General features: G+C 37.3%; 2 protein-coding genes and 1 pseudogene across 2 annotated transcripts in view; 1 reads left to right on the top strand and 2 right to left on the bottom strand.

The window, feature by feature from the left end:
• Positions 1-3,876: 3,876 nt before the first annotated feature.
• On the bottom strand, positions 3,877-31,395 carry CRISP1 (cysteine rich secretory protein 1). Its single transcript, XM_006093249.1, has 8 exons — positions 31,283-31,395; positions 22,532-22,602; positions 20,498-20,616; positions 17,918-18,008; positions 16,725-16,870; positions 9,064-9,161; positions 6,971-7,059; positions 3,877-4,004 (listed from the first exon to the last, which is right to left on the bottom strand). The coding sequence occupies exons 1-8, from the start codon at positions 31,393-31,395 to the stop codon at positions 3,877-3,879; spliced, it is 855 nt and encodes a 284-aa protein (XP_006093311.1).
• Positions 31,396-51,119: 19,724 nt separating this feature from the next.
• On the top strand, positions 51,120-52,213 carry LOC102435239 (annotated as a pseudogene).
• Positions 52,214-68,346: 16,133 nt separating this feature from the next.
• The window catches only part of DEFB133 (defensin beta 133), an 8,171-nt gene continuing 4,428 nt past the window's right edge, over positions 68,347-72,089 (bottom strand). The window contains exons 2-3 of the mRNA XM_023757715.1: positions 68,496-68,612; positions 68,347-68,384 (exon numbers count right to left, since the gene is read on the bottom strand). Coding sequence (XP_023613483.1) covers positions 68,347-68,384; positions 68,496-68,612 — 155 coding nt within the window. The remainder of the gene's footprint in view (positions 68,385-68,495; positions 68,613-72,089) is intronic.

The raw sequence follows: 72,089 nt of genomic DNA on the forward strand, positions 1-72,089 counted from the left end.
AATTGAAACTTTGTAGCCTTGAGCAAAACCCAGGTCCACAGGAAGCCTGGGTTGCCCCTTGGCAACCCAGGCTCCCCACCCCTCCTTGAGCGGAGGCCAGGATGGTTGGAAGCAGGTATCTGGGATTTATTTTTCTTCTATAATTGAAACTTTGTAGCCTTGAGTGGAGCTCAGTGCTGGCGGGGTTGGCGGGAAGCTTGGCTTCCTCCATTGCCGGGGGCAACCCAAGCCTCCTGCTCGCTCCAGCTCCATGGCCGCCGCCATCTTTGTGATGGAGTGATGGTTAATTTGCATATTACTCTTTTATTAGATAGGATACATTTGATTAATTTTAGAGAGAAGAATGGGAAGGAATAGAGATATAGAAACATCAATGATGAGAATCATTGATTGGCTGCCTCCTGCACGCCCCCTACTAGGGGTTAAGCCCAAAACTTGTTCATGTGCCCTGACCAGGAATCCAACCATAACCTCCTGGTTTAAAGGTTGATACTCAACCACTGAGCCACACCCACGAGATGACTATTAACTTCTTTGATTATAATATCAGCTGCCCTTATCTAAGCCTTTGATCACTGGGGCATCCACTTCAGAGGCATTCATCTGGAATAAACACAATGCCAACTAGCTGTACAACTAGATAAAGAGGCAAGTGGCCCCAGGCATTTCATGTACCCACCAAGACTTGTGAGTATAAACCTTGTGTTTTCAAAGGTCCCTGATGGATGTTGCTGAGGTGTGTCTTGCAACATTGCCTCTGATTAGGGCCTGGATGACTTAAATCATCATTGCCAGGATACTTAGTAATCCCCGGTGGTTTGTGAGCACATCATATAGACATATATGTACTTATAGTTTTCTACTCCTTTGCATTGTCCTCTGTGAGTGCACACTGTTCTGACAACATTCTGGCATTTTGTGCAGCATCTTCACTCCTATTCTACAGGGAAAGAATAATAACCCAGCACATGGTCTTACTAAAATTCCTATGATAAAATCCTGGTTTACTTTTTTCTAAAACTCTAAAGCTAGCAATATCCTTAATTTATAAAATAAAAATTAAATAATGAGATTATTCTTAAATATTCTAATTGAAAGAAAAACATTGAAGGTAATGTATCAGCCACTGAATTCACAAAATCAAAATTTGGTATTCACTTTCTGACACGGCTGTTCTTTCAAATGTAGTAAAGAGTTGAAGGAAATGCTTCCAGGAATTAGACTCGGGTTAGAAATCTATTCCAGCCATGTATTCGCAGTTTTACTTGGAGCATGTTATTTAATCTCCTTGTATCTCAGTTTCTGCATTTCTAAGTGTGACCCATTATTCACATGCAAACTGTGTTCCAAAGTTTTAATGAAATCTCCATGCAATACACAATTGTGAAGGCCAAATCTTGTAGTATGTGCACAATTAATAAATGACAGTTTTGATTAAAAGCAAGCATAGTGTCAGGCATTTCAATTGAAAATGGTGAATAATAAAAATTAAGAGTTAACACAAAACGCCAGGATGTTACAAATTCTGTATGTCATCACTTCCTTTATCCTCCTGGAAACTCTATAAGGGAGTTACTATTACTATCTCCATTTGAAAATGAGGAAACTGAGGTAGCTATGTTATCAGGTAGATGGCAGCAACAGCTGTTCTACAAATAAGACGAAAGGGAGAACTCTGCAGGCATGGGACACATACACTCCTAACCACTGTCATCTTCTCATTGTGCATCCACTTAAAGGACTACTATTTATTGCGGAGTGTGGAGGTCTTTTTTGTTTTGTTTTGAACTATAAGCTATTATGCAAATCATTCAAATAATTTGCATAATAGCTTATAGTTGAGTAAAGTAAAGCTACTCTTTCAAATAATTTTAGTATATTTATCAGATTCATTTCCTTGGCCTCAAAAGTTTAACTAACGTTCATATACTGCCATCTTGTGGTCATTTCTTAGAATTATCCTTTCACGTGAATGACTTCTCTAAGCCATGAGATGGATTAAGTAACTGAGCCTGGAACAGAGGAAAAAAACACACATGGTTTTGCGGCTTTTAATTACTTCATGCCAAAAGACATATTTCTGTTAATGCTATATATGACTGAAGGAATAGAACAGACAGCGCACACCTATGCAAGGCATAAGATCTCCTGGCAAAGGGGAGAGCATTGTGCTCATTGATAAGGAAATCTTGTCTGTGACAGCCAGGTTGCCAAATGCTTGGAACTTTAATGTATCTGGCTTTCTCAAAGATAGCTGCATCCAAGTACGCTGTGAGGCAAGACATAGGTCCCTTTCTGCACTTTCCCACCCCTGCCCCCCGCAGCGGGAAGTCCTGACCAGCTCTATTGTCTGATCTCTCTAAACTATCTTACCCATGGCCAACTGTCTTACCTCTTCCCTGGTGCAGTGTACCACTGTATAATGACTTGGAACACATCTATTGTGAAATGATCCCTATAATAAGTTTAGCTTACATCAACCCCTTCAAATAGTTGCATATTTTTTCCCTGGTGATGAGAACTTTTAAGATCCACATTCCCAGCAAGTTTCAACTACACCATACAGTAGCAGTGTTCATGATAATCATGAGGTTGTACATGGCACCCCAGTACTTTTCTATCTTATAATTACAACTTTGTGTATTTTGGCCACCTTTCTCCAATTCCCATCCCATGCCTCTGGTAACCACAGATGGGATCTCTTTTTCTATACGTTTGATTTCTGTTTGTTTGTTTGTTTAGGTTCCACAAAGAAGTGAGACCAAAAAATATTTTGTCTTTCTACATCTGCCTTATTTCACTTAGCCTAATGGCCTCCAGAGCCCTCCATATTGTGGCAAATGACAGGATATCCCCTTTTATGGCTAAGTTGTAACCCACTGCATAAATATTTCACATTTATCTGTAAATGGACATAGGCTTCCCTCCACCATGTTTGGCTATTGTAAATAATTTTGCAATGAACAAGGGCGTGCATATAACTTTGCCATATCGCGCTTTTGTTTTCTTTGGATAAATATCCTAAAGTGAAATTTTTATGGATTTTTTCTTCTTTATATAAACTTTAAGAAAGGAAGAGCACAGTTATAGAAAATATCCTGAAACTGAAAAGAAAATACCAGGTACTGGGCTCTCTGGGTAGCCATACAATACACTTTCACTAATTTCTTTAATGTTCAGATCAGGAATATTTACATCTTTATTTGAAATGAGGAAGCAATACCCTCTGTATTTATGAATTACGCTTTGTATATAATCAGTGCTGAATCCATATTTTTTAAGGGCACATGGGTTTTTTCCTGCTTTACCCATGTGTATAGTTAAAACAGTGAAACAATAAGACATTTAAACCACTTGCAATGAGGCAATATTTACCTTGCAATTAATGAGCCTGGACTCTTTGTTTGCTTTGTAAATTACTTTAATGATCGATTTAACTAACATAGAAGTAAAGTTGCGAAGTGAAGAATTATTAGTTCAGGTACGTTTGCAGAGAAGACAAACACCAGGTTTGTTGGAGATGTGAGAAAGCAGGGGAAGGAATTAAACAGAGAAAGAGGAAGCCAGTTATGCCATCAACTGGACTTTGTCAATCTACGAACACTAACTCGCGTGATGTAAATATGGGGCAGGTGTTAACTGGACCTTTCACTCCAGGAGTAAGAAATAAAACGATGTTCCTTCAGGGTGTAGCAGGACAGGAGTGGGTGGCATTGGTGCAAATATCTGAGGCCGATGTATGATTAATGAAAATAAGGATCTCAAGTATAATGAAAACCAAATGAAATTCAGCAACAGCTACTGAAGCAAAGTAAGGAGAAAGGTACAAGGCAGCGGACATTTCACTAACAGCATATTACAGCTCTGTCACCAAGGTTACTTGATCTCAGTGGTGCAAAAGCAAGTGGCTTTGCATTGTAGTGTGACTGACAGGGCGCTGCATCCAGGAACCATTTTCCGTATATGGCAGTCAATGTATTCATCATAATAGGTGCAGGGGTTAGCTGAACGGAAAAAGCAATGTTATCTCACACAATCACAATCAGTGGGGAAAGAGGGCAGCTCCTAAAGACATAAACATAAAATTGACCAACAATAGCTTATTAATTTTGATTATCATGAACTAATTAGAATGGAAAACAGTTGATGAATTAAATGAGGTCAGTCATTAAAGAAAAAAAAAAGATGAAAGTCACCTCTGACATTAAACAGGTTGTTTTAATCACTATTTATTTATTTATTTATTTATTTATTTATTTATTTATTTTTGGTCAGACATATCTAAGCCGATTGGAGATGAATCATTTTGAGATCATCAACATCATAAACTATATATAATAAAGTTTTATTGATGTGTTGTATTCTGCTTATATGATGCTCTACCATTTGATAGTAAGGAATTGCTTTGGATTATTAAAATTAATATACACCCATATATGCTAGGGTTTGTTTCTGGGCTCTCTATACTATTCCATTGGCACTTGTCTGTTAAACCAGCATCACTCTGATTACTATAGCTTTGTAATGAGCTTTGAAATGAGAAAGTGTAAGTCATTTAGCATTGTTAGTGAAAAAAAAAGTCATACATGGCCAATGTAAAAATCGTATAAAATCCACACACAGAATAGCAAAATTTCTCAAATAACCTCTTTACCCAGAGATTTTCTTATATAAAAAGGCAGTGGGCTCTATACTATGAACAAGCACATATCTATATCAATGTTTCTTTAAATCAGCTATTTATCATTATTCCACTGTCTTCTGCTATGTAGTATTTTAGAGAAATATGATGTGAGAGATATGTATTTTTTTTTATGTAACATGTTTTTCTTTGACTTCTCTAAATTGTTTTTATTATTTTTTCTTTTATTCTTTACTCTCCCTAGTTTTATTGAGATATAATTGATATAGAACATTGTATTCATTTCAGGTGTACAACACAATATTATGATGTATGTATACCAGTATACTGTGAAATGATTGACAATTAGTTTAGGTAGCATTCATAACCTTACATAGTTTTTTTTCTTCTGATGAGAACTGTTAGGATTTACTCCCTTAGTAACTTTCAAATATACAATACATCATTTGTAACTATTGGCAAAATGCTGCACATTACATGCCCAGATTTATTCTTTCTCTAACTGGAATTTTATGCCTTTTAATCACCTTAACTCATTCTTCCCTCACCCCATCTCATAGCCTCTGAAAACCACCGATCTATTCTCTGTTATGAGTTTGGACTCTTTTAGATTCCACATATAAGTGAGGTAATATATTATTCATCTTTCCCTGTCTGACTCATCTCATTTAACATAATGTCTTCAAGGTTCACCCATGCTTTTGCAAATGGCAGCGTTTGCTTTTCTTTATGGCTGATTAGTATATCGCATTTTCTTTATCAATTTATCTGTCAGTAGACAGGTTGTTTCCATGTCTTGGCTATTGGTGCTAACAATGAACAGATACCTTTTTGAGTTAGTGTTTTCAGTTTCTTTGGATAAATACCTAGAAGTAGAGTTGCTGGATCACATGATAGTTCCGTTGTGAATTTTTCAAAGACTCTCCATACTATTTGCCAAAGTCACCGCACCAATTTACATTTCCATCAACAGTGTATAAGGGCTCCCTTCTCTCCACATCCTCTCCAGCACTTATCTCTCGTCTGTTTATAATAGCCATTCTAATAGGCATGAGGTAATAACTCATTGTGGTTTTGATTTGCATTTTTCTGATGACCTGTGATGTTAAGTGTCTGTTCATGTACCTGATACGACAGAGTATCAGAGGGTCCAGGACAGTTACTGTCTTCTTTGGAAAATATTTATTTCATTCCTCTGCCCATATTTAACTCAGATTATTTTGTTGTTGTTGTTGTTTTGTTTTGTTTTGCTATTGAGTTGTATGAGCTCTCTATATATTTTGGATATTAACCCTAAGTCAAATATATGATTTGCAAATGTTTTCTCCCATTTTGTAGGTTGCCTGTTCATTTTGTTGATGGCTTTTTTTTTTTGTGCAGAAACTTTTTAGTTTGATGTAGTCCCATGTGTTTATTTTTGTTGCCTTGCTTTTAGTATTAAATTTAAAAAGTCGTTGCCAAGACCGATATCAAGAAAATTACCTTCATGTTTTCCTCTAGGAGTTTTACGGTTTCAAGTTTTACACTCAAGATTTTATTCCTCACTGAGTTAATTTTGTAAATGGTGTAAGATAGTGGTCCTGTTTCATTCCTTTGCATGTCTAGTTTTTTGACCACCATTTATTGAAGAGACTATTCTTTCCCCTGGTGTATATTTGGATCCTTTGTTGTAAATTAATTGACTAAAAATGCATCAGTTTATTTCTGGGCTCTCTCCTTTGTCCCATTGATCGATGTGTCTGTTTTTATGTCAGTTTTATACTGCTTTGATGACTAAAGTTTGTAATATAGTTTGAATTCAGGTTTATTTTCCCCCCTTAAGATTGCTTTGGCTGTTTGGGGTCTTTTGTGGTTTCATACAAATTTTTAATATTGATAGTGATATTTCTGTGAAAAATGCTAAAGGAATTTTGATAGAGATTACATTAAGTCTGTAGATAGATTTGGGTAATGTGTACATTTTATCAATATTAATTCTTATAACACATAAGTAGATAATATATTTTCTATTTGTGTCTTCATTTTTTTCATCAATGTATTATAATTTTCAGTATATAGATCTTTTACTGTCTTGAATAAATTTATGCTTAGGTATTTTATTTTTCGCTGTAATTGTAACTAGGACTGCTTTTTAAATTTTTTTTCTGATCATTATTTGTGAGTATAATTACAACTAAGTTTGGTATAATGTCTTGTATCTTGCAACTTTACTGAATTCAATTGTGAATACCAACAGATTTTGGTGAAATTGTTAAAATTTCCTATATCTGCAACTAAATTGAATCAAATCAATGGTCAATATTAAGCAAACTGGGATGTAAAACTTACTACAAAGTTCGTCTTCACAGTTCTTTGGACAATCTTCACATGGATTTCCTATTACATAAGGCATACCCAATTGTTCAGGATCATTTCCCCTTAAGAAAAAAGAAAAAGTGGTCTAATAAATTTGAAGTTTGAAAAATACATATAAAATGTACTCTCTATTTACTATCAACTTTAAAGACAATTTTTGAAAACCACTTGTATATAACAATGTTAATCTTTTAGATGAGTTTAGTATTTCTAGACTTTGTAAGTTGTACAATGAAAATTTATCTTTTTAAATGTGCAACAGGCAATTCTGCTGTCCTAAGAATATTTTGAGGCAGTTTGTACCTCTTTGAACAGTCAAGTCCTAAGCAGAATGACTTTAGAGCCATTTACAATAGGAAATTTTTCTTTATACCCCTAAGTACTTGATAAATAGTCACATGAAAGTACATGGTTCTTAACAATGTGAAAAGTTTTGAGTGGAGTTGTTCTAAATTTATCTTGCACTATGTGATAAGAAAATTGAAACATGTTACTGTCTTTTATAGAAACAGATGAAGTATTATACAAAGTAAAAGTACACCATATTTTACTCAACCTAAAGATCTGGAGGATAGAGTGAGTAGGTAAGACTTTCCAGTTCTGAGATAATTTAAAAGACAGGTTTGCCTGCAGATATCTTAAGAAAGATTAAGTTGATTCTTACTTCATCTAACACTTAAAAAGTAAAGCAAATGTTTTGGCTGAAAGAACATTCTATCTAATATCTAATATTCTATCTAATATTCTCCTTGATCTATACATTGTTAAAAAATTTACCATATAAAATATTTTTATTACTTAATTCAGTAAGGGATCTTGTCAGATACACCATGAAATCTTTTTGCTAAGAAAATTTTTCAATCACAACTCCATGCTTTCTACTTCGTTTTGTATTGTCAGCAGTTCAGCACAGACCACCAACCCCTTCAGAGATTTAGCACAATTTATGGCTTTTAAATGCAAGCAGACCAATATTTTTCTCAGCACTAACTGCATAGATAAAAAAAAAAATCACAGCAAATACTAACTACTAAAATAAAGATATAATAAGACCAGAAATAACTCACATGGACCTATTATATGAATATTAGAGGCCCAGGGCACGAATTCATGCACAGGTGCAGTCCCTCAGCCTGGCCGCTGATCGGGACCATCTTGCCCAGTACAGATCAGGGCCAATGGAGGCTGGGGAGGGACCATAGGAGGTTGGCCAGCCAGCCAGAGAGGGACCGTGAGAGGGCTCCAGGGTGTGTCCGGCCCTCTCACCAAGCCCGATGGGCCGGACCCCAGCAGCAAGCTAACCTGCCAGTTGGAGAGTCTGTCCCCTGGTGGCCCGTGTGCATCATAGCAATTGGTCGAGTAGTCGACCCAACAGTCGACCAATTGGTCGAACACTTAGCATATTATGTTTTATTGTATAAGATGTTATATAAATTGACTCTACAGTGATTTTGGAGACATCATTTAAAGTGTAAAGGTGATAGCATATGATCAGCTAAATCATTTTCATTAGTTCATATTAAACATCTTTTTATTGTGCTACAAATATGGGAGACAGTGGCAAAATACCATGGGACAAAGGAGCACATCTGCCTTCACTAAAGCAATCAGATTATTTCTTCTAGGAATTGGCACTCACACTGTTGGCAATATATAAACTTAATTTTTAAAGAAAAGACATACATCGATAGTTATACTAAAAAGCTAAAGATAAGAACACTTGGCTTTTTCTGTTTATTCTCGATACTCCATTGTATTTCTGCCCTTGCATTATAAAAATACTCTGCATTGTTGAAGTAAATATCCCTGTTTTTTACTTAAGCTAGCCCAATAACACATAGTAAGACTACTTGTAATATTTCTGGATTTAAATATTCTATTAGTGATATATAGAATTATTTACAAAAATAGGTTGTAAAGAAACATGTGTGTGTGTTTGTGAGTGTGTGTGTGTGCAATGTTTTAGGAATAGCTAAATAACTGAAATGTAATATTTATTTAATTTTTATTCTCTGTTTAAGGAACTAGAATAAAAGCTATGTGAACCCAGACTGTATAATACATACTCATGGCAATAGTGACAAACATAGAGGAACTGAGGTGCCGATTTTTTGCAGCATGATGACACACCACAGCCAATGAGGTAAGAGGAAGACCAAATAATCTGTAAATATAAAGAGATTATTTTGTTAAAATTTGATTATTTTCTATATGATTATAATATGAATATTGTTATCTATGATTTAAAATAAACATCTTTGCTATTAGGATGCTTTCAGCATAACTATTTATGAAGTCATAAAAACAGAAAGATTCTCATGTGTCTAGTGGTTGGTAGGAAATGGTTGAGATTTTGTTTCCTCACTTGGGTTGGACGAACTAGAAAGGACCTTATTTGCAAGGTTCTAATGTGCTATGTGCTGCCCCAAGCAATACTTTTTTTCATTGTTTAGAGCTCATATGGTAAACTATTCCATAATTCAGTTCCCAGGCATGAAAAGACATAGGAAATAGTGGATCTACCTCATTATAGCTGAAAGGAGAAATGCAAACCCACTGACACCTGCAGCAAAGGACTAGGCATAAGAAAATATTCTAGAACATTTAAAGTGCCAACAAGAATGAGAAATTGTGGGAAATTAAGACATTTCAAAACAGCTATGCATTTGGGGAAATGGAAAAAAGTTAGAGACATAGTCTCAGGCATGATACTTGCTTAGAAAAATAACATGAGACGATCTCTAAGTTTCACCCTAGTTTGATCCCCAGTCTCAAAATGTACCCTGTTAATTAATCAAGGTCATTCCTACAAAATGGCAAAGACTAGGAAAAGTTGCTTTTTTGTTCAAATGTCTTATTTTTGACAACAACAACAAAAAAATCACAAGTTATATAAAGAAATAGAAAAACATGTCTCATTCAAAGGGACAGATGAAATCACAGAAACCCTGAATATACACAGGCGTTAGACTTACTACACATAGACTTTAACACAACTGTCTTAAATATGCTTAAAGAGCTAAAGAAAAACTCAGAAAATAACTAAAATAAATCAGGGAAACAATATATTAAAAAATGAGAATGTCAACAAAGATTAAAAACTTTTTTAAAGAGCCAAAGAGAAATTCTAGAGTGGCAAATAGCATAACTAAATTCAAATAATTTACTAGAGGTGATCCATAACAGATTTGAACAGGAAGAAGAAAGCATTGACCAACTATGAGACAGGTAATTTGAAATTATTGTATTTGACAGAGGCTAGGGGGTTTATGGGACATCATCAAGTAGACCCATATATACATTTTGGGAGTGCTACCAGGAAGATATAGAATAAAAGGAGTAGAGAGATCATTTGAAAATGTTATTGTTTAGGATTTCCCAAATTTGAAAAAATAATTTGATGAACAAATCCAAGAAGATCAATGATCTCCAAGTTGAATACAATCAGTACTAATTTATATTATATTCAAACTGTCAAAAACTAAAGATTAAGAAAGAATCTTGAAAGCAGAAAAAAATACTGTGACTCATCATGTACAGGAATCTGCAATAAGATCATTAGAGAATTTCTCAGCAGAAAACTCACAGTACAGAAGACAGTGGGTGATACATTTAAAATTCTGAAAAAAAAAATAGTAGACCAAAAATCATATGCTGTATCTTACAAAACTGTCATTCAGAAATGAAGGAGAAATTAAGATATTTTGAGCAAAACAAAATCTATAGAAGTTTATTGCCAATAGATCTGCCTCACCAAAAAATTCTGAAGGGAATTCTTCAAGTGAAATGGAAAGAAAGTAAACAGTACCTTGAAGACATATGAAAATATAATATCTCCAGTAAAGTAAATACATAGTAACATATAAAAACCCAAGATCATTGAAATTTTGTTCTGTAGTGCTATTTTACAATTTTTACATGATTTAAAAATAAATGTATAATAGCAATAACTCTTTCTTGTAAAAATAATATGTTGCATAAGCAGGGTGCTGGAACTATAAATGAGCACATTTTGTATGCAAAAGGTTATCAGTTAAAACAGATTATTATACTTTTAGAATATTACATATAATTCACATGGCAACCAAATAGAAAAATATCTATAGTAAATACATAAAAGGAAATGAGGAGGGAATCAATAGGTGCCACTACAAAAAGTCCACTAAATAAATAAACAAAAAAGATGGTAATGGAGAAAATGAGGGACAAAAAGGGAAAAAAAAACGGTTTCTAAAATGTAAGAAATAAAACACTCCAGCCAATACCAATGGAATATACATTTTGTCAAGTACACATGGAAAAATCACAAAGATAGACTATATGTTAGACTACAAAACTAATTTTAATATATTTAAAGTCTTAAATATAACAAAATATTTTTTTCTTATCACAAAGGAATGAAACTAAAAATCAAAAGATGAAAGAAACTGGAAAATTTACTAATATGTGTATATTAGTAATCTTTACAAGTGGGTAAAAGACAAAGTAAATGGGAAATTAGAAAATATCTTAAGACAAAAATTAAAAATTCAACATACTAAAACAGGGTTAAAGCAGCAAAAACAGTGCTAAGTTACATTTATAGCTATAAAAGCTCACATTAAAGAATAATATTTCAAATCAATAATATAAAGTTTTATTTTAAGAAACTAGAAAAATATAATAAGTTAAATCCAAAGCTAGCTGAAGGAAATAACAGAGATTAAAGTATAGGTAAACAAAATAAAGAATAAAAAAATCAATAAAACCAAAAGTATTAATCTTCTTCAAAAAGATCAATACAATTGATAAATTAGCTAGATTAACTAAGGGAAAATAGAATGATCAAATAAATTACATAATAAGTATCAGAGTAAAGATAAACAAAATAAAGAGATAAAAGCAATAGAAAAAAATCAATGTTTCTAAGAGGTGATTCTTCAAACAGAGCAATTGCAATACAAAAGCTTTAACAAAATAAAAAACCATCTGGCTCTGATCACTTCACTGGTAAATTATACCAAATATTGAAAGAATAATGAATATCAATAATTTTTAAAGTCATCTGAAAGTTTCAAGATGAGAAATTACTTTTTAACAATTACTATGAAACCAGTTTTATTCTAATACTGGAGACTGACACAGACACTACAAAAAAGAGTAAGCTACAGCCTTGGCCAGTGTGGCTCAGTTGTTTGAGCATCGTCCTATGCATGGAAGGGTCACAGGCTTGATTCTCTGTCAGCCAGTAAAAGCACATGCCCAGGTTGCAGGTTTGTTCCCTGGTGAGGGCGCACACTGGGTCAACTTATCAGTGTTTCTTTTTCACACAAACATTTCTCTCTCTCTCTCTCTCTCTCTCTCTCTCTCTCTCTCTCTCTTTCTCTCTCTCTCCCCTTTCCTTTCTCTCTCTCTAAAATCAATTTAAAGAAGAAAGTAAACTACAATCCAATATCCCATATGAACAATGTAAAACTCAACAAATTAAATTCAGAATCATATTAAAAGTAACATTATTATATTTAAAATCATTTTTCTTAAAATACTAATGTTTATTGGATATAAATGGCTAATTATTTCGTATCTACAATCTTGTAATAGTTTTATTTTGCATATTGTAAAAGTTAAAATAAAATTTTAAAAAAGAATTATACACTGTGACAAAGTAGGATTTATTCCTCCAAAATAAGGATGGTTTAACACATAAAATTAAATCAATGCAGACTAACACATGAATACAATGATGAGAAAAAGACACATGATTGCATAAATTGAAACAAGCATTTTATAAAATTCAACATCTCATTATACAAAGTGTTCAACAAACTAATAAGAAAAAACTATTATAACATAGTAAAAGCCACATATGTAAATCTCTCTGCTAACATCATAATCAATGGGAAAGGTGGAATTATTCCCCAAGATCAGCCACAAAAAAAGAGTGCTGACTTTTGCAACTTCTATGAAACAAGGTGCTGGAAATTCTAGCCAGAGCAACTAGACAAGAAAAAAAATCCAATTAGGAAAGGAAAGAGTAAAATTATCTGTTCATAGATGACATAATTTTATATGTAGGAAACCCTGACAATGCCACAAAAAAAATCATTACAATTGATAAAAAAATTCAGAAAATCTGCAGAGTACAACATTAGCACAGGAAAATCAATTGTGTTTTCAAAAACGTGCAGTAAGCACTCTGAAAAAAATTAAGAGAATAATTTTATTTAAAATAGCACCAAAAAATACAATATTTACAGGGATGAGCAAAAGCAAGTTAATAACCATAATAAAGAATACTACAATGAATAAATAATATCAGAATAAACCTACTTTTGTCCACCCTGGTATAAATAAACCTAAGTTGGTGAAAGATTTGTACACTGAGAACTAGAAAACATAGCTGGTAGATATTAAAGAAGACTGAAATGATAAGAAAGCTATCCAATGTTCATGGGCTGGAGGACTTCATATTTTTAACATAATAACATTACTCTAAGCATTCTACAGATTTAATTCATTTTCTGTCAGAATCCCAATACATTTTCTTTTCACCAAAAAAAAAAAAAAAATCATCCTAAAGCAGAACAAAGTTGGAGGTCATACACTTTTTGATTCCAAACCTTAGTAAAAGCTACAGTAATAAAACTGTGGTTCTGGCATAATGATAGACATATACACCTATGAAATAGAATAGAGACCTCACAAATAAACCCTCACATATATGGTTAAATGTTTTCCAACAGGGTGCCAAGATTATTCAATGGGGAAAGAAAAGGCTTACCACAAATAATGTTGGGAAAACAAATATCCACATGGAAGTAAACAAAGTTCAGCCCTATCTTACACCACATAAAAAAATTAACTCAGAATGGATCAATGACCTATATAAAAATGTGGGAACTATAAATGTCTTAGAATGTAACAAAAGGGAAAAACTTCATGAAATAGAATTTGGCAATAATTTCTTGAAATGGCACTAAAAGCACAGGCAAGAAAAAAAAGAGATAAATTGGACTTTATAAAAATTTGGAGCATAAATAGGATACCATCATCAGAGTAAATATGCAACTCATACAATAGAAATTTATATTTACAAATTATAAACTTGATAAAGGGTAGGTATCTTATAACTAAAAAACAAACAAACAAAACTGATTAAATAAGCAAAGGATTTGAGGAGACATTCCTTCAGAGAAGATATACAAATGTCTGGCAAGCACATGAAAAGGTGCTCAACATCACCAATCATTAGAGAAATGCACAACCATGCCACAGTGAAATACCACCTCAGACCTGTATTTTCTTTAATATATCAAATAAACAAAAACCAGCACTAACAAAAAAACAACATAAAATACTAGAGGCCTGGTGAATGAAATTTGTGCATTGAGGGGGTCACTCAGTTCAGCCTGCACCCTCTCGCAGTGCAGTCTGGGAGCCCTCGGGGGATGTCTGACTGATGGCTTAGGCCTGCTCCCCATAAATCCTTAGCACAACTGTGGAGGGGGGAGAGGATCCCACCACAGCCGCTGTGCTTGCCAGCCGTGAGCCTGGCTTCTGGCTGAGCAGCGCTCCCCCTGTGGGAGCGCACTGACTACCAGGAGTCAGATCCTGCATCGAGCGTCTGCCCTCTGGTGGTCAGTGCGCATCATAGCAACTGGTCGTTCTGCCGTTCCATCGATTTGCATACTAGCCTTTTATTATATAGGATAAAAAGTGTATGTGTTAGGTATTGAATGTTACATCTCCTCAATATTCATATTCCGAAGCTTTAATCCAGAAGTATGGCTCTATTTGGAGAAGCCTCTAGGGAATTAATTTAGGTTAAATGGGGTCCGAAGGGTGGGGCCATGATATAATAGAACTAAAGGCCTGGTGCATGAAATCCATGCATGGGTAGGGACCCTAGGTCTAGCCAGCAATCAGGGCTGATCTGGCCTTCTGGCTGTCAGCTTGGGCCTTCCTTCGGCTGGCAGGCAGGGCTTTCCTTTGTTCCATGCCGCCCCATGGTGGGCAGTGCACACCATAGCGAGTGGTAGAACTCCTGGATGGTCGAACTCCCGAGGGTACAATTTGCATATTAGCCTTTCATTATATAGGATTAGTGTCCTTATAATAAAAGGCACCAGAAAGCACCTTCTCCCCACCCCTACCTCTCTCCAGGTATGCACAGAAGAAAGACCATGTGGCAACATAGTGAGAAGATGGCCACATATAAGCCAGGAAGAGAGCTCTCACAGAAACTGACTAAACTCCAGATGTTCACAGACTTAAAGCTTCCAGAAATGTGAGATAATAATTTTGTGTTGTTTAATCCACCCAGCCTGAAATGTCTTGTTATGGCAGCCCAAGCAGACCAATACAGTATGGATGTGAAGAAATTGGAAATATTGCTGTCAGGAATGTAAAAATATAAAGCTGCTATGGAAGACAGTATGCCAGTTCCTTAACTAATTAAACATAGAATTACCATATGATCCATCAATTCTACATCCAGGTATATTCCCCAAAATAACTGAAAACAGGATATAAACCGATATCTGTATACCAATATTTTTTGCAACATTATTCTCAATAGCCAAAAGGTTGAAACAACCTAATTATCTATTGATGGATGAATGGATAAACAACAGGTGGTATGTACATATAATGTACAGCCTTAATAGGTTGAAACACATGCTATAACATGAATGAACATGTATTAAGCCTGTTATGATAAATGAAATAAGGCAGACATTAAAAGACAAGTATTGTATGATTCTAACTATGTGAGGTATCTAGAGCTGTCAAATTTAAAGAGACAGAAAGTATACTGGTAGCTGCCAGAGGAAGGGGAGAGGGAGAAATGGTAAGTTATTATATAATGGGTACTGAGTTTTAGTTTGGGAAGATGAAAAATTCTGGAGATGGATAGGGGTGATAGTTGCAAAATAATTTGAATGTAGGTAATGACAGTGAACATTAATGGTACACAATTTTAAAATGACAATTTTAATAATATATATGTATACTAGAGGCCTGGTGCACGAATTCATGCACATTGAAAAGAAATTAATTAGAAGAAATATTTTAGAGGCTGGGAGGGACTGTGGGAGGTTGGCTCCAGGGCGTGTCTGGCCCATCTTGCCCAGTCCCGATCAGGGCCCATGGGAGCCTTCTCACCCAATCCCCATCGGGGCCAATCAGGGACAGCCTGCCAGGGAGGGACTGTAGGAGGTTGGCCAGCCAGGGAGGGTCTGCAGAAGGGCTCCAGGGAATGTCTGGCTCGTCTCACCCAGTCCCAATCGGCCAGATCCCAGCAGCAAGCTAACCTACCGGTCAGTGCACATCATAGAGACTGGTCAAGCGGTTGACTGACTGGTGGGACCCTTAACATATTAGGCTTTTATATATATAGATTATTTTACCACAATAAAAATAAACTGGAAAGAAGGGGATTCCCGGCTCCCGGCATTGTTACAATTATTTTCATTCTTTAAAAATATAACTTATAAATTACATTGGTATATTAATATTTATTTTTCACTTCCCAGAAAATAAATTATGTAAAGAAGGAAAAATCCTCTCTACATTCTCTATTAATGGAATCACATTTCCTTGAGTTGCAACTTATAAGAGGAATTCAGTAGGTCAAGTATAAGTTTGAAAAAAGTGGGTAGAATGATTGCCCTTGGTTATCAGTCACCTATTTTTCACACATGATCATAGTCGCTTAAGCAATGTGTATATTTGCCAGTTCACAAGTTACCTGAGTGTAATGATCAACTGGGTGCTCATCATCTGAACTAAAGATACCGTACGCAAAATATTCAGATTCATTGTGCCAGATTCCAATCACATCTGTCCATGTGATAGGATAAGGAGTCAAATGCTTATTTTCTCCACAAAAAGTATCTGAAAGAAGGGAAAAGGGTTGGGTCATACTCTAAAATTTTGAAAGTACTTTAGAAGAATGACTTCCTTATTTTTACTTTATAAATGATTTGCTGGCTATCCAAGCAATATCTTATAAGAGGAGGTGAGCTCAGTGGTTTCTCTGCTGGCAATCTTCTCCCTCTTGGATGAGTACACTTCTGGTGCTCAGGTCTGGTGAGACATTGACAGCAGAAGATGATGTGTGAGGCTTAGAAATCAAATCAATCAACATTTCAGTCTTTGTCGCCTCCAAGCTGATAAGAAGGGTGAAATCAGTCAGAGCAGACTATGAGTTGTAACAGGGCCCATGGTTTGAAAGGAGCCACACAAAAGTATGAATCATGTAAAGTCCTTGAAATAAGCACTTACTCACTTAGCCATCCCACTTGTGAGGTGAGTTCTAATCAAATATGGCATTCAGGAGTGATCTGCATTTCTCTGGGGAAGGAAAGACTCGCATTGCTAATTCACTGCTCAACAATATTGGGCAAATATGGAGGTTTCACTAGTATTTTTTAATATTTTGTGATAAAAAATATCTTATAAATATTATTAATCTCTGCATTAGTAGGAAGTAGCATTGGCTTTCCTGGAAACTAACAGTGACTGACCTATTATAAATGCCATGAGATAGACTCATATCTGAGCACCTACAATTGTTCTTCTGGGAAGCTCAGTAGAGTTGAATATAACTTCTCAACTGTACTAGTGTTCCAAAGCTTACGGTGTGGTGATATTGTGGGTAGCTGAAATAACTGCATAGAGTGGATAGCTAGAAGGTGTCCATCACTCAACTATTCTGTAACACTGAGAGCTTTTATTCTCTCCTTATGATAATTAGAATCTGAACACTGAAAATCCAAATTAAATAATTAATAATAATGAAATAGTATTATTATAAACAGCGGGCCACAATTCACCGTCATTTATGGGGCAAATGTAAACACAGATGGCATGACTTTCCAGGTGTCTTAGCAATCCCTGAGGACTTGTGAACACAAAGGTGAGTCATAGACATACACCTACTTGAAATTCTTCTCTTAAGTGCGTTGCTCTGTGCTAGGTCACAAGTCTTTGCCAATTGTCTGGCATTGCGTGCAGCTTCGTTACTCCAACTCTACAGCGGCAGAGTAAAATACAAGCACATGATCTTAACATTTCCATAATAAGATTCCAATTTATTGTTATTAAGAATCCAAGGCCAGAAATATACTCAATTTAAATAATTGAAGATAATTTAAATAATTATACTGCTTTAAATAGTCTAGTTGAAAGAGAAAGACAAAACTTTCAATTCATTCTTTTAGCCTTTATGCTTTCAAAATCAAAATTTGATAACACATTTCAGATGTAGCTTCTCTCTCAGAAGTATTAAAGAGGTTAAGTAAATACTTCTTGGAAAACATACCAGGGTTAGAAATCCTTCCCATCACTCATGAGTACATATTATTTAGTCTGTTGGAATCTCAGTTTCTTCCTCTGTAAAATGTAATCCATACTTTATACCAAATAGTTTGTTCAAAAATTTTAATATGATAATTAATGCAATACAATTGTGATGTGATAAATCTTATGTTGCGCGTTCAATCAATAAATAATGGCTGTGATTAGAAGCAAGTGTAGTGTCACATATTTCCTATAAAATTGTGTATAATAAAATTTATAGCTAATACTTCATGCCAGGATCGGTACCCAATTCTATATGTATATTGTCTCATTTTTACTCACAGATTGCTTGTCATACATACTGTGATGCACTACCCAGGTCCCCTTTTGAACTGAAGCTTTTATTTCCTCTTAAGCTGAGAGTCCTGCCCACAGACAACTCTATTATTGCCTGTGCTCCCTAAAATTGTCCTTATCCATGAGCATAATCCCTTCCCTGGGGTAGCCCATATCCAACAGCTAGCACACATGGCATCTGTAACTTCTAGGACATTTCCCTCCAACTCAGGACAGCTCAGCAAGGTTGTGTCCTAGTTGGATAGTTTCCCATGGGACTAGCTAAAGCCTCTGCTCGGACTGTGTCACAATCCCATTCCTCCATTTGCCCAACGATGCTGCTCGCTCTCCCTCCATAGGTAAGTGTACACCTGGAATTGTTCCCCAAATAAATATGCTGCATGATAATTTCCATCTCAGAGTCAGCTTAGGTTATTGTGTAAATTAACGGCAGCATTCATTACACAGAGTCTGCTGTTCAGACCTCTTTGAGGATGCTCTGTAGGACATTATGTTGGCAAGATACTCTGTTTTGTGATGCTAGTACATCCCTGATTAAAATAGCAAGTGAGTGTTTATGGTTATTGCACCAAAGTCATGAATTCTGGTTTTGACAAGTGGTTCTGTTTAATCAGGTCCTTTACCCACTATACAGAAACTTTTTTTTTTTTTAATCCCTGGCTGGCAGTGGTGATGGGTACTTCAGCCATACTGTCTGTAATTCTATCAGTTTCTTTCTATCCAGATCCTGTGAGTTGTTTATGGGACAGCTCGATTCCCATATTCCCTTTAAAATGTTACCCAGCTTTACTGGTGCGCCTAACTTGTCATCTTGTTGCTCTCTCACACCTTTGTAGTTAGCACGAGAATACAGCCATTCTTATAGTCTGTTTCCATTATATAAACCTTAATCCACAATAATAACATATAGTAGTGGCCATATTTTCTATTTACTCTATAACCTCCTCGCTACACTTATTTGCTCATCTAGAAACCAAGGAGTTCGGACCATGTTCATCCTAAGGGAAGTATCTAAGTAAGAGCGGGTGCCTGGAGCTGGCTATTTGCAGTACTGACTCTGTACTGATGCAGTGCTGATGACTGGAGAAGCTACCTCATTTCTCTGAGATTCAAATTAACCATTTGTAAAATGGAAATGATAGTATCTAACCACCGAATTATTGAATTCAATGAATTAACATAGTAGGTTCTAGGAGAGTGCCTGTCAGTGTAAGCACCATAGGCGTGTCAGTGGCAGCACTTACAGTATAACAATGCCTGAGATAGCTTTTGGTTTCTAGTGGAAAGACAGTTTCTCTCTTTTCATGAGATGCAAGGGAACTGGAAAATAGATTTGTCGGTATTTTGTTTACCTGACAGCATCACCCGGCTTAGAATCTGGACATCTTTATTCTCAGAAGAGTGTCCTACCATTGATGACAGCTATGAAAGACCTCAATAACTTGTAGGCAAAGATTGCTATACTAACAACACTGACTGGCAGCGTCAGCATCCACTGGGAACTTGCCCTGGTCTCTACCCCAGACCTCCTAAATCAAGGTCTCAGAGAGCGGGGCTCAGAGACCTGTGCTGTACTGAGTTCTTCAAGCGATCCTTAGGCACACTCGAGTTTGAGAGAACTGTCCCAGGGCACAGTATGAATGAAGCCAGGCTGTCTGAGTTGGAATTGTTGCTCTGTCATTTACTAACAGTAGGATTTGGGGAAATTGCTTACCTTCTCTGAGCTTCTCTTCTGCTAGGCCATAGGTTTGCTTATGAAGACCTGACTTGCAGCATATTGAAAGTGAATAGAACTTAATAAAAGCTCAGGAAGCACCATTGTTATTATTTTCATCATTGCTATCGCTTTTTAATTAATCTTACCATTTTCAGCATGTTGCTGGATGATGGAATCACTGTTCTCCTGATGGTGTTATGTAAATCAATAATTTCTTTTTGGACAGATAGTGACCAAGTAAGGACTGACTCATATGAAACTTTACCTGCATTTACCTGTTACCAGAAAATGATTAATTAGTCTTACTTCTTCAAAGTGCAATTTTTCAAGTACAATGTGTTATGTGCAGGCCTATACACAATTTTAATTCATAGTTTATATTGAATAAATAATGATAAGCAGCATTTTACAATTTGTTATCTCTATGTGTTACTTTCCATATCTTCAGTGCTGGTTTTGAGGATTTCTGAATGTCAGTATGATGTTATACAAGTCTATAGAATAGTGCAATAGCCTGTGGTGGGGATTTTTGAACTTTATAATTGGTACTTTGGACCACATTGAAGTACTTGTTATTGGGCAATATGAACCACAATAATCTTGGTAGCGAACCTTTTACTGACTAACTTTGCTTCCTTGGCTGATTCCCCACCACACCTCCGCGTGTTCTCTTTGCTTCCCAGATAAAAACTACTACCATGTATGTTTTATTCATATGAGAAAACATTAATATTTGCATCTCTAAGTTTTAAGTAGGATTCAAGCCCGGCTGCTGTGGCTGAGTTGTTGAGTGGCAATCTACGATCCAGGAGGTCATGATTCCATTCCTGGTCAGGGTATATTCCCAGGTTGTGGGCTTGATCCCCACTAGGGGGCGTGCAGGAGGCATCTGATCAATGATTCTCTCTCATTGATGTTTCTATCTCTCTCTTTCCCTTCCTCTCTGAAATCAATAAAAATATATTTAATATAAGATTCAAATCAGCCATAATCCACAATTTGTGACTTTTAAAAAATTGTTTACCTTTTATCTGCAACTCACCAAGAAGAAAAATAAATATCCTTAATATTTTAGGTTACCATTAATTGCAATAAAGAGCAGCTTATTTATATTACACATCTGATTTATCCTATCTAGCATATAAAAATATAAAAACCATTTTCTATACTGAAGCTATTGACTTCAGCTTATAATAAAACTAATTTGGGGAACATTAAAAATGTCATATTTTCTTCATATCACTGAGGTATTTAGAGGTACACATTAGTGGGTGAGCACAACATATATGGGACTTCTTCCTAATTATACCATTGAGCATTTTGTTTCTGTTTCTGACTGTTGAAGTTCTTGTTTTCAATAAGTAGTGAGATTCAGGCCTTATATATTCACTCCATTGCTAATTGCTCCTGACTCTTCTCACTTTGCTGTTGGCATCATTAATTTCCTAGTTTCTTTTAATATGTTACAATCTTGCTATAGTTACAAACCAGATAGCTCAGTTTGGATATTAATGGAATAGTTACCTTTTCTGGGTCAACAGAACAGTATTTTTTCCCTATTTAGTCATGGAAAATACATGGATAAATAAGTAATTCTTGCCCTACATTCTCAGCTTTTTTTGAATTGCCCAGAGGGATTATAATAACACAGGCATGGGCCCGTGGGATCAGACTACTTAGGGGTACTTTCAAGCTCTGCCACGTCCTAGTTATCTGACCTTGGCTGCATGACTTAACCTCTCTCTGTAATGAGGGATTAAGAATAGTACTTGCTGCTCTGGCCAGTATGGGTCAGTGGTTGGAGCCTGGGCCTGTGCACTGAAGAGTCTCGGGTTCAATTCCCGGTCAAGGGTACATACCTGGGTTGCAGATTTAATCCCAGGCCCTGGTCAGGGCACCGGCAGAAGGCAACCAATCAATATGTCTCTCTCACATCGATGTTTCTCTTTGTCTCTCTCTCTCCTCCCTTCCACTCTGTCTAAAAAGCAATGGGAAAAAAATATCCTTGGTGAGGATTAACAAAACAAAATAAAAGAATAGTACTTGCCTAATAGGGCGATGGTGAGAACTAGGTGAATAGTAGACATAACATCCTCACATAGTGCCTGTAACAAAGTGAGTGTACTACAGGGTTAGCTCTATTTCTTCTGGAAAATAATTATGAAATATACAAACCCCACATATTCTTATAATCAAACCAGGCAGAAATCCAGCAGCAGCAGCCAAAAATAAGAAGTGTTTCATTTTTATCCTGGAAAGAAAAGTAACATAATTTTAGATTACTGTCAACTCCTGAGATAAAGTTTCGTAATAAGATTTTTTTTAAAACCACTTTTACATATATTTGCATTTCCTGAAAAAAGAAACCAGCAGGACTATTGAAAGGTTTAATATGTTAGTCATTGGGATCAAGAGGTAAAGACAGAACTGTGGTTGGAAGAATAATAGACTTAGTGTCTTAATTCCTGGAACTGTTGAATATGTTACATTATGTGACATGAGAGAATTAAGCAGATGGAATTCAAATTGCTAATCCGCTGATTTTAAAACAGGGAGAGTATCCTGGATTATCCATGAGAGTTCAATGTGATCAGGAAGATACTTAAATGTGGAAGAGGGAGGCAGTGTCAACAATAAATCATGAGAAAGACTTGACCAGCCACTGCTGACTTCAAAGATGGAGGAAGGGACCATCACCAAAGAATAAGGGCTCCCTCGGGCAGTAAGAATAGGAATGGACATGGATCCGGCCTGGACCCTCCCTGCTGAATCCCGATTTTAGCTCAGCCAGGCCCATTTGGAACTCTGGCCTCCAGAACTCCAGAGAGTATGTATGATAAGAAATTAGTGTTATTTTATGACACTAAGTTTCTAGCAATTTGTTAAAGTGGCAACAGGAAATTAATATAAAAGCACAAAAGGATTACATTTGAATTCTCTATTGCCTTACTGGTTACCAGTAAGTTATGTATACGATTTAGAGATATTCTGTAACATCTGATTATTGTCATTGCGAGTCAGGAAAATCAGAATTAGTATTCCCTCTTCTTTATTTATATTCAATAGAGGTTGCTTTAGGATATGAATAAGTATAGGTTATTAAATTTGGTTGGCACCTTTTTTTTTTTTAACAATTTGCCAAGTTTATTTTTGACTCCATCCTGCTAAGTGATAAGGGGGGGAAAAAAGGCAAACAATTTTATTCTCATTTTGAGAAAAACTTCCAAAAAACACATTAAGTTTCCCCTGCGCACAGTCAAACATGTTCAATATCATGGGAATTTTGTAAATTACATCAGGGACCGTGCACATGGAAACAATCTTGCCTTTATTGTTCTTTAGTCCTCTTTTTCTTTCCTTTTCTCTCTTTATCCCTCCAAAACATCACATATCCTCAAAATCCAAGATTTATAGTAATATAGTGACATAGAAGATAAAATAGGCATTCTATTCTATTACTTAACTCTCAAAAAATGCAGTAAAAAACATAATTTCTCCCCCTAAGTTAATTGAAGAAAAAATAAAAAAGAGCTACTTAAATATAGTAGGTTGATTATATATATATATTTTTTTCATTTATAGCAACATATATATGTGTAATTATTTATATACACATTTATATATTCATAAGGTGTTATTATTTAAGTTAGGCTCCATGATGAGGCTGTCTATAATTTCTGTTGTTGCATTTTCTGAGGGAAGTGTTTTGGGGGTGGTGTGCATGCTCATTATTTTGTTATGATGTTTTATGGTATACACTAAAGTGGATCTTAATTATACCTCAAAAAGCCTGTTATAAGTGGTTTAAGATGTACCAAAAATATTATTTATTTCACATCAATTAAACCACTGGTATTGACAATTTAAAGATTTTGTCTTTTAAATCTTTTTTTCCCCTTATGGACAAATTTACTGCTTAGATTTACATATAAATACATAATTTTTACAAAATGTTGTTTACTACTTTCCCCCAGAATTTCTGTCATAATTTATTATGAGCATTATTTTGATTATGTGAATGACTTATACTATACTTAATAAAATATTGGCTAAAGTTTGATTTTAGGCTGTTAATATTTTTCTCTGTAAGTAATGCTATGAATACATTGTTTATGTGAAGTTTCAATATCTACCTGGAGCAACTGAGTCAAACCATGAAGATAAAGGTTAATGCTTGGGCATCAGTAGTACGTTAAGCATTTTAGAATGAGGATTGAGTCCAGGTCGTTCTGAAGCTGTCATCATTGGCTCAGAACTGTTATGAAAGTGCAAGTTTTGGACTCTCACTCAGACACAGAGTCAAAAGGTGGGGCCTGAGGGATGAAAAAATGATAGGGAACAGGCAGAGATTGAGGCAAACAGCAATCCTGCAGAAGTAATGAAGAGGCAGACATAGAGATGTTGTGGGCGTGGAAAAACAAGTGGGTCCAAGGTTGGGATTCCAGGGACCCAGACAGCGGCTTATTCCCTAGAGAATAAGGGCAGGATTTGGGCCAGGCCTCCAGAAAAGTCCAAATGGTTCTCCATTACCTGGAGGTCTGCAAATCTAGGACTTAAGTAGGTCATTTTAACCTAGACATTATAGGTACTTGTACTGAGATAAAGGCAGCTTTTCTTCTTTTTAATTTTATTTATTGATTTGAGAGAGGGAGAGGGCGGGGGAGAGGGAGAGAGAGAGAAAGAGAGAGAGAGAGAGAGAGAGAGAGAGAGAGAGAGTAGAGAGAGAGAGTAGAGAGAGAGAGAGAGAGAGAGAGATGTTAACCTACTGTTCTACTTTCTATGCATTTGTAGGCTGACCTTGGCATGTGCCCTGACTGGAGATGGAACCCACAACCTTGGCATATCAGGATGATGCTCTAATCAACTGAGCTACTGCCCAGGGCCAAAGGCAGCTTTTCTGAACAGAAGTATTTCAGAAGCAGCAGAGGGATCATCACCTCACTGGCTTTATCATCAATCCCCACTCACACTTATTTTACACCCAATAGGCAATTTCAAGCCAAAACTCTTAAAAATATTTTCAGATAATAATACTAGAAATTTGACACAGTATTTAAATTTATTTCCTTACATGGCTGTTTCAGGATGTATTTTCATTAATATATAAACAGAACTTGGATATTTTCAAGCTATAATTAGTTGAAGGAAAGATCAAAAATGAGAAAAAAACTGAGGAAAATTGAGTACTGCCCTCTGGCATGCCCTTAGGTATGCATTCGGACAGATTAAAGGGTTAGACCAGGACTGTTTCAGAAAGTACCTACAGGAACAACAGTCCCAGCCTTGTCTTAGCCAAAGACTTCATAAGAATAGACATTATAAGGAATATAGTGCCAGTCTTTTTATCTTCTTTGCCTCGGTGAGTTTGTCAATTAAAAAATTACTAAGGTAGAACTTACATTTAGTAAGTACATAAGTATTAAGTGTAGAGATTGATAACTTTGTAAGTATGTACATTCCCATGTAACTACCACCAAAAACAATATATGTAACAGTTTCAGCAGCCAAGAAAATCGCTGGTTTCCCCTTTCAGTCAGTAACTCTCTAGAGTAAAAACCATTTTGATTTCTATAACAATGGTTAGTTTTATCAGTTTTGAAACTTCATATAAATAAAAAATATATTTTTAATAAATACTCTCTTTTGCTTGAATCCATGTTGAATGTGAAGTTTATTTTTGTTAATAGCTATGTAGTATTCTACTGTACATTAACAATATAATTTACTTACCCATTCTATTAGTGAACATTAGTGAATAAAACTTCTATGACATGTTATGCATATGTCTTTTGTACATATTATTATTCACTGTTTTGAGTATATATTCAAGGGTAGAATCATTGGGTCATATGGTATACATATGTTTTCCTTCAGTAGATACCATCAAATCTTTTTCCAAATGATTCATAAAAAATTGTATATTTTTTCTCCCATCTTCATAGCCTCACCCATATTTAGTATTCTCAGTCTTTTTTTAAATTTATTTTAGATTTTATCCATTATGTTTGTGTAATGGTATATATCATAACTTTTAATTTGTATTTGTCTAATAATGACTATGATATTGAATACATTTCTATATGTTTACCAGCCACTTGGTTACCATCTTTGGTGAAATATCTGTCAAATCTTTTGCCCATTTTTGTAATTAATTTGATTGTATCTTATTGATTTGTAGAAATTCTCTATATGTTCTTGATATGAAGTATTTGTCAATGTATATACTGCAAATATATTTTCTTAGTCTGTGGCTTACTTTTTGAACTCTCTTAATTATATCTTTTGTCAAACCGAAGATATTAATTTAAATGTCTCCAGTTTAATCTTTCTTTATGGTTAACTAGAGGCCCGGTGCATGAAATTCATGCACACGGAGGGGAGTCCCCTCAGCTCAGCCTGCACCCTCTCCGATCCAGGACCCCTTGGAGGGTATCCCAAGGATTGGTCCTAAACTGGCAGTAGGACATCCCTCTCAAAATCCTGGACCGCTGGCTCCTAATCTGCATATCTGCCTGGTCAGCTCTAACTCCCCCTCCACCCCTCGCTGGCCTGTTTGCCCCTAACTGCCCCCCTTCCCCCGCTGGCCTGGAAAACCCTCACTGCCCCCCTGCCGACCTGGTTGCCCCCAACTGCTCCCCTCTGCCAGCCTGATTGCCCCTAACTTGCTCCCCCTGCTGGCCTAGTCACCCCTCACTGACCCCTCTGCCAGCCTAATTGCCCCCAACTGCCCCTCCTGCTGGCCTGGTTGCCCCTCATGGCCTCTCCACCAGCCTGGTCACCCCATGCAGCATAATAATCAGAGCAACTTTAGGGCTTGTGAAGATTATGAATTATGATTGTTGTTGCATTTACAGTTTATAATCAAGGCAATGTCTTTAAAGGACCTCATTGCTTTTAAATGCCCATATTTGGGACAAGCTGCAAAGATTAGCTACATGGTTCAGCGGAGCCATGATCAGATAGCAAAAGCTCTGAAAGGGATAGAGACCCCATGGCCCAGAGGAGAGAGGCAGCTTATCAGCATTATTACATGCAGGCATGCATCCATTCCATAAATATTTGTTGCAGTATTAATATGAACCAAGCTCCCTTCTAGACACTGCAGATCCATAGAATAACCGAACATATAAGCCACAATCTCATGCAATTTGTAATCTACTGCCTGGCACATAATGCATAAAGTGCATTTATGGAAACTGCACTATAAATACCAGAGAATCTGGGGATTAAAAGGTAAAGAGTCCATTTTCCTATGGAACTTCTTGCTCCGTAGGAAATCTACCTGCAAGATGGGAACATTCTAATATAAATTGGTCCAGAAGTGATGTGGAAGCAACTAACTGCCTTGAAGAGTCCGAAAATACTCAAAGGATATCACACCAAATAGTAAAACACTAAATACTCTAGATGTCATTTGCACTAGACAATGATAAATAAATAAGACTTTTAAAGCAAAGGACACTGTTACCCAGACAGAAACCATATGTGAGAGTAGAAAATCACTTCAAAACCAAGTATATTCAGTTTTTTTTTACTTAGTTTATTATTCTGAAAACTTGGCAAATGTCTGTGTCTACGAGTGCATTGCCATTTATAGTGATGTCTCTGTCTACATGGCTTGCTTGTATCTTTTTTTTTCCATTTTGGATAAGGCCTTTGTTCGTTGGGAGAAAGACGACGTTATTATTTAATAAAAATTTTCCTCAGATCTTTCCTGAGAAAGGCCAATTGAATATCAACAAGAGAACAAAACAAAATAAGGTAAAGAGTGTGTACTCACGAGTTATTTTGTGTTGTGTGTTGAGGTGGGGGGTATAAAATAAAAAACAAGAGAAAGGTTGCAGGCTCTTGAGACGGAGTTTTCTGGCCTTGCCAAAGTGCTCTTAATGAATGCCTGGGAAACGGTCTGTGGCATCGCTGTACTAAATGTCATTTAAAAATCAATCACCAATAGCCGCAAGCATATTGTTGGAGGAAGATGGTATTAAGCTGGAAGCATGCCAAGCTCATCCAGAAATCATTAAGCATTTTTCAGAAAGAGAATTTTGTATGATCACTGAAGGAAAACGCACAAATTACTGAGAAACTTATTTTCTCCCCTACTCTAAAAAGAAAGCTGGAAAAGAGTTGCATTACTTTGTCAAACCAGCGCAGTTTATATATTGGAAATGTATGATTTGTCAGTTACGCTTGCCACACTGCTGTTTATCAAGAAGAGTGTTGATTCAACACCAAGTCAAGTGTTTGTGGAAACTTAATTGCTTTGGTTTAACTGTTGGGCCTGTCAATTCCTGGCATTGCTCTACCCAACACAATGCTGTCTGTATTTATGTCATCGATGTCTTCTTATAGAGTTGCCATCCAGCCTCAAATACGTGTTTTTTAAAAAATTGGGAAGTGTTGGAAAGCAAAGAATAACTTGATTGGCATGTGAGCCTCAAGCATGGATGCCAGTTGGCTGCTTCTGCTCACCTCTCTTATTTTCATACATTGTTCTTTTTATGTTTAAGCTTCTTAGCAGAGTAAGAAATAATCTGCAATGGCTTTTTTTCTAAAACCAAAAACCAAGACACATTGGTTTAACATATGATATAACAACATGATAGAATTGATTGGAACTATCCCAGAAAACCCTTGGATGGATGGCTGAAGAATAATGTGCTCATAAGCATATCATGTTTGTTAAAATAGATGCCTGTAAAAAAGAAAAAACTGAAGCAAGATAGTAAGAAGCCAGGAAAACTCCTTGGCAAGTGGGATAGGGAAACTGAGACAATAGCTGATTCAAACTTGCCCCAGCCAACACCCGGACTCACCTGCCTCCTTCGCCTTGCACAGCACTCCTGTGAGCATTAAGCCCTCAGGACAACGAGGTTCTCATCAGCATCAAATAATCTTAGGAACAAGGTCTCCGGTCTGCTGACCACAGAGACAGAGTTTTGAGCAAACTATAGAGATAACATCTAGGCATCAGCTGTGTTTCGGCTCCAGGCCCAGAAAAGCAGCAAAACCAGATGGAGCGATGCCACGGCTGGCATCTGGGCCAGATACAATGACCAGTGACCCCTTACTTTGCGCCAACCAATCGGTAGAGACCAGGACTCGGACCCTATAGCTCATGTTGATGGATCAGCACATTAAAGGACACCCCTGGAAAGCCTATGAGTATCCTATTGAAATCCTCACCTGAGGCATCCTCTAAATTCCCTGCCTTTAGAAAACAGATCATAAGCCTTAAGACAAAGGACCCAGTGCCTGCTCTCTCTCTAGAGCCGTGGTCTGCAAACCGCCGCTCGGGAGCCACATGCGGCTCTTTGGCCCCTTGAGTGTGGCTCTTCCACAAAATACCACATGCGGGCACACACATACAGTGCGATTGATACTTCGTGGCCCATGCACAGAAGTCAGTATTTTGTGGAAGAGCCGGTATTTTGTGGTATTTTGTGGAAGAGCCGGTATTTTGTGGAAGAGCCACACTCAAGGGGCCAAAGAGCCACATGTGGCTTGTGAGCCCTGGTTTGCCAAGCCTCAGTTTGCCGACCACTGCTAGAGCATGCCTGTGCCCTCTGTCTGGAGGTACGCATCTTTGTTTTCTTTTTTCTAAGCTTTAAGGGTCCCCATGAGACTTGCAACCAGGGGAGCAGTGGGCAGTGGTAGCTCATCCTGGGCTCACCCCCTGACCCTATTTCCAAGGGCCCTTATTTTGCCTCTGTAATTTGTTTCCTGAGTCCTCCCAGCCCAGCTGGCTTACTTTGTCTGCCTCTGTGACTTTCTTTCTATGAGACCAAGGCAGCTCTCTGAACAGCCTGCTCAAATCTTCTCTTCCAATGTACTTCTGTTTTGCAAGCTAAATTAATGTCCTCTTGTGCTAGAGTTCTTGGTTCTGCATTCTTTTTTTGCTAAACTCAAGAACCAAGAGCTGACATTGCCCATAACAAAATCTTAAAAAAATTATGTCACTAGAAGTTGGCTACCAAAACTTAAAAACACACACACAAATATTTAAACACAGTAAAAGAAGAAGCCAGCATCTATATATGAAACATAATTATAAAATGATACATCTATAAAATCAGTTGCATACATCATGGCTATAACATCTTGAGGGCAAGATTCAACCTATTAACTTGCCAAATCAGTCCATTTGAAGCTGATTGTTTCTTTATACTGCTCAGTGAAATTGTGTTCATGCTGCAACGTTCTCTGTATTGCAAGGTTCTCTACCTCTAAACTTGCCTGGAAACTGGGGCTCGCCCACCTGAAAATTCTCTAGACCCTAAGAAATCCAAACATCTGTCATGCACAGAATAAAGTGAAAGTAATTTTTTGAATTTGAATTCAACTCTGGAAAGGGAGAGACCTTCCTATCTGGATTATGCAGCACTAGTATTGGTACTTTGATATCTTAAAATCTAGAACCTACATGACAATATGGGCTTTAACTTCCAGAAAAGAGTGACTTAGAAGGAAATTGTTAGTGACTCATTTTAAGTATTTGGTTTCTTTCCTTTAGGATGAACATTAGCAAATCCTGAAATAAATCTCTAATGGGTTATGCTTCAATAATGACAATATTTGTGAAGGTACTTTATACACTACCATTTCCTACACATTTACTGAAATAAAATATAAGTAACTAAAATAATTCTATTGTCATTAGTGTTATTATTTATTATTATTATCATCTGAACACCAACTATCATTATAATTGCATTTGTGAAGGTCTGTATTTCTGCTGTGGCCAACAAGACCAAGTTCCCCTCAAATTTAAGAAATCATTAATAGTATGAAATTTTTAAGTGGGAGACAAAAGGGAAAGATAGTCCTATGGATCTTCCACAAAGGGCTTTCCTAAATCTAAAAGGAGGAATGACTTGGGAATTCCTCTGTTTAGGAGCGGAGAGTGAAATGTGCTGTAACTTGAGCAGTGCCAAGGAGAAGGACAGATGGATGAAGAGATCGCCAGGCAGATGGTGCCAAGAACAGCAGCTGCTGGGAGTGATTGCTGAGCAGGTGGTGTGATGGCATAGGCCACGACAGCCATCAGCGGTGAGAAGTCTAAGTTCACCTTAGAAGATTCTGGAACAGCTGTCCTGAACCTGGTACAAAATGAAGTCATTAATTTCAGTGACCATTTGTTAGTGTGCACTGGTGTTGAGTGTTAGCTAAAGACAACCAATGGTTATTGATCAGAAGTATGCCTCTCTAAAAATACAGTTATTGGTTGCATATTTCCAGTAATCTGATTGAGTAAAGCAAATATTACTGAGTATATACTTTCAGTAATAAGAAGGAGAGCTAATATTTCACATTGGGCATTATTATTGTTTTTTCTTAAGTACTACTAAATTACATAATTTATTAAGCCTTACAGCTAGTTTTCCTTAAGGTATGGAAACCTTCAGATGTATAAGAAATGCATGGGATAAGGCTAAAAAAGTATATGTTTCTGGGGTTTTTCCTAAAATGATTCACTATGCGTTCTAAGAGTAAAGTCCCAAATCTGTAACTAACAGGCTTCTGTAGGGATTCTCATGCACATTAAGTGTAGAGTCCCCACCTTAAGGACACTGGGGGTAGAGGGGTAGGGGAATAGGGGAATAGAGAAATGAAACTCTATATCAATAGGTAGAGTTGCAAATGAAAGGACCTATTTGTCTTCTGTATATGGAAATTCCGATGTGATACTTATGAATTTCATTTAAGGCTAGATCCAAACGCTTAAATGCTCTTTCTCCAGGTTTCTGCCAGCTTGTCTCTGCTGGACTGCTCTCTACAGACTATCGGGGTTTACTTTCTGAACAACTTCTTTACTCATCCCTGAAAATGGCTCCATTCACACTTGGGTTATTTGCTATAATTCCCAGGTCTGCAATGGCAAGTGTAGTGACAGGAGAGATATGTAAATATGGAACTAGCTAGGAAAAAAGATGGGGAGTGGGCCTGAAGAATCAACAGAGATGGTTACTGGGATATTTATTTATTTATTTATTTATTTATTTATTTATTTAAGTCTGTGTGGATTCATGCACTGACCCAAAGAAATGCATGAACAGGAATTTGCAGAATAGAAAGAAAAATTGTTGAACACTGAATTGGCATATAAGCTCTGACTTACTGAGGGAATGTAGGTTACAGAGTGTAGTGGACAAATCTCAAGACCCCCTGGAGTTAGGGTGTTGAGTCGTGCTGGGAGCTGATTGCTTGGAGGTGAGGATTTTTCTGAGGTCTGACCCCACATCCCTCTGTTTGGTCTCACAGGAAAGTATCCAGGAGGTTGTTCTACCTAAGCGCTCAGGAGCAGAAACATAACTTGAGTCAAGATGTTATTTTTAGGTTCAGGCTACTGTTTTCTGTTGCCTTGGGAGTTGCTGATCCTCTGGGGGAAAGGTTAGGTCTCTGGGGGGGTTGGGAGGGGAAATGAGTTTTAGTACTAGGATTTAAAACTAAATTTAATGAAAGGCATACTAGGTTTCAAGAATAGATCAAAATACTCATTGCTAAAATTATTGAAATCTTATTCTTGAGGAAATTAAAAAATGAAAGATTTACATAGACAAGTGGCAGTCTTAGTCATTTTAGAAAGCTCACCTTTATCCACCTTCTTATTCTTAGGTACAAATATTGTTCAAAAACTCCCTGACATCTTAACAAAGGAATATTAAGAATGAAACTCCTATCACACCTCCATTTTACTTCCTCAAAATGTTTTTATTTTTAATGGACAAAGGGATAAAAACAAATATTTTCTAAAAATTTCGTATGAGACCCAGAATTGATAATTCTGCAATGTTTTAGTTATAGACAAGAGTAGTAAAGTGTATTGCCCACATTAAGAAGAAGAAGAAGAAGAAGAACAACAACAACAACAACAACAACAAAAACAACAACAACAACAACAACAACCAAAGAAAGAATGCTATTCATGTAATTCAAATAAGGATTTCTAGCTGTGCCTTGCTGGGAAACTTGATTTTACCTGATATTCTGTCACTTAAAGATGCCCCATCTTAAAACTGATTTCCCCTGTGTCTTGACCAAACTAACAGGATATAAAAGATTAAAAGATTTCAAACAGCCCTTGGGTTTTTAACAATATAAGGTAAATAGCTCTCCATTATTGAGTGTTTATAATATGTTAATCCCACTACAATCCTACAGGGAGGCGCTATAATCATTCTCCTTTTTCAGATAAAGCTATCTGAGATTGTAAGATATTAGGTAACCTGGCCAAGATCACATAAGAAGTAAATTATAAAGACAGGACTAGAATGTTTTCTGTTTGATCTCAAGACATTATTTTAATCACGATGTCCATCATGCCAGTGACAATAAATTTTATCCTCAAATTCCTAATTTATAACACTATTCCGTAAGGTAGCTGAGAATACAAAATGAATTACACATAAAGTGACTAAGGCAATATTTAAGCACCTTAACTGCAACATGTGAATTGTTGAATCACTGTGGCTTTGGAAGAAACAGTTAAAGTATTGCTAATTAGTTTGTTTATATTCTTAGGCCAAGAAATAACTCATATTATGTTTGCTCACAGTTTAATAGTTGAAGATGCTTGTATGCCCACTAATGTCGGGGCGGGGGGGCAGAATATGAGGCAGTAGCTGGAATATTTGGTGAGCTCTATTGTTACTCAATATTTACAACCAACAAAATCATGTTTTGATTTCAAGAAAGGGTTATCATGATATAAATCTTAATTTTACCTCAAATATAAGCAGAATTATATCAATATTTAAATTAAGGGGGAAAATTCAACCAAATTTTCTTTAAGCTTTATACAATCTATTTTAGTTTTATAAAATTTTCACTTTTAAATGGTACTCAAATGACAGATTTTTAAAGAAGTAATTCTGACATTTATATGTCTTTATTTTTACAGCTAGTTGTAAATTACTCAGCTTTTCATGTAATGTAATGAGATTTTATATTCCTGGTGTTAAAATCTGAAAAACTGAATTGATTAAATCAGAGGGTTTTTTTTTCTGCCTTCTTTTCTTTTTAAGAACCATGTTTTAGTTATAATATGACTCATAATTAGCAAAATGCCACCAGAATCTCCTTTTAAAAAATACAGGGTCTAAATGAAGAATACCAATGCAGTCACTTTTTATTTATAATATTAATGATAAACTTTGTATATAACACCCAGTTATAACTGAGAAAATTTTCCTCTTGCCTCTTATTAAAGTTGTAATTCTGGTATTTCCTTCTCTTTTGACTTTTAAGAGCACATTATAAAATTACTAGAGGCCTGGTGTACAAAATATTGTGCATTGTATGTGTGTGTGTGTGTGGGGGGGGGGGGGAGCGTCCCTCAGCCTGGCCTGGGCCCTTTCACAGTCTGGAACCCCTCACTCCTTACTGCCTGCCTGCAGCATAGGTGGGAGAGGCTCCTGCCACCCCGCTGCACTCGCCAGCCATGAGCCCGGCTTCTGGCTGAGCATCATTCCCCCTGTGGAAGCACACTGATCACCAGGGGGCAGCTCCTGCATTGAGCATCTGCCCCCTGGTGGTCAGTGCATGTCAAAGCAACTGGTTGTTCCACTGTTTGGTCAATTTGCATATTAGGGTTTTATTATTTAGGATGGTTAATATTTTACAAATATGTGATCAACCCAATTAAGAACTTACTTTGCCCACAAATTTTCCTGGCTCATTACATTATATCTGTACATAAGAACCATAACTAAGGAAATGATTTTAATTCTAAAAATTCCTATAAGAATAACTTATTTTTCTGGCAGTGTTCATGAATACTTGCAGATATGCCAAACATAAATCATGAGAATGTGCTATTTGTCTGGATATTAGACCCAGAATGGGTTATTTTCAGGATTTAGCAGATGTGAGGTTATGACACAGGTCATATTCCCAGCTAGACTTGGCAATCCTTTGAGTAATAGAAGACAAAACTTGTTAACCTTGACTTAGGCTAGAATACACCCCTATATTTTATTTTCCTCACTAGCACATAAGCAGGAACAATTTCTGTTGTCTTCTTAAGCGAATGACTATATCTAATTCTAAAGGTAAAAAGCCAAAGTAGTAGGTTATATTTAACACCCGTGTTACGTGTAAACTGCCTCTTCAGGGACTTTGTAGACAGCGGGGACATCTTACATGATGAAGGTGTTTAGACAGAAAGACATTATACTCATAATTTTATGCAGTCCCTTTGATACTGTTAAATAACCTGGTTATTATTTAACAGAAAAGGAACCAAGGGGAGACTAGATGATATAGGCATGCCATTTATACAGCTTTGCCAGGAAGCTGCAGTTAGCATTCTCCAATTCTGTTCCCCCAAATCAATGGGGGAAGGGACTAGAAGTGGGCAAACTATGGCCCGCGGGCCAGATCTGGCCTGTTTGAAATGAATAAAACTAAAAAAAAAAAAAGACCGTACCTGACAGAAGCCAGTCCATCCTTGCTGCTTGACACAATCGCTGCAGGAAAGAAACATCTGCACAGCATATGTTTCAAGGGACCTGGCATATATAGCATATTGTTCTTAATATGTTTGCTCTCCTTAGCGCCATGTGTTTTAACCAAGGTCACCTCTCCGAGAAAGGTTGTTTCCCCAGGTGGGGATTTTTCCCTGAGGTTAGGGAGGAGATACAACCCCTTAATTAAGTGCCAGGCGGGTAGTTAAACTACATAATCTTTACTCCCTGGAATGGAGATAAGAAACGCCCTAACCTTTGTAATAGAAATTGACAGGATTAAAATGGTTGGTATAAATACGGATGTAACAAGACAATAAACATCAGCTCCTCATCAGATCCTGATCAGATCCTAACCAGATCCTAACCAGAGCTTGGCTGGAGTTCCTAACCAGAACTTTGGCTGAAGATCATCCTGGCTAGAGGTCCTGACTAGGCTGCTGATCAACTGAACGCTGTCTTTGTGTCATTCCTTTTTCACCGACTCTGTCCACACCTTTGGGGACCCCTGGACCTGCTGGGGTTGGACTCCAGCACGTACCCTTTTATGTAATGATGTTTACTTTGAATTTATATTAGTTCACACAAACACTCCATCCATGCTTTTGTTCCAGCCCTCCGGTGCACTGGGACACTAGTCCTATATAATAAAAGCCTAATATGCAAATTGTTGGACCAGGAGTTCGACCTAGAGTTTGACTGCTTGCTATGACATGTGCTGACCACCAGGGGGGTGGTGTGGAACATAGCTTGCATCGGTGACATGGCGCTGGCAGCAGGAGGCCCGGTACCAACCCATCATCCCACAGACAACAACCAGTGGTGGCGGCAAGGGGCAGGTCTGCCGCCTGGCTCCCAGGTGCTGAGGGAGCCCTGCAGGGAGCCTGGCCCCAATCGAATTGCCTCACAGGCAGGATGGTAGAGCAAGTGAGGGGGTGGTGCCATTTATGGGTTAAATATCAAGAATCAGTGCTGCGAGCCTGGGGGCATGAGCTGGGGCCCGGTCCCCACAGGCCACCTGGAGGGACCCCACCCATGCATGAATTCGTGCACCAGGCCTCTAATAGAGAAATAACACATACTTTTAAAGTAATTTTATGATAATAATGATGAATATGATATTATTTATCATTTTGTATCTTGGCTGCCAGATACTCAGCTAGCTGCTTTATCTGTAACTCTTACAACAACTCTTCAGTGAAGTTGCTTGAAAGAAGAAAGAGGTTTAGTAGTTACCCAAGATCACATAGCTATGGCATTCTTGAGCTAGGATTGTAATCCAGTGTTTTGTACTTTTCTACTCATGATCTTTCAACACATGATATTATCTTATCTTATGGACATTTTTTCCCCTCAATATTATACTTTTAAGTCTAGACACCATCATTTTGATGGAAACTAAAAGAGCCTTGCTTTCAGTTAATAAATTATAGATTGGCATGTAAACCAAAATATATGACATTGGAGATGCATAGTTAATTCTATATGTTGAAAGCTCATTGAATATTTTTCCACCTAATAAGATTTAATCTTTTATTTTAAAGCAATTTTATAAAGCATCTTGATACTTAAAATATTTAATCTCTAAGTGGTGACATTTGTTATTAAGAATGTCCAGACTGACATGTGAGCACCAACTTTTGACATCATTTTGTGAATCTAATTTTACAGAAAGCTCTTATTATTCTTTGATTTGTACTTTTACTATCAGTGTATTCTTCAAGTCACATTATTTCCCAACAGAGTATATATTTTATTGATTTCAAAGAGGAAGGGATAGGGAGAGATAAGAACATCAATGAAGAGAGAGAATCATCCATCAGCTGCCTCCTGCACACCCCCTATTATGGATCAAGCCCACAATCCAGTCATATGCCACGACTGGGAATTGAACCGTGACCTCCTGATTTGTAAGTCAATGCTCAACCACTGAGCCACACCAGCTGGCCCCAACAGAGTATTTTAAATTTGGTATCTGTAGTAATACATTTACATGCAATTTTAACTCATTTCTTTCAGCCTGGAAGCTAAAAGGGAAAGAGATGGCAGGACAATAATAAGAGTTTGGAGATAGAAAGTATTTATTATGAGTCCTGTTTGAATAAGATGAATAATTATAAAAAGATGTAATTTTATAATGAAATGAATTAAGTCTGACGATTGAGTTCTCCTTTTTCTCCTTTGAGACATCTCATCAAAGCAGTGTAACCTTCAATAGCCAACAAAGGGCTATTGCCAACTTAATGATCTCTTTTATTTCTTATGATTCCAACTTTACCCTTCAAGGGAACTAGTCTTGCTGATATGTAAAATTTTGGAGAAATGAAAACAAGAAAGTAAAACTGAATATGGATATTATTTAAGAAAAAAAAGCGGGGGGGGGGGGGGGGCAAATAGCCTCACTTATGCTGGAAGCCTATGATACAAAACCTAGATTTAACACCTAGCCTAATTGCAATTTCAAACTTCTCCAGAAATGCAACATTAATCAACCAGTTGGCATTTTCTGGTCAATACTAATTAGGTCATATGGGTCCTATCCTTTCCCCACAGAAAGAAGAAGCAATCTGCATGATATAACCTTTGCTTGTCTCTTCACCCCAAAAAGATTTCTTGGTTTCAAAGCAATTCTTTCTTTTCTTTTGTTAATAGCTCCCTGGCCCCACCCTTCATCCTATAAAAGCATTCCATTTTGTCCAAGCCATCAAGTGCCCTTCTAGTGGCTAGATGAAATACTGCACTATTCATGAATCTTTTAATAGAGCCAATTAGATTTTTAAGTTTACTGGGCTGAATGTTGTTTTTAACAGCATGTAAATCTTGGTATTTTAGAAGGAAAGACCAGACTTCTAAGAAAAATAGGATTGGAAATCACAACATAATCCCTTTATAAAAATGTGTTTAATTTTTAAATAAATAGACTATAGAAAGGATAAAACTGGGAGCATCTGAGAAAAATATTGACACATAAAATCTCTGTGACATTTTCTGTCAAAGGCAATCTGGAAAAGACATATGGAGTGGTGGCAGATGCTATGTAATCAAAAAGAAAAAAAAAACAAAGTCTTTATCTACATATTTCAAAGGCATTATTAAGGGTAGACACATACATTTCAGGAGAGACAGAAGAGGGAAGTGAGGTCCTGATGGCTGAGAATCCCCCAAATGGTAGTCACTTAAATTCAAAAAGTAATTATTGAATGCTGGACAAACTCTCACTATTGGCTTACATATATAGAAACAACTTTGTGTGTTCTCTACGAGCCAGAAAATAATTAAATATCAGTTATGATGTAATCATTTTCATGGCTTTCTCATTTTCTTAAAGTTATAGTTTCTTTCTTATACTCTTGTTATTTTTTTTACATTTGTCATCCATTTTAAATTATGTTATAAGAATGAATATTAATGATTTAATTTAATAGCTATTTATTGAGTCTTTAGTCTGTGAAAGTTAATATACCAGGTTCAAGTGCTTTATGAGATAGAAAATTCCTCAAAGAAAAAGATGCAGTACAGGTAAAAATAGCAGGTGGTTAGTACAGCAAAAGTTGTATCTTAGTTTGTGCTTCACTTAAAATTTAACTGCTCTATTCTTGAGTGAATGAATGGTTCAAATTTATTTATACACATTTTGCCACATTCTCATTAAAAGAACTAGCATGCAACATTTTGGGTTTGGCCACAGTGAAATTTTGACTTGTGTTAGTCTTATACATAAGATCAATACATAAATACCTGAAATGTATTCTTTCCAATGAAGAAAAAATTATTCTTCCTATTTTGGTTTCTGCAACTTTAAATTGAACAAACAAGCAAGAAATTTGATTCATACTATTGGTGGCAAAAACAGCATCAGAATGTTACTGGCAATTTGACCTCTAGGTAGCAAACCTTGGTACTTGAGCTCTGGCTCAGAAAAAATTCAGAGCCAAGAATCAAATACCAGCAAAAGTTTATTAAGAAAGTCACAGAGGTAGGCCTGACCAGCATGGCTCAGTGGTTGAGTATTGACCCATGAACCAGGAGGTTACGGTTTGATTCCTGGTCAGGGCACATGAACAGGTTGCTACTCAATCCCTGGTGGGGGGCATGTAGGAGGCAGTGGATCAATGATTCTGTCTTATCATTGATGTTTCTAACTCTATCTCCCTCTCCCTTCCTTTCTCCGAAATCAATAAAAATTTTTAAAAATTTAAAAAAATAAAAAGAAAGTGACAGAGGTAGAAGAAGCAAGACATGGAAATGAGACAGAACAGTGAGCCAGGACAACTGAAATAGAGAAACTGAGATAGATAGCTAACCAAAATGACAGAGCAATTACTGCAGATACAAAGGTCACCTCCCTAGAAATAACATCTAGGCCTCAGTTGAATTTCAGCTACAGACACAGAAAAGCAGCAAAACCAGGTGGGCTATACCAGGACCAGCTGCAATGACTATCGACCCCCTGCCCTGACCCTGACCAATCAGTGAAGACCAAGACCCTGAAGGAGCACACCTAGAAAACTGATGAATATTCTGTTGGAACCCTCCCTGGAGACCTCCCCTAAGGTTCCTGCCTGTGAGAAATAGATAGAGCCTCAAAACAAAGGGCCCAGGTGTGCTCTCCCTCTGGAAAGCAGCCCCTGCCATTCCCTTTCCCGTCTTCTTCCCCCACAGGCATGCGTGTCCTTAATCCTAAAGGACCCCATGAGGCTTGCAACCAGGAAGCCATGGGCAGTGGGCAGTGACTGTTATGCCCAGATCTCAAGACCCCCAAAAGACCACACCAGGGAGCCAGCCATGTTCGATGCAAAAGCAGAGGATCCTTTATTTTGAGCTAGCTCGACTCCCCCTCCTGGCCGACGCAGCGACAGGAAGCAGAGTGAGATGGCGTGAGAAACACAGGGTTTTAATAGGGAGTGGAATGAGGAGAGGGGAGCTGACTGCGGGCCCTGCCGATTGGCCAGGCGCAAGTCGGGTCTTGTTACACAGGATGCGGTCATCTCTATGGCACGCACGTCCCTGGATTGTCATTGGTTAGTTTAAAGAAATCCCAGGCATGGCCAGCAGAGGCCTGGGCTTCCGGGAAGAAGGTACTTTCCTGAGCACATGTTTGCCCCAAAATGGAGGACACGATAAGATGGAGGGTGTGGTCCTCGCCCTTTCAGTGACAGCTCCTCCCAGGCCAACCCCTGAACCTGATCCCAAGGCCCTCTTTTCTCTGACTTCCCAGGGAGCTAGGGCAGCCAAGCTTAGGCACCCCGCTGCTTCTTCTATGCTAAGCCCGTCCTTGTTTAACTGTCCCCAGCTTTAATAAACATTCCCTCATAGTCACCTGGACTTCTGTTGTGAACTTTTTCCTGCATGAAGTCAAGAACCCACACACTACTGGCTGGTCCTAGCAGACCCGCCAAGGGTCAGGTTCCCTTTCTGGTCACAAAAGAAGTGAGCCAGCTGGGCTGTGTAAGCTCAGGGAATAAGTTACAGAGGCAAAAGTAGGGCCTTTAGAGCTTAGGAGAAAGAGAAGAGGCAAGGAAAATACCCTGGGGGAAGGGAAGAGGGAAGGGAATGGGCATGTTCCATGTGCTCCATAGAGACAGCTACACTGGATCCTCTGTCTTGAGGATATTTACCTGAAAGTCTCAGGGGAGGTTCACAATAGAATATTCATCAGCTTTCCAGATGTGTTCTTTTGGGTCATGGTCTCTACTGATTGGTTCGCAGCAGGAAAGGGGATCACTAGTCATTGCAGATGGTTCTAATGTCAGCCATGGCATCAACTTGTTTGATTTTACTGCTTTTCTGGGCCTGGAGCTGATATATCACTGAGGCTGACCAGCAATATGCTGGGGGAGGAAAGGTTGCCCTGGAACAAGGTCCTTGTTTTCCCAGTTTTGCCTGTTAGGCACTCGGAGCTTTCAGCCCCGGTGACCTTCTGTAACTGGCCCATAGTTCTTGCTCTTCTCAAGTCTGTCTAGCTGCCTACCACAATACTATGGCTTATTCCGAATATTCATATTACAAATTTAAGGTTTTTTTTAACTAAAGCAATAAAATGATTTAGTGTGGTATTAGATTCTTAAAACCAACATTTTGTATAAAAAACTAATTGATGATGCTTTAAAACATTTTTACAGAGAAAGATAAGGTATTTTATAGATTAAAATATTTTAAGAGATAAAGACAATTGTACTTTATTAATAGCATTCTGAGCATGTTTTTTGTTGAAGAATTATACACCCAAGAATTACATATTCAAGTCTCAGAATCCTTTATTTTTTATTTTTTATTTTTTTTATTAATTAAATCTTTATTGTACAGATTATTACATTTGTTCCTCTTTTTTTCCCCAATAACTCCCCTCCACCCAGTTCCCACCCCACCCTCCTCCCTCACTCCCCACCCACTGTCCTCATCCATAGGTGCACCATTTTTGTCCAGTCTCTTCCCGCATCCCCCTCACCCCTTTCCCTCCCCCAAGAATAGTCAGTCCACTCCCTTTCTATGCCCCTGATTCTATTATAATCACCAGCTCATTCTGTTCATCAGATTATTCACTTGATTTTCAGATTCACTTGTTGATAGATGTGTATTTGTTGTTTATAATTTGTATCTTTACCTTTTTCTTCTTCTTCCTCTTCTTAAAGGATACCTTTCAGCATTTCATATAATACTGGTTTGGTGGTGATGAACTCCTTTAGCTTTTTCTTATCTGTGAAGCTCTTTATCTGACCTTCACTTCTGAATGATAGCTTTGCTGGATAAAGTAATCTTGGTTATAGATTCTTGGCATTCATAACTTTGAATATTTCTTGCCACTCCCTTCTGGCCTGCAAAGTTTCTGTTGAGAAGTCAGCTGACAGTCTTATGGGTACGCCCTTGTAGGTAACTGACTTTCTTTCTCTTGCTGCTTTTAAGATTCTCTCTTTGTCTTTTGCTCTTGGCATTTTAATTATGATGTGTCTTGGTGTGGTCCTCTTTGGATTCCTCTTATTTGGGGTTCTCTGCGCTTCCTGGACTTGTAAGTCTATTTCTTTCACCAGGTAGGGGAAGTTTTCTGTCATTATTTCTTCAAATAGGTTTTCAATATCTTGCTCTCTCTCATCTTCTGGCACACCTATAATTCGGATGTTGGTATGCTTGAAGCTGTCCCAGAGGCTCCTTACACTATCTTCGTATTTTTGGATTCTTTTTTCATTTTGCTTTTCCAGTTGGGTGTTTTTTGCTTCTTCATATTTCAAATCGTTGACTTGATTCTTGCAATCCTCTAGTCTGCTGTTGGGAGTCTGTATAATATTCTTTATTTCAGTCAGTGTATGCTTAATTTCTAGTTGGTCCTTTATCACAACCTCGAGGGTCTCATTAGATTTCTTGTAGGTCTCATTAAGTTTATCGGCAGTTTCTAGAAAATTCTTGAAAAACCTTAAAAGTGTGGTTTTGAACTCTATTTCCAGTAGTTTGCTTTCCTCCATTTCTGTCATTTCTGTCCTTTTTCTTTGTCTCTGCATTTTTTATGCTTCCCTGTGTTGATAAAGTGATTTTCTGTGCTAAGTGTCCTCTAGGGCCCAGTGGTTCAGCCTCCCCAATGACCTGAGGAGGACACTCTTGGTGCACCCCTTTGTGAGCTTTGTGCACAGTCTTGTTGTAGTTAAGCCTTGATTGTTGTAGGTATCACTGGGAGGAATTGACCTCCAGGCCAATTGGCTGTGAGAATCAGCTGTGTCTGCAGTGGGAGAACTTCTGTGCTGGAGACACCCCTCCGGGGCAAGACTTGCTTCAATGGGGCTTTGGTGCTCACTGAGTCTGCCCCCTGAGTGTGTCCTTTATGGTTCCACGGAGCTGCAAACTGGATGGTCCCACTCTGACCTCTGGGTACACTCCAAGTCTCAGAATCCTTTCAATGATAATCACTATATATATCTACTGATAGATGATAGATAGATAGATAGATAGATAGATAGATAGATAGATAGATAGATCCCAATAGGTATGTTTTGATATTTAAAATATTGTATTTATGGGTTAAATGTCTTTTTTTGTTAAATATCTTTTTGTTGTTATTACTCCTCACCCAAAGATATTTTCCCATTGATTTTTAGAGAGAGTGAAAGAGAGAGGGGAGAGACAGAGAGAAACATCTATGTGAGAGAGACACATTGAGTGGTTGCTTCCTGCATACACCTGAGGCCAGAGGTTGAGCCTGCAACCAAGGTATGTGCCCTTGACAAGAATCGAACCCAGGACCCTCCAGCCAATGCTCTATTTACTGAACCAAACCAGCTAAGGCTGAGTTAAATATCTTAGAACTGTAAAATATTCTGTGTACCAACTTTACCAATTATTTTCCATGTCTCTCCACACTTTTATTTAGAAACCCCATGCTCAGATAAATATGCTTTTATTGTATTCCTTCTGATCTTTGGATTTTGCAGTAGAAAAAAATTATTGTAATGTACGAAGTTATAAAAATATATTTACAAATGCTTTTCTTTTGATAAATATGTTATAGATAATTCACACTGAATCCCCATACTCAGAACACACACGACAGATGAAACATTATTAGTACATGTTTAAAAAGACATACCCATGCTTATGATCAGAATATCTTTATCTGAGGAGCAGAAATGACATGACCTTCCAGAAGAACAACTGGAAGAGGAAGCCTATAGGGCTGCTCTACTGGAAATGATTCTTAGCATCTTTTATTTAATTCCTACAAGAAGCAGCTCTAACAATATTCCACTCACTGTGAGGGAACAGAGCACTAGGTCTGCAAATGGGGGCTGGAGATAGCTTTGTCTAGGGTTAGGATCTGTAGCTTATAATGAACAATATCTCTGGAGGGTCAAGGAAGGACCATGAATATCCCTCCACCAAGAACTGGGCCAAATGACATACTGACTCTGGAAATGGATTGGTTACATCTTTTTTTTCATCCTCACCCAAGGACATGTTCATTGATTTTGGAGAGAGAGGAAGGGAGAAAGAGAGAAAGAGAGAGACAGAGAAACATCCACATGAGAGAGAAATAAAAAATCAGTTGTTTCCTATACATGCCTCAACCAGGGAACGAACCCGAAACCTAGGCATGTGCCCTGGCTGGGAATCTAACCCACAATCTTTTTGGTGTATGGGATGATGCTCCAACCAACTGAGTCACCTTGCCAGGCTGGTTATATTTTCTTAAGACAAAAATTCAGAATCAGAAATGTAAGAGCTGGTTTTCACTTGAGAATCCTGAGGTGCAAAGCAAACAAACAGTGAGGAGTAGGCATGGAGAGAAAACCACAAATTAGCCAAGAGATTCCTTCCCCAAATAAGGCTTCCATAAAAAAAGAATTAATTTAATGGAAGGATCCCAATAAGAGATCACCCCCAAAGTAACAAATAAAAGCGTAACCTAAGAAGAAATTAAAATAAAACTGAATTAGCTTCTCAAAAAATGACTAGCATTCTAAAAATAAATGGAAGGCTATGAAGCAAAAACAGTTGGATATGTATCAAGTTGGATATGGAAAAAGAACACATTAGTAATCTCAGCAGCAAGAAAATACAGTTACTCAAAGATAGATCCCTCGTTTGCAGAAGGAATCTTTGGCTACTTCAAAATCGAACAGGTGCAGATTATTTTGTCCTGAAAGAGTCTGGGATTTCACAGGGTTATTACCCACTAATTGATCTCTGGTCGGGATCACTCTCAACAAAGCCTTGAAGCTTCCTGGTAGGAAAAAAAAGAAGCATTAAAATTAGATGGCAGCTTCCTGAGTAAATGAAGTATTTTCCCCCTCATCCAGACTAACAGTCCCAAACCTATCAATGTTTGGAAAAGCCTGAATTGGTATGACTTCCCTGTGAGGAACAGAGCTAGCAGGAAAAAAGCACAGCATATATGTCACGCATTTAAGCCAATGTCAAGTAAAATGCCTATGCCTTTAGAGTCTTTAATACCTAAGGTCCCAACTCTCATCTACTTGAAATAGCCATGAATCATAGCCTTCTACGCAGCTCTGACCATCTATTACCACTTGCAGGGTCCTCCAGGTTAAATGGGCCGCTACTATTTCATCTAGGAAAAAAGGCAAAGTCATCTCTCAACTGGCCATTGACGTACACTTTTTACATTGAAGAATGTAGTTATTGCAACAGCTGAACTGGTTACCGAACATTTGTTCAAGCATTTTATGCATACATGACTCTACTTAATGCTAAGCAAGAAGAAACACGTCGGTGCAGCCCATGTAGGCCCTCAGGGCGTGGGTTGTGTGCCATGTTGGAAATGTTCGTGAGCCAAGAAGCTGTCAGCACCACGCTTGCCGGTGCCAAGAGAGGTCTGAGCAGACTGCTCAGCGTTGGCACTCTTCCTTCCCCGACAGAAATACTGATGATGAGATGGACACCACGGCTGTTGTCCTGGTCCCTGTCAGAACAAGAAATCACAAGTAGGTTTGCTTGAAACAGCCCTTCAGTATCTTCGAGGAAACAAACACAAACTATTCTTAGCTGGTGTGGGGGGGCGGGGGATCAGAGGCAGGCTGAAGCTAAGCATAGTAGACACAGCGCTTTATCTTCTACAGAGAGTATTCTTTCTAATAGTAAGTAAAATTAATGGGAATTTAAGAAGAAGTTCAACTTTTTACCTAATTCCCCAAATTATATGTTCCATTCTACCATTAAGTTTTTTTTTCCATAGCTACCCAGAGCAAATATAAAGTCAGATAACTCTGGGATTTATGCAAGTAGTCAGTGTGTATAGCCAATGCAGAAAAAACAAACAACCCCCAAACATGTGAGTAAAGAATAATTAAGGCACCAATCAGGTCTGACCCAATCTGTTATATTAGAATTGACAACATTCTGTCAAACAGGCATTCAGCAATAAGAACATTATAAATAATTATTCAGCAAGCAAGCAATTATAAAGTTATTACTGAATGTAATTGCTATTAATTTTAATATGATTTAATTTATACATATTACAAGGATATATTAGTATTTTGTAATTTGTTTTCCTTATTAAGACTGTGGATTAGATAATGTTTATTTGCTTGCAAATTAACAACAAAATAAAACTCTATTATAGGGAACACAAATCATGATATTTGTTTTTCTTCCTGTATCTTCAGGAGACTGAGATTCTGTGTGAAGCTCTGAGAGTCCAAATGCTATCAGTGTTTATCATGTACTGTAGAGTAAACCATAAAAACATTAATTTTTTTAGAGAACATCAATAAATTTAGTACATACATGACTGAAAACTCATAAAGCCTAGCAGGAAGTGAAAAAAAGGGAGGAAGAAATAGTTTATTAAATTATTTGAGAACCTGTATTTACATTTATTTACCTTTAGACAAAGTTGGCTGAGGAATTGCCGGCTTGATACCTGTATCTTCTGTATATGTAACTGCCCCTAAAGCAAAGGACACTTCATTCCAGGTGGACCTTGAATGATAAATGATGAATGAGAGATCAAACTTTACCCTGACCTTGCCAGATAGGGCCTGAGAACAAAGTATGGTTAGCAAGTTTCCTAGAGATTGTATCAAAACACACAAAAAAAACCCTCTAAGAATGAAAATTCCCATTTAAACAATACCCAGATACTGATAATACCTCTCAATTCATTGAGAAAGAAGCCTGTCACTCACACTGAATTCTGATGGTCTTGAAGAATATGTGCGGGGGCGGTGAGGGGGGCTGCCTGTTGAGTCAGTGTGTATATGGGTTGGCCATATGAAACTGTCACAAATACTCTCATTGAAAATCAAGATTCCATGACCAATCAACTTTTGATAGTATGTTTTTTTCTCTAGCATCTCTCATATTCTGAAATAATACATAATTTTCAATTTGAGAGTAATCAAAAGAAACTCTGAATTAAATGTAGACTCAGGTTCAAGCCTTGGATTTGCCATTTGCCACCTGTGTAATCTTTTCTCTTTCTTTGAACCTTGTTTTTCCATTTACAAAATAATGTTACTCTGTAATAGATGATCAAACTATCTTCTTGAACTGAAATCCATGATTCTGTGATTCTTAGTTTCTAAGTTCTGTTGTTGTTACTCAGTTTCTGCAATCAACAGCTGAATGATTTTTTGGGATAAGATTAGTCTCAACTAATTCACAGAGAACAGAGATATGTTTATTCTACAACAAGCACGTCAAACTTGCAGCCTAAGGCTGCATGCGGCCCACAAGGAATATTTTTGTGGCCCAGCCAACATAACGGTATGTAAGAAATGTTTTAATAAAAATTCCGTAACTTAACTTTTACAATATTCTGTTCTACATTATATATATATATATGATTTAAATCACCCAACATATTACAGTTTCACGCCAAGTTAGCACCTTCATCGGGGAATGAAATCAAGCAATTGATATTGATATAGACCATGTCAGAACATGTAAACCACATGTAACAATAGTCATGGAATGAAGTGAGCAGTCACCATTATCTTAAGAAATTATTACTTGTGATAAATAAAAATAAAGCTCTAAAAACATAATATTTCCTTTGTATGGCTTTTCTGTAGTTAAAAAGATTATATAAAATTCCTTTAATGATGATATAAACACATTTTATTATTAATTCATTCTTTTTTGTTAAAAGATCATTTGAAAGTTGGGAATTTCATTTGTCCTTTTTATTTTCTTTGTGTTTCTATTTTTCTTCTTCCTTCTCTTTCCTTTTCCTTTTAGTCAGATTGAAGGTTTAAATGGTGTCACCAAGCTATCTTTTGGAGAATTCCCATGTTGCCTCTTTGGGGACTTAATATTTTATCACCTTTGCATCATTACACAAATTAACCACAAACAATCTCTTTCGCTGGGTTACTTTTGCAATTGTAAATGGTATAATTTCTTTGTGGTTTGCACAAGCCTTTAGTCAGGGACATTTTAATTAAATGTGATGTGATAATCGCCTTTCATAGCAAATTTAGTGTGGGGGACCTATCAGACAAACTGAAAAAATTGAACTATTGGATTTTTAAATTTGGGTTTAATCGTATAGAAGTCTTAAGTGATTGCTCAGGTCTCCAGAAGAGCTAAGAGGAGTAGGAAAAGGTAATACATGTTGCATGTTAAACTTGTGCATACACACACACACACACACACACACACACACACACGCACACACACACACCCTTAAACAGCATTATTATGAATGAACACGTTTCCCTTCGTAACGTGAGCCTTGTGCTGGCGAGAGGTGACAAATTGACAACATTGGGGAAAAGAGTCTCCCATCCAGAGGGGGGTAGCAGATTGACAGTCACAGGGCTAAATCCTTCTCTCTCACCTCCACCAGCTGGTGGGCACCACGCAGGAAGGAGAGGCTTGGCTGCTTCTGAAATGTCTGCTCAGGATTCACGTCCTGTGACCTGCTCAGCTCCTGGCCTCTCTGCAGAGCCCACCGCCAGCAGGGGAGTTAATTACTGCCAGTCTGTAACGTGGACCCCCCCCTCCCCGGGAGTAGCTGAACGGGGGTCACCTCTTTCACAGCTAAGTCCTATCCCAGCTGTGAACAGCGATTAATCAGTGAAGACTGGTTCTCACCATGATCAGATGGAGATATGCACTGGAGACGAGCGTGAAGGCTTCATAATGAATTCCTGGAGTCACCCAAGTCCCCACCGGTCTGGCTAGCGTTCTAAAATGAGATTTTAAAAATTTCTGCACATTCTTATGTCCTTGACCGTGTGTATATTTTTGCTCTCTGTCTGGTCTCCATTTCTCTCTGCATAAGCAGTTTTAGGCTTTACTTAAGTGTTGCATTTCCAAGTGCTCATGACTTCCTGCAGGGCTCGACACACATCACTCATGCCCTATTTTACATGGTGAGCGGGTAATTAGCATCTTTTACAATTAGCCAGGATTTGTTCTGTTAATTTCATTCCCCGATGAAGGTGCTAACTTGGCGTGAAACTGTAGTATGCTGGGTGATTTAAATCTCCACTGATGGGTGGAAATCACATGTCATGCCTTCACTGTTGAGAAAGTGAACAGTGTCCATTTATAAGAGATGGTATTTGAAAAGTGATGTTGGTGTGATTGAATGTGTGAATGTATAATGAAGGCTATTTTTTATCAGATAGCCCCTTTCTGATAAAATTGTATTAAAATGACGTGGCAGCTCCTTGAAAAGAGATTCTTAAGAGAGAGATAATGCACTCATCTTTTAAGAGTAGCTGTCAGTCACAGTGTCACTGGGGCCTAAAAGGGAAAGAGTCACACCTGTGTTTTAAGCAGCAAATAGAAGAAGACACCGTACTGATATGAAGGGCCTTTTCCTAAACAAGCTGTAAGATATAGCTTTTAACAACACAGGGAGCACACTTCTTTAGGAAATTTTCAATTGAGCGACTGGGCACATATACGATTAGATTTACTGTAATGATGCCCTTAACTTGTTTCCAATTTAAGCATAAGTCTTTAATGTTTAGTCTGAGACTTCATAGTCAATCAAGAAATCTAATCTCTACTGGAAGTTATGTTTCTGGCAAACCTGAGTTATATCTGTTGTTTTACCCTACTTATCATGTTTTCAAAAGAATAAGTTTTGTTTTTGTTTTGTTTTTAAGATTTTTAATCTAGCAGAAATTTGGAGGACATCCCTGTAGCCAAGTAATTATAGAACATCATCGATGATGGGGAAAACTGACATTATGTGCCTCTCATTAAGATGCTTTAGAGAAAACACTTTAGTTAGTATACTTAGGCAAAATTAAAGACTCATATCAGATGCTCATCAGGATGAATATGCTACCAAATAACTTTTCCTAAATAATTTTGAAGTATTATTTGAAAAGATCAGTGCCAGGAAAGACAAAGAATGGCTTAGAAATGGTATCAGATTAAAGAAAACTAAAGAGCTATGAAAATGAACACAATGTGTGATTTGGTATTGGATCCTTGTTATGGTAAATTGCTGTAAAATGTATTTTTAAGACAATGTAAATTAATTTTCAAATATGTACAATAACCAACGTGTACATGGATGGATTAAGTAGAAATACCTAAAAGAAAAGATTTTGTGTCTATGTATTAGATAGTAGTAATAAAAGTGTTTCTTTAATAAAGAAGACAATATAAAATTTGAATATCAATTTTGAATTAGACAATAGTATCTCATCATTATACATTTCTTTAACTTTATAAGCATACCATGACTATTTATAATAATGTGTTCTATGAGGATATATGCTGAAATACTTAGAGGTGAAGGATCATTAGACCTGCAACTTCTTCTGAAATTATTAAGTCAATAAGTACCCAAGTAAGCTGTGCGGCTGCACATGGAGGGGCCAGCTTTGAAATGCAGCGGGATTTAGTGGGTTTGCCCTGTCCCCAGGGGTGCAGATTAAAGCTGGTGCCTGCAGTTTTCTAAACGGCTGAGGAACTCCTGGAAGTGAAACCCTCCCAGCTCAGCAAAGAGGTGGGGTAGCTAAAGAGGAAGCCTTAGAAACTGCAAATTATAAGAAGAGAATGTCTCACAAATAAGCCAAGACCTGCTGGTACTGCTTAGTCAGTATGCAGCTGGGAGTAGATGGCAGATACGGGAATGTTTTGGAGGAGTGGGAGATGAAGCAGTTTTTATTGGTGCAGAGGAAAATTTTATGGTTGAATGGTAGACCTTGCTATTGCCTGCATTCAGCACCTTCAGTTTATACCACAACACCTATGGGGGAGGCAACACCCAAAGGCTTTGGGGAGCTTCACTCCTGAAAATATTCTTTCCAATATTTTTATTGTCGTGACTACACAGAGCTGGTAGCACAAGTTTATCTCCTTCCACACTTCCTTTCAGAACACTCAAAGATCCGATTAGTGGTAGTGGGTGGTGTTGCTTTTCCTTTTCATCACGACCTTGATGGCCTATCCCTTTATACTCAATTACTAACTGGCCTACCGCAGTAAATGATCAGCCTTGCAGATAATCACAGATTAGCTGTAATTTTAACCAATCAGATGACAATAAAGATTGATAGAATTCAGGCTTTAAAAAAAAAGAGAAATTATGCTTTGCTGATACCAGCATTGGGAGAAAGTTGGGGTCAAACTGGTGCAATACAGTTAACTTTTAATGGGATCAAAAACAAAGGTTGGCAACATTGTACAAATATCAAGCCAGAAGGAACCTACAGGACTGTTTTTCCCTTATTTATTTATTTTTTTAATCACCATTTATTCCCTCTTTTACCCTCCTCTTCCTCTACCCCCCTCAACCTTTCCCTCCAGCAATCACCACACTGTTATTCAATCATACCTCAGGGATTTAGAAATGTTGTTGTTGCTACTTCATGTTCATTTCAAATACAATGTTCATTGAATTCCCAGAAATGGTCACAAGAATCAGAAGAAGAACAAGAATCCAAAGACCAGTCTGTGAGATGCAATGTATACAAATAGTAGGAAGACTCCTTACTTTAAAATATAAACACACGCTAAGGCATTAATGAATCAGGAATATATTAAATGAAATATAGTTAATACATATGATTCTCTGAAAGAGTTTTCTGCAACTATATTGTTCCATGTTTTCAATTTTAGTAACATTCATTAGGGATGATATGGGTTGTGTTTTGCGACTGTGGAAAGCTGATCTCATGTGGCCAATCTCAATTTAAAATTCAGGCTGTTCTTTCCTCCTTTCTTTGCTAATTGCCTAGAAAATCCCAGGAAGAAAAGGTTATTTTTTTACATTCCTTTTGTGTTCTCCTCCTTAAATGTAGCTTTGATAATTCTTAAAATGACCCATTTTATTATTATAAAGAGTCAGCATAACATTACATTCAATTTTATGGGTAAGATACACATTTTAGATAACCAATCTGATTTTAGTTACCTCAGTCCTAAAATCTAAGCCATTTGTTTATTTTTTATTATTTTTATAATGTTAAGGAGAGGACTTTGGAACTGCTATTTCATTTAGAATTTACCTGGAACATATATCTTCCAGAATAGCCAAGTCAATAAGTTCACAGCTATTTCTGCATTTGTGATTCATTCTAGAATTCTAGATATATAGACATTTTCCTTTGAATAATCTTAACACTGCTTGAATTAATTAAACATTTGGATTCCATCTGGCCAGCACAGCTTGGTGATTGAGCATTGACCTATGAACCAGGAGGTCACAGTTTGATTCCCAGTCAGGGCACATGCCCAGGGTTGCGGGCTCCATTCCCAGTGTGGGGAGTGCAAGAGGCAGCTGATCAATTATTTTCTCTCTTCATTGATGTTTCTATCTTTCTCTCCCTCTTCCTTCCTCCCTGAAATCAATAAAAATATATTTTAAAAATTCAGATTTAAGGGTTTCAAAATATAATGAAATAAATAAGCAATATATATATGTACATATTGTACATCTATTAATAGAAAGTGAAAGAGGGAAAGTGTATGTAGTGAGTTTACAGTTAGTACCTCTAAAGCAAAGCATCTGGAAATTTATTGGACTCTGCAATTTTATGTAGGCTTCATTTTTTTTTCAAAATAAAAAGTGAAAGATAAATAAATATGTGAATTCACATCAGATAATATAATAAATGGTATTCATCCTAAATAGCAAATTTTTTATTGGTTTACATTTTTAAACACACTCAAAACTCAATTAGGTTTAACTTTTCAAAATAGAATTGTATCTTTAATAATCTTATAATTTAGTATTCTCACATACTGAAGATATTTTCCCTTTTTACTTACATAAAATCACAGAGGACTAAAATATTTGAAAGGATACTGAAAAAGATTGAAAATAATTTCTTAGTAAGAATTTTATACCCATCCAAGTTATAAATTAAGGATGATGTTAAAATAAAAAAATGTTTGCCAGCATATAAAGTTTCAAAATATTTTTTTGCTATTTACCCATTCAGGAGGCTAACAGAAGGCATAATCCATCATTGAAAAAGAATAACACATAAACATAAAAGAGAAGGAATGAGTGAGACCAAGAATCAAGAAACTCAAAAGAGAGGAGAGATAAAGAAAATTCCCAATATGATATTAAAAGGAAAACCTAGGAATCCTAGGAATATTGGTGTGTAGTCATTTAAGAAAGGAGAATTGGAATAAGACCATCCAAGAGAGATGACTCAAAAAAATAAATTGGAATGATGGATTATTTCATATGTTTGAGGACATTGAATGAGTTTTCGCTGTTGTCTGAGATATTACAGTATATAAATAAGAAATTTCTAAATGAATATCAATGTTTGTTATTCTAAATTAAACACAAAGAATTAATATATAATCACATTTTTCTCAGTATGTTATTAATTACAGTATGCTATTAATATCTAAGAGCATTAATTATAACATAATCAGTGGAGAAGGAGATTTTAAAAAATTATTATATAACTCTTGAGAGAATAAGAAGAGGAGAATTTATGAATGTTGAAAAGATTTTTTGAGTTTTACACCCTTATTTATTATAGAAAATTAAAAAAATTAAAAGTGTTAGTATTAATGTATTATATAGAAATATAGAGGTAATAATAGATTAAATAGTGAAATGCACTAAGGAATGGAATTTACAAGTGGGGAATAGTGGGATAAGAGGTGCTATTTTTTATTAAAAATTGAAAGTATTATTTTATCTTTTAGGAACATGTACATCTATCATTTGGAAAAATACTAAAAATTAAAATTAAATGCAATAATCACAAAAAATTATAACAAAAATAAATATTTAAAACAATGGATTTATTATTTACAAAGTCCAGAACAAGGAGATTTGCATTATCTCATCTAAAAACCCAAGCAATCATATTATCTACATATTATTATTGTTTGATTGATTTTAGATGTAGATGAAGGGAAAGGGAGAGAGAGAAACACCAGTTCAGAGATATCAATCTGTTGCTCCCGGGACCTGCCTAGAACTGGGGACCAAATCTGCAACCTGGGTATGTGCCTTGACTGGGAATCAAACCTGTGACCCCTCTGTGCATGAAATGATACTTCAACTAACTGAGTCACACCAGTCAGGGCATATTAGCAACATATTATTTATGACAAAAGAGAGCCTTGAGAATTCAAGATTACACAATATTACTGAAAAGTCATAGCTGTCAGATTTCTAAACCAACTCTTTGAATAAGTACAAATGCTACTTGTCAATCTCATTAATTCACCTAATAAATATGTACTTGAAATATCAGGAGGAACATTTTGTAAAGTATGTGATTGTCTAACCACTATGCTGTATACCTGAAACTAATACAAGATAATATTGAATGTAAACCATAATTTTAAAAAATAGATAAATATGTACTTGGATACTTGCTGGAGGCCGGTCCATCCTTGCTGCTTGACGCAGTCGCTGCAGGAAAGAGGCATCTGCACAGCATGTGTTTCAGTGGACCTGGCGTATGTAGCATACTGTTTTTAATATGTTTGCTCCCTTTAGCGCCATGTGTTTTAACCAAGGTCACCTCTCCGAGAAAGGTTGTTTCCCCAGGTGGGGATCTTTCCCTGAGGTTAGGGAGGGGATACAACCCCTTAATTAAGTGCCAGGCGGGTAATTAAGCTACATGGTCTTTACTCCCTGGAATGGAGATGAGAAACACCTTAACCCTTGTAATAGAAATTGACGGGATTGGAATCGGCTGGTATAAATACGGATGTAATAAGACAATAAACGTCAGATCCTCATCGGTTCCTGACCAGAACTCCGACCAGAACTTTGGCTGGAGATCCTGGCTATAGGTCCTGACTAGGCTGCTGACCAACTGAAGGCTGTCTTCGTGTCATTCCTTCTTCGCCGACTCCGTCCACACCTTTGGGGACCCCTGGACCTGCTGGGATTGGACCCCAGCAGATACTTACTGTGTTCTAAGCACTGAGTTGAGCATAGGACATATATGAGTTCTTAGCTAAGAGGGGAGTTAAAGGAATCATTACATTATGTAATTACAACTGTGATATGTGCTAAGAAGAAAGTACCACATCCCCGCACCTAGAAATCTTGTTGTTGTTGAACCTTCTGTCTCCTGTTCTAGAGAATCCCCTGACAAGAGATGTAGGATGCAACAGGACCCTTATTAATCATCATAAATGTGTTAGCTAAAAATGTGGGAGAGTGAATACATTACAGGCAAAACCTTTGACCAATACGAGATGGGTATTGATGAATAAATGCATTACTCTTTCTTTTCTGTAAAGCAGTCCAGAGATCCAGTTAGCATGGTTGCCCAAAGGTCTCATGAAATAGACAAGTAAGACTATTTAGCAATATCCTGCTCAGTAATGAACTCTTATATTGTCTCTTAAGAACCTAGAACAAAAGGTTTATAAAGAATTAATAAAGAATTAATTTTTAGCAATATGTGGAGGAAGAGAATTCAGCAAAGGAATCAACAACGTCAGCGCCAGGTAGAGAACCAGGTGATAAGAGCACCTAGAAAGGAATCTAAGAGAAAGTTAAGGAAGTGAATTTCTCACCTGGATAAACCACAAATGATGAAAAAGAGAAGAGTTAGATGGAAACAGGATTAAGGGAGCGTTTATAGAAAACAGGGGAAATTTAAATAGGTTCATTCAATAAAGGGCAGGAATCATAGTAGAGAGAGGAAAATGATTGTTGAGGTGTTAGAGGAAAGCTAGAGGGTGGACTTTTCTTAGAGGTTGATTAGCTTCAGGAAGGAGGACACTTTTCACTGTCTGAGGCAGGAAGGAAGGCAAGCCGGAGATCAACATGGAGAACTGTTGGAAGAGCTCAGGCTTGGTAGACTTTTTACTTTTCCTTGCCAAGTGGTAGACAAGTAGTGGTGCTGGTGGAAGGGGTTAGAGGCCTTGAGAAGTGTGGGGAAGGTAGCAGGTCTGGTTTTGAACAGTGAGGATAGGAGTGAACATTTGAATGATGGCTAGAGGGTAATTACCTGGTAAGGACCATGCATTTTCTGCAGCAGCATGCAGCAATAGGGTCAGGCCGGGTTGAATAAATCCAAGGTTGAGAGGTTTTCAGGGTCAGTAAGTAAAGGAGTTAAAAATGCTGGTAAAAAAGTAGTTAAAATGTGTCATCAGTGGAAATAGTGTTGCAGTGAAAATGAATTAGGATAGAATATTTATGGTATACCTTTCCTTTGTTGAAAGAAGCAATTTAGGTCTATTTTAAATGCAGATGTAATTGACATTGTTTGATGTGACACCTAGAGTTATAGGTAATCATAGAATATAGACAATATGGAGAAAATCATAACCATTGCCTTTCTCTATAATATATGTCTTTTTCTATAAAATTATTTAAAAGCAAGATGTAATAAGAACCATCTAGGAAATTTTCTACTATTAAAAATATATTTCACCCTGGCCTGTGTTGCTCAGTGGTTAGAATGTTGGCCTGTGCACCAAAGGGTTGTAGGTTTGATTCCCGGTCAAGGGCATGTACCTAGGTTTCGGGTTCAATCCCTGGCAATCTCTCTCTCTCTCTCTCTCTCTCTCTCTCTCTTTCTCTCTCTCTCTTCCTGTCTGTCCCTCCATTCCTCCCTTTCACTCTCTCTAAAAATCAATGGAAAAATTATCCTCGGTGAGGATTAACAAAAAATACACACACACACACATATATATGTATGTATTTATAAATATATGTGTGTGTTTTCATATAATTTTATATATGTAAATAAATAAATTTTTTTCTTGCAGTCTCTTTAACTATAGTGAGAATGTGTGCATGTGTGTGTGAGCTTGAGTGCATACATATCCATGTGCAGATATTATAACTGTGATGTGAAGACCAGTTATGACTTACTAATGAATCACAGGTTCCTAGCCTGCTGGATTGGGGAAAGGCAAGCTGCGGCTATAAGATGTCCCTGTGACACCAGACGGAGCTCTGGTTACATCTGTGCCAGTAGCTGAGGCAAGAGGAGCTGCTCACTCCAAATGCTCCACAGCTGGAATCTTGTTTGTAGTATCAGCCGATGCCTCTGGACTCTAATCTTTAAGATTGGATTCTAGAAAGTTATCTCTTCAGTTTGATAGGCCATTTAATAAGTTGCTGTGTTGAACATCAACGACAATATTCTTATCATTGGAAATAATACAGAATTATTTATTCTTTGGTAATTTGTTTTGAGTTAAATTTTCTTTTCTATTAAAATATCTACACTAATAAAAGAGAAACATGCAAATAGGTGTCACTCCGCTACCCTTCCCATTGGCTAATCAGGGCGATATGCAAATTAACTGTCGGCCAAGATGGCGGCCGGCAGTCAGGCAGCTTGAAGCGAACATGAGGCTTGCTTGCTCCAGTGATGGAGGAAGCCAAGGTTCCCCGCCTGCCGCTGCCGGCCTCTGAGCTTACAGTTTGAAACATTGTTACAAATATAGAAGCTAAACAAACTCCAGAAACCTGCTTTCAGCCAGCCGGGATCTCAGAGCTGGAGTTGAAACAGTGTTTCAATTATAGAACCCAAACAAACCAGATACCTGCTTTCAGCAGCTGAGGCCTAAGAGCTGGAGCCAAGCCACAGAGCTAAAGCTGGCCCAGAATAAAAAAGAAAAAAGAAAAAAAGGAGCGGTTGGGAGCTTCAGTCACCGCCAGCCTGAAAACAGCCCTCAGCCCCTCACCCAGACTGGCCAGGCACCCCAGTGGGGACCCCCACCCCGAAGGGTGTGTGACCAGCTGCAAACAGCCATCATCCCCTCATCCAGGCTGGCCAGGAACCCAAGCGGGACCCCCACCCTGATCCAGGACACCCTTCAGGGCAAACCAGCCAGCCCGCACCCGTGCACCAGGCCTCTATCCTATATAGTAAAAGGGTAATATGCCTCCCAGCACCGGGATCAGCAGAGCCGCGAGGCCTCCCGGCACTGGGATCAGGGTGACAGGGGGCAGCGCCCAAACCCCAGATCGCCCTGTGGCTCTGTGTGTGACAGGGGGCGGCGCCCCAACCCCCTGATCGGCCCTGCTCTGTGGGTGATAGAGGGCGGCGCCCCAACCCCCCCTCCCCCACAGGCCCTGCTCTGTGTGTGACAGGGTAGAGCCATAACCTCCCCATCGGCCCTGCCCTGAGTGTGACAGGGTGCGGCGTCCCAACCCCCTGATCCGCCCTACTCTGTGAGTGACAGGGGGGAGCTCCTCAACCCCCTGATCAGCCCTGCTCTGTGCATGACAGGGGGGAGCTCCCCAACCCCTTAATCGACCCTGCTCTGTGCGTGACAGGGTATGGAGCCCCAACCCCCCTGATGGGCCCAGCTCTGTGAGTGACAGGGGGCAGCGCCCCAACCCCCTGATTGGCCCTGCTCTGTGCGTGACAGGGGGTGGTGCCGCAACCTCCCCATTGACCCTGCCTTGAGTGTGACAGGGGGCAGCACCCCAACTCCCCAATCGGCCCTGCTCTGAGCCCGACCAGGGGCTGCACCTAGGGATTGGGCCTGCCCTCTGCCGCCCGGGAGCAGGCCTAAGCCAGCAGGTCGTTATCTCCCGAGGGGTCCCAGACTGCGAGAGGGCACAGGCCGGGCTGAGCCCCCCCCCCCCCAAGTGCACAAATTTTTGTGCACTAGGCCTCTAGTATATAATAAAAAGAAGAGGTCTTATAAATGACTTTTATTATACACATCATAGAGAAATATGTTTGTTTTAATCTTTCTGAAGTAATGAAAATAATTTCAGTAAAATCTCTTTAAAATGTAATTGATTAAAAAGCAGGAGAAAAATGATAGGATAAAAGGTATCAGTTCTTTTTAAATACAAAGAATTATTAAAACCTGTCGCTTGTTCTTCTAACTTATAGGTTCTTTGTAGTAAAACAGCTTAGGTTTTATGAGATTGAATTTTAAGAGCAATAGTAAAAATAATACCCACAAACTTTACAGTAAAGAAAGAAAACCAAACCAGTTTTCTTCTTAATTCATTTCTATACATTTGATCTTCAGAATAATTTCTGCTTTGCATTTGAGATAGCAAAGACATTACAAAAAGTTATTTGACTCCCATATATGAGAAGTTTCTATCAGTAAATTATTAGATCAGGAAGATCAGGAAAAATATTTTTAATGCTTGTATGACCCGATTTCTTTTGTTCAGAAAAACAAAATCAAAACAGAGCAGGAAGAATCCTTGACCTGGTTTCAGCTCTGGTTTATAGTCTCAGCTGTCCCACTAACTGTAGACTTGAATAAATGGTATAATATGTTCAGACCTCAGTTACTTCATCTGAAAGATTGACATGGTTTAATAACTGCTATGATATTATTGGATAGTATTCATGACTTTTTAATATGCTTAGACAAGATTTATTTGAGATCTAAGAAATGCTTATGATAATGACTTCCCGAGTACAACTGGGCACTCCTGGCAGCTTGGTGGCCAGTGCATTACTGTCACTTTTCCAGCACAGATGAGATTACAGGAACGGCATACTGGCCCTAAAATGTGTGCCAATATTTGACAGAGTACGCACATATCCAGGATCCTTCAAAACACCGTTGAAACCCAGGCCTCCTTGAACCTTTGTTCACTTGTCCACTTCCTCTGGCTGTAATTGAGGTGAAAGGGAGGCCAAAGTCAGGGGCAAATTCAATTTACTTTTCATATTATTTCTTCTTCCCTAGAAAACAATCCCTTACAGCAGTTCTCTAGCAGCAAACTTACATTCAGCACATGGGCCAGTATCTAGAGCTAACTCAAGCCAGGCATCTATAGAAACACACATCTCAGTATCTTCAGAGAGAAAAAATGCCTATGTCAGAGTTGTTACAGAGTTGTGTTCCAAAATGACTTTCTTAGAAATATAGATTTTAGAATTAGAAAACAACTACCTAAGGTCACTCGTTCTAACTCTTTGGTTCATAGGTGGGGAGGCTGAGAACCAGAATTGCTAAATGGCTAACCCCTTGCCTCTGATTAGCCACATGGTTTGTGAGAGAGAAAAATTCCTTAAAGGCCAGGTCCTGACTTAACTTTATTTTTCTTTCTTTTCTACTTCATTTCCCCAATCTGAAGAGTTGAAAAAATCACGGGAAATTACCTAAAATGAACCCTAATGCTTAAGCAACCCTTTCTCTTACAAATACATTAGATCATCCAATCAGTATTTAAACTTTTCTAATTTTCCCTTTTATCTTTTCTGTGGCTCCTTACACTAGATGCCATTTTATATTTTTCTGACATTATTCTTCACTCTGATTAAGCTTCCTTGTGATGTTGAAGCTATGACAAGTTTGTGTCTTCGGAGAGGTAGGGAAATATAATGCTGGTAGGCATAGAGAATAATGCACAAGGAAAAATATAAAGATAATTTAGAGGTTGTATCCCTAAATTATTCAGGTATAAAAAAATTTTAAAGTAAAGACTGTTATTAGTAAAATCATTGAAAACCTTATTATCTCATGCCTACTATAGTGCAATGTGATCAATAAGCACAGTTAAACCTTTTACCAGTATGTAGATTAGGGATGACTCCTCCAAACCCACTCATTCCAGTTTGTCACCAAGTCTAAGCCAAGAGGGGTGAGTTGCCCACCAGCCTTCTCTGCTGTAAATCAGCTTTATATACAAGGAACCCCTGCGCCATAGCAGCTTCACTTATTTTCTGTCTTGAACAATATTGATAGTTATCAACTACCTAGGAAAGAAGAGGAAGCATGGGAAGTGATAACGAGAGGAAGCTCCATATGGTAGAAGAAAGATACCCCAGTAATGCAACCGCGCCCAAAGAAGTCATTAAGTGTAGAGAATTCACATCAGTAGAGGACAGACAATGTTAAACTTCTTAGAATGGTGCAACTCTAGTTTGTGGTAGGGGCGTGGATCTGAGTTAATAGGCTTTATCAGGCATATGGAACAACATGACATTAGAAGACATGTACAGTTCCAAAATATGCCTGACTAATACTGTACTGCACACTGTATTTACACATAAAACATATGTTATACACTAGTATAATATGTATATAATATATTAAATCTATGTAATTTCAGGAAAGTAGTCACAAAATATAGATGATAGCAAAATAGCAAAATTTATTTCTGAAACGGATGTAGTTTTGAGAAGAGGTACTATCGGTTTGCTTTAGCTCTCTAATCTGTTAAATGGTGTCTGGAAGAGAGATGAGAAAGAAGATGTTAGCTTTGCTAACCTAGTGAAAGAGTTGTTAACTGTCCCTGGATAGAGACATGCTTTTGATTGTGATAATTAAGTTAGACTGTAAGAGTAGATAAAGAGAATACCAAACAGGGAAGGTGCTTTGTCACTAGTCAAATGCAAGTAGAATCTTGCATTTGATTTTAATAAAGAGAATGGAATGCAATGGAAATCCTGTCAAAATTGTATGAAGATGTAAAACCCTATTACATGTACAAGAAAAAGTAATGATTATCAGAAAAAAAAACATAAAATACAAAGAGACTATCAAGAGGTCTTCAGATATTTGAAAGTTGGGCATGGGAAGGCATTTAAACTTATTAAATATAACCTCAAAATATAGAAGCAAGATATCAAGGATACAGGGAAAGTGTTTGAGGCCCATCATGGGGAAGATGATTTTTAGACCTTTTTGATCAACTAAAAGTGGAATCAGTTACTCTGGGAAGTTGTAAATGTACTGTTATTCAAGAACCAGTTGGGTAACTATTTGGTGGGAACATGTTAGAAAGAATTCAAGCATCAAATGGGGCAGGAACTGAAAACACCACATGATACCTTTTAATCTTAAGTATTATTTGGAAAATGAACAAGTATGAAACCTGGACCATGACCACCCACAGATAACTGTTTGTGCCTGATTAGTCTATTTGTGTGAAGCCCAAAGAACAAAAAAGATGCATTTTGTACAGCTGCTGAATTAAGCATACTAAAAAATTTGGTTTGCTAAAATAAATTCTGTGATTAGTATTAGAGTCATTATAATGAATAAATTTAAATTTTATTTGATTTTTCTTTCTGAGCTAGTGTGCATATGTGTACCTGAATGTGTGTGCATATCTGTGTGTGTTGTGTGTGTGTGTTGTGCGTGTAGCAGGAACAGCTAGTCAACACTATTTTCTGAGTGCCAAATCTACAGCCTATTTTATTGGATATTTTGGGTATATAGAGATTTATAGATACAGTTTCTTAACTCAAAAGATTTATCTTGTTCTTTTTCCCCCCCATTTTCTTTCCCTTTTCTCTTTCTACATATTTCCATACTCCAAGTATTTTGGATTTTAACTATACACTAGACAGAGGTTCCAGTCCAAGCTTTTTAATTTATTAGCTGTATGACGAAATTACTAATCTCTTAAAGTTTTAGTTTCCATCTTTGTAGAAGGTAATAATAGAACAAGCTTCATGGTGAAGACTGAAATATGGACTTAGCTCACAGTATATAAAAAGTGTTCATTCATTCAGTACTAGTATTATATTATTGTTCCAACTCACTGTCATATCTACCCTTGTAATCTCTCATTAAACTCTTCTTACTCTGGGTCCATTAGAACCCTTATCAAACTGCTACTCCACCACACTGCCACTATCCATTCTGTTTTATGGTTATCCTACCTTGTTTTGGAAAAGGATGGGCTTCCTATTTCAGTTCAAAGCTCTACACATTCATACTTCTACTCTCATCTCTTGCCCTTACATGGGAAGATGGGAAAATCTATAGTCATAGAATTTTAGGTCTGATAAGAACTAGAGTTTGTCCAGTCAACCCACTTATTTTAGAGATGAGAAACCTGGGAGAACAAAGCCAGGATCTGACCTTTGTAAGATAATAGAACTGATGTTGGCGAGGCCTGGTGGTCAGCACAAGCAGCATAGAAGTAAGGAAGAAGAGTGATAGCCTGACTTAGAAGAAGAATCGGAGGACGCTGTTTCCATGAATAAGTCTCATGTCATTCTGAGATTCCTAAGTATTTCTGTGGATTCTTGGTTATAACTACTAAAGTTCTACTCGAAAGCCATTGAGAGACATGAAACCAGTGATATTTGGCAATTAATACAATATTTTCACACATATACCCACAATCTGGTAAAGTTCTAGTTATTTGTATTTAATCCATCCCTCATTTTTAATGAAAAGTGCATGTATTAAAAGAATTGGAAATACTTAGGTGGAGGTATTGCAATTCTTGGAGACCTAATGAGAATGCACATAATGAGGTAAAATCATAAAATTTTAATTGGGATTTTCCTCAATTTTTGTTTAGAATGGAAAGTCTAATGATTCTTCATGGACTTAGCCACCATCCAGAAACCTGGTAACTATGACTTCTTTCTATTTGATATGTGCTAGTAGGATTTGGAACCTAGAGTGGAGTCAGAGGATTGTCTCTAATGAGATTCTGAAATGATAAGTTATAAAGGGTATCTTTTCCATCAAAATTGATGAAATTTGTTGGTTGAAAAAGAATATGTGTTCCAGAGATGTCACCCTTTTTTCTACAATCCTCCTTTCCAACCCAAATATGGGAAGAGTGATATTTCTCAAAAATATCAATACTAGATATTTGCAGAAACAATTTTTCAAAAATTGATGTAAAGATATAGCCTACTAGATATAACTATACTATTAGAAGTATTCCAACCAAAGAGATTTTATAAATCAATCAAAGATATAGAAATATAAAATGCTTCTTTTATTTAGAATATAGCCTTATGATAAATATTGCAATGGATTTATTAACTTATTCAACTAACTAATTGATATCCAAATATGGAGGAATAGTAAAATGATCTAGACATGATCTCTATCCTAAAGGAGATGGTAATCTTGTACCAGAGAAAAACACATAAGGAAATAACTCTGAAAAGTTTTCTGGGGGTCAGAAATGCTGTATGTACATGTTGTCAGGGTAGCACATATAAGGCAATGTATAACTCAGCTATAAAATAAATATATATGTATATAAATTTTCTAAGGTTTTATATAATAGAATTCTAGTTAGTCAAAATTTTCTGAGGAAACATGATTTTTTAACCATTAAAGGTTTTCTAAAAAGATTTCTCATAGGGATGTAGTATTTTTAATGCCATAAACAGAAAATTTTAATTTTAGGATGAAAGACATAATGAGAAGTATATTTTTATGATACGATAATAGGAATCATAACACCAATATTATTTTATCCAGAAAATCTAAAACAACAATAACAAAAACTAGTTTAAAGTATTTGCTTAATCCAATGATGGAGAAGCAGGAAGAGTATCATAGGAGACAACAATCATAATATATTTTGCAGAATGAGGAATTTTATACACTGAAAGTAAGGAAGAGTATTTTTAAAAATGCAAGGACAGTCTTGGATTTGTGAATGTCACTAGATGTGAAGAATTGACAGTAAGATTAGGAAGAATAGGCCATTGTGAAACTGACTTATATAGAAATGAGGAATCATTAGTATGCTTAAGCATGGGAGTGACTTTAGAAAATTTCTTTTCTAAAAATTAGTCTGGTGAAACTGGAGTGTCACTATTGTAGGAAACTATTAGAACAAGAAGCAAAAATAAGAGGCAATTACAATATAACCAATCAAGATGAAAAATGTCATAAATTCTTTAGTACAACTCAAAGCACATGGAGAGAAATGGGGGCTGCAGACAATTTACCTTGGTGTTTAGAACATATGGGCCTCCATGGTCCAAACATGAAAACTAAGGAGTATGATAAGTCCAGAGTCCATCTGTATTTCTAAATCAGAGACCAAAGTGGACATAAAGGAAAGAAACATTGTTCTAAAATTCCAGGACATGGAAACTACAATTCAGCAGTAATTTTAAGAAACTGATGAGGGTTGGTTGTTAATTATCGAGGTTCATGTAAGGTGATTTTAGAAATAGCAAAAGGAATGTCCAAGCCTGAATTTATAACCCTGGCAGAAATTTTGTGAGAGAAGTAGCCAGAGGCTGTGATTAGGAATTATCCCTTGGGATTCCAGTTAAAATGGTATTCATGACTTCATTACAAAGTCACTTTAAATGAACTTTCCACACAAAGTTAAGTTTGATAGTCAATCTCCAACCTGATATTTACATTGGTTTATGGAATTATAAATAGATCACCTGAGCAAAACTTAGAGTCCTGCCTGGTGTGAGCAAGTGAGGCTGTTACCTAGTAGAGAGCGGGAGGGTCTACTGCACTGTCTGTGAGTACCTCCTGGACTATTTTATTTCCACATAAAATCAATCTTCAACTCCTGCAGATTCTACCATCCAGGTATAACTAATTTTCACTCAATTATATTCATTGCAGGAATCTTCTCTGAGTCATCATTGTCTCTCATCTGTATTGTTCCAACCGCCTCTTGATTTATCTCTTTTTTATTATAATTGACACTACTAAATTCTTCAGTGGCTGCTGTAGGGTTAAGTATCAGGTATCAATAATAGTTACTATGACAACAGATTTCTGGCTTCACAGCAAGTGGCTTTCTGTGATGGCTGTGGCTTCCTCCAAACTTGCAGTAATGAGCAATGTTCTGGCATCAGAGCTGGAATAGAGCAAGCTTGGCTGACTAGACTGCTCTGTTAACGGACCTTGGTGCATATGACTCACTTGATAATGCAGATTAGACAAGCAATGTTTTATTTATTAATTCACTTGCATACTTACTTACTTATGTGCCCCAATCACTGTGGTATTGAGAGGTATTTAGTTTATGAACATTTTGTAAAACTGTCTATGCCAATGGTACCCAATTTTATTTGGGTAGGAATCCAGTAGGAAACTGATTGAAAGTGGTTGGTGAATACAAATACATACAAACGTTGCCTATAGAATAATAAATCTATCTAATCTATCTATCTATTTATCTATCTATCTATCTATCTATCTACCCATCTGCTTTCCTAACTACTTATCTTTATGCACATATAAATATGTGTGTATGTGTGTGTGCATATGCAGATTAATTTTAGATCATACTGTAGTTTCTTAAACTCCCTAAATCAGAGGTTCTCAAGCTGTGGTTCGTGACCCCTTTGGGGGTCGAATGACCCTTTCACAGGGGTCGCCTAAGAACATTGGAAAACACATATACAATTACATATTGTTTTTGTGATTAATTACTATGCTTTAATTATGTTCAATTTGTAACAATGAAAATACATCCTGCATATCAGATATTTACATTACGATTTATAACAGTAGCAAAATTATAGTTATGAAGTAGCAACAAAAATAATTTTATGGTTGGGGGTCACCACAACATGAGGAGCTGAATTAAAGGGTCTCGGCATTAGGAAGGTTGAGAACCACTGCCCTAAATTGTAATCATTTGCCTATAAAAGAACTATGAAGTTTTGTGTAAAATGGGTTTTTATTTGTGAAAATTTTTGAAATTAATAGTCTAGGTTATAAGAGAGTGACTTTTTCTTTATATGGATTATGTACTCACAGGAAAATTGGTTTGGAAGTAAATTATACAATCTTGAGGAATTACAGAATTGGTTTTTCTATCTCTTTATAAAAGTTTCAATTGCTAAAGAGAATCTGAAAAGTTTTATGTATAAGAAAAAAGACAGATAAAAAGAAATAAAAGTTTGAGCATTTATTACTTGGCTACCAGGTCAATCTAATTAAAAGTCTGTCTCCTAAGCTTAGTTATAGTGCTAGCAGCTAAACATAAACATATGGTCACCAGACCTCCCTAATTACCTGTTTTCATTGTCTATGGCTGCTCCTTAGTTTCAGATATGGCTTCTTTTTCAACTCTGCATTTACTTTGCCCTCTTTCTCCAGCTGTTCCAATGTATTCAAATCTGTGTTTAAATTTATTGTATTCATTGTACAACAGAGCTTATTTTTCAGTCATGTATAACTGTGTAATTAACTATGTGGCCAAACAAACTCTCAAAACATTAATTAACAAATCAGATTTATTTAAGAAATCCCACCGTGATTGCTCCCCTAAATTAGAACCTTGGTAATTTGTTTCCAGTATTTGTGCTGTTAAGTACAATTCTCTTGTTAGTTGCCTGATCTATGCCATGAACACTGCATTACCTCCTAGACATTTTGTGTCAGTCAAAAACATTTCTGCATCACAAAGTGTTTCAAAACCACACATTAATATACAACATAAAAATATGACTGTAAATAAAGTTTCTAATGTTTTTTAGTGAACAAGAGTTATCGTTTGTAGTGATCGACTGAATTTTTGTCCCCTGCTCTATAGGTGTTAGCTGTGGAACTCTTCCAACTTTCATTAGAGCTCGCTGTTGCCTGTCTTCATTGCCATACATCTACGCTTAGTTTTAAATACGGTCTCTTTTTTAAGTTCCTTGTTTGAGAAAACAAACGCAAAAAGCTGAAGGATTTAACTGATGTTAGGACTTCCTGCTCACATTGAATCAGGTCCCCTGATCCATAACCTGCCGAAGATCCTATTTGTTTAATTTCTTTGGTGTCTCTCAACTCCTCCCTCACTTGGAGAAATGTTCTGACAAGTTGAAATATCTTTGAATTGAAGAATCCTGATAATAATAGGGTTTTTTTGTATCACTTAGCATTTTCCTGCCAATTAATAGAGAACTTACATCCAAAATGATGGCATGTTTCCACAAAACAACCTTATATATTGAATATCTTTGGCTATTGCTAGATCCTTAGGAAAGAACCTAGTTCCTCAAGTGATGCGGTGTGACCAGGAAAGCACCTGTTAAGAGTAGACGTTAAGAGTAGATGATAATTCAGTTCCATTTATTAGTCACATTCACTGTGCTTTATTTGTCAGGGAAGCTGATTTTAATTTCAGACATCTATTTACAACAGGAGGCTTCTCCTTTTAGGCAGGGACCAATTTTTTTTTCTGTTACAAGGCACTGAGCTCTACAGTTTCCACGCTTGATAAAACACTTAGCGGTGTCTTTCAGGGCACATTTCACTGTGAAAGGAAAGAAAAGCATAGAAATCATTGCATTATTATATGTGTCTTCAGGTCCCAAGCTTGTTGAGATGATCTTACCTAATAATAGACAAGTATGTAAATTAACCATCCCTCCACTATGCTCACCAGCCAATCAGGGGAGTATGCAAATTAACCCAACAAAAATAGCAGTTAATTTGCATATGTAGGGGCAAAGACTGAAGGCTCTGTCTGAAGCCACAAAGACTGAAGTCTCCGGCCAGAGCAAAGGCCTGGGTCCCGGGTGCCGGAGGAAAACCGGAGCCAGAAGCCAAGGGAAAGGAAGGCCTATTGCACGAATCTCTTCATGCAACAAGCCTCTAGTAATTAATAATTAGCTAATTAATTATTAAGCAATCATTGACATGAAAATTATTATAGCATCTGCATATGTTAAGTTTTCTCCCCTGTTGTAGAGATTGAAGAAGTGATTTATTTTGCTGGCAATGACTGTTTTGTGATATTTTTAGCTTCATTGTCTGTTTTCCTTCTCCAGCTTTTAGCTGGAACAACTAGTGGCTAAAGCTTAGTTTTTCATAAAAATTTCTAAATAGATATTGTTAGACCAGAGTGGTTTTGGAACAGACATCATATATCCCTGTGGCTACCTACCAAACTAATTGTTTTTTCCTCTAATTCAAAAGAAATCAAACACACACATTTTGGGCTTTAGAATTAAAACATGGAAAAATTAGTTGCTTAAATTGTTATATTGCTTTTATCTTTAGGACTCTTTCTTACAGGAAGGATGGAGAGAATCCCAGCAGACACTGGAGTAAGCGGGATTCTTTGAACACATGCAATGACCTGAGGCTAGTCAGGGAAGAAGGGGTTGCTGGGAGTACTAGCTATGCCATTCACCACCAGCCTTAGACACACAGTGAAGAAGGGTTAACTTGGTCAGCATCTTCTCATGTCTCCTTTTCTGAGTCCTTTCCTCTATAAAGTCCTCAAGTCCACATTAACACAAAATAAACCAACTAATGCACTCATACATATCATGGATAGAAGACTTAATCTTTCACCTTTTCAATAATTATTTGCATTTTTAAATGGGTCACTCAGGGAGGAAGACCCTCAAAGTAAAAGCAGTCTTAACATATAGGACACAATGGTAAATAATACTGATAACCCAAGATATTGATCCCCTCTGATTTCAGTGAAGTTATGTTAGCATAAAATTTCTGTTACTTTGGGTAACTAGACTTTATCAGAAAAAAAAGAGGTAAACCCATATAATATGAATTTTCTTGTCAAATAATTTATACCACGTGATATCGTCATTCCACTGTATAAATTAACTATGTCTTCTTATTTGTATTATCTAGAAAGATGCTATTTATTGCCTTTCATGCCAGAGGGGAAAGACATTATCTCACTAGATCAAAAATGCATCCTCAAATTACACTGTCCTACACCAGGAGTGTGAAACATGTATGTTCACTTATTAGAATATACAAACAACAGAAGATGACAACTGTCAAGCACCAGTATAGAGAAAGAATAGCATTATTTAAATGGAATTATAAATTAGCATTTTTCCATTACTAACAAAAACAATAAATAGTTTCCCTCTAGTTAACAGGTATTGCATCATATAAAAATTCATATTCATTCATAAGAAGGCATTGTAAATTTTTCAACTTTTAGATAACATGCATACATTCAAGTTTCTTGGGTTTCTGAAGATTCTTAAAATGTCATGAAAGTTTTCACATTTTTTAAAACCAAGGCATGAGGGACACCTACAAATCATGACAATACTAGGGGCCCTGTGCATGAAATTCATGCGGGGGGGGGCCCTCAGCCCATCCTGCACCCTCTCCAATCCAGGGCCCCTTGGGGGATGTCTGACTGCCAGTTTAGGCCCGACAGGGATCGGGCAGTCAGACATCACTCTCACAATCCTGGACTGCTGGCTCTTAATCGTTCACCTTCCTGCCTGCCTGGTCGCCCCTAACTGCCCCACCCTGCTGGTCTGATTGCCCCTCACTGCTTCTGCATGCCAGCCTGATTGCCCCTAACTGTCCCCCCCCACTGGACTGGTCACCCCCAACTACACTCCCTCTGTCAGGCTGGTTGGCTCTTACTGCCCCCCTCTGCCGGCCTGGTTGCACCTAACTGCCCCTCCTGCTGACCTTATCGCCCCCCTGTTGGCCTGATCACCCCACGCAACCTGGCTGTTCAGTCATTTGGTTGTCCCTCACTAACTGCCCTGTCAGCCTGGTCATAGGCAGCCATTTTGTGAGGGTGTGAGGGTTAATTTGCATATTACCTATTTATTCTATAGGATAATTGGAGTTAATATTTTATTATCCAACTATGGTTGTTTTATATACTAGCCTTCTCTATTTAAGAAAAAAATATTGTTTGGGGTTAATAAAAACAAAACCTGTTTTTAATTCAATTTGTCCTGAATTTGAAAGAATATAATCCTATATAATAAAAGCAAAGTATGCAAATTGCCCCCTCGACTAGGAGTTCATCTGGGAGTTAACCAGGGGGTAGGGTTAGCCAGGGGAAGAAAGGGAGCTGCTAGCTGGAGGCTACAGCAGGTGGCTGGGGGAAGGGTGGTAGGCCCCAGTGGCAGCAGGAGGCCGGGGAAAGAGAGGGAGTATCTGGCTGGCAGCCGGCAGCTGCTAGGGACCCTACCAGTGCATGAATTTTGTGCACTAGGCCTCTAGTAAAATAATATTAGTATTCCTCATAATTTTCAATTTATTTTAATTATAAAATAATACAAACCATTTGAATCCTTTATCCAAACTTCTTAAGTACTTGATTTTTAAAATTCACTCAAAGCTAGATTTTCATCTGTGCTGCTAAGACATGAAATTGGTGTTCATATATTAAAGCAGGGGTCCTCAAACTATGGCCCGTGGGCTACATGCAAATACAAATATTGTATATGTTCCCTTTTTGTTTTTTTACTTCAAAATAAGATATGTGCAGCGTGCATAGAAATTTGTTCATAGTTTTTTTTAAACTATAGTTCGGCCCTCCAACAGTCTGAGGAACAGTGAACTAGCCCTCTGTTTAAAAAGTTTGAGGACCCTTGTATTAAAGTAGCAAAGTTTAGGCCACTCCTAAACTGGAAGCCCCTAGAGTTTTTGTTTGGGTTCTTTCTTTTGTTTGTTTTTAAGCATAGTGAAATTATTTCCTTGTGTATGTGTTTATACAGTGTATTTGTGTACACAAGAAAAATACTTTTCTTATTTCAAGTAGCTGAAATGTGTCAAAATAGCTCGTTTAATAATCTTTATCAGGACACACTCTTTTGGCTGCTAATCCAACTCGAGCCATTAGTACAAATGATTTACAAAGCAGGGTACACAACACAACCACAGAAAATTCAACTGGGAAAATATTGCCTCCACTGTCTCCTATAATAGTTGTCAAAGAATAGTTTCTCCCTGCAAGATGAGGCACCAAATGCTTAATTTTTCTCTCTAAGAT

Source organism: Myotis lucifugus, unplaced genomic scaffold (assembly GCF_000147115.1).
Source record: "Myotis lucifugus unplaced genomic scaffold, Myoluc2.0 scaffold_111, whole genome shotgun sequence".
NCBI classification, from domain to species: Eukaryota; Metazoa; Chordata; class Mammalia; order Chiroptera; family Vespertilionidae; genus Myotis; species Myotis lucifugus.

Coding starts and splice junctions, on each gene's coding strand:
- CRISP1 (XM_006093249.1), bottom strand. CDS start 31,395: ATGGCTGTCGTGGCCTATGCCATCACACCACCTGCTCAGCAATCACTC. Junction 18,009..20,497: donor CCAGCAACATGCTGAAAATG/GTAAGATTAATT, acceptor CTGCCGCTGTAG/AGTTGGAGTAACGAAGCTGC. Junction 4,005..6,970: donor CTGTGAAGACGAACTTTGTA/GTAAGTTTTACA, acceptor TTTTCCGTTCAG/CTAACCCCTGCACCTATTAT.